This window comes from Plectropomus leopardus, chromosome 19 (genome assembly GCF_008729295.1).
Source record: "Plectropomus leopardus isolate mb chromosome 19, YSFRI_Pleo_2.0, whole genome shotgun sequence".
Classification (NCBI taxonomy): domain Eukaryota; kingdom Metazoa; phylum Chordata; class Actinopteri; order Perciformes; family Serranidae; genus Plectropomus; species Plectropomus leopardus.
The window spans coordinates 16,146,243-16,218,331 of NC_056481.1; the positions used below are offsets into that span (position 1 = coordinate 16,146,243).

General features: G+C 39.7%; 3 protein-coding genes across 4 annotated transcripts; 1 reads left to right on the plus strand and 2 right to left on the minus strand.

Moving 5' to 3' along the window:
• The first annotated feature begins 1,218 nt into the window (after positions 1 to 1,218).
• Positions 1,219 to 31,841, plus strand: mybpc2b (myosin binding protein Cb). Of its 2 annotated transcripts, XM_042507976.1 has the most exons (29): positions 1,219 to 1,345; positions 8,039 to 8,056; positions 9,607 to 9,627; positions 17,096 to 17,164; positions 17,266 to 17,414; positions 17,511 to 17,628; positions 17,740 to 17,788; positions 19,609 to 19,668; positions 19,762 to 19,925; positions 20,158 to 20,290; positions 21,727 to 21,851; positions 21,989 to 22,094; positions 24,143 to 24,309; positions 24,700 to 24,865; positions 24,962 to 25,068; positions 25,164 to 25,193; positions 25,306 to 25,448; positions 25,901 to 26,060; positions 26,195 to 26,299; positions 26,434 to 26,622; positions 26,727 to 26,861; positions 27,115 to 27,282; positions 27,457 to 27,545; positions 28,122 to 28,317; positions 28,527 to 28,666; positions 30,609 to 30,768; positions 30,907 to 31,043; positions 31,248 to 31,434; positions 31,700 to 31,841. In XM_042507976.1, the coding sequence occupies exons 1-29, from the start codon at positions 1,324 to 1,326 to the stop codon at positions 31,723 to 31,725; spliced, it is 3,339 nt and encodes a 1,112-aa protein (XP_042363910.1). In that variant the 5' UTR covers positions 1,219 to 1,323; the 3' UTR covers positions 31,726 to 31,841. The 2 variants fall into 2 exon arrangements, with proteins under 2 accessions (XP_042363910.1, XP_042363911.1); XM_042507977.1 differs by lacking the exon at positions 9,607 to 9,627 and having other exon boundaries at positions 1,222 to 1,345.
• Positions 31,842 to 32,080: 239 nt separating this feature from the next.
• LOC121958837 (testicular acid phosphatase homolog) lies at positions 32,081 to 41,557 on the minus strand. The gene is made up of 11 exons (XM_042507978.1): positions 41,468 to 41,557; positions 40,001 to 40,096; positions 38,520 to 38,606; positions 37,345 to 37,500; positions 36,988 to 37,086; positions 35,337 to 35,432; positions 34,320 to 34,452; positions 33,938 to 34,020; positions 33,738 to 33,844; positions 33,285 to 33,466; positions 32,081 to 32,190 (listed from the first exon to the last, which is right to left on the minus strand). Exons 1-11 carry the CDS (start codon positions 41,555 to 41,557, stop codon positions 32,081 to 32,083), a joined length of 1,239 nt encoding a protein of 412 aa, XP_042363912.1.
• A 13,091-nt stretch (positions 41,558 to 54,648) lies between these two features.
• On the minus strand, positions 54,649 to 58,371 carry lrrc4bb (leucine rich repeat containing 4Bb). Its single transcript, XM_042507932.1, has 2 exons — positions 57,988 to 58,371; positions 54,649 to 57,882 (listed from the first exon to the last, which is right to left on the minus strand). Exons 1-2 carry the CDS (start codon positions 58,228 to 58,230, stop codon positions 55,888 to 55,890), a joined length of 2,238 nt encoding a protein of 745 aa, XP_042363866.1. The 5' UTR covers positions 58,231 to 58,371; the 3' UTR covers positions 54,649 to 55,887.
• Between the last annotated feature and the right edge of the window lie 13,718 nt (positions 58,372 to 72,089).

Here is a 72,089-nt window from a genome sequence, read left to right on the forward strand (position 1 = left end):
TCCCTCCTCCATTAACATACTAAACAGCATCAAGCCACTTTGGCTAAGGGACCAGAATACTGCAAACTGATTTAACTGTCTGAAACTGGCTTATTGATTTTTGTTTTTTTAATCTGGTTTTATTATTGTTTTTTTTTATTTGTAACTTTTTTTGAATGAATGAATTCAGACACTTAAAGGCAAGTGTTTGTATGTATGACTATAAATGTGTGTGTATATGTTGTGTGATGCAGCGGCTTTAAGTCCAAAGCATATTTCTATGTGGGACAACAAGGTATACCTTACTTTACCTAACCTCAACTTAATTTACCTTACCTTACCTTAGCTTACCATAAATATTGTGATTGTACTGCAACTGGAGCCTTCAGATTTATTTTCTGTACAAAACACTGAAGCCAGTGTATCAGCCAGGTCAGACCGGGTTAAATAGCTCAGAAGCTGCAAGTAGTTGACTTAGTTCCTTTAGTGGTTGCATAATAAATGGCAACATACCAGTTAATAAAATATTAATAGCTAAATGATGAAATCAATCTGTCACGAAAACAAAAATAAGGGGCTGATACATTATTCCGCTTCCTGTCGGGCCGCTTTGCATTGCACAAACAGTGGTCTTTGTGATATAAACACAACATACCATGGCCTGTCATGTACTATTGCTTCAATAGACTTTTGGATGACAACATGCGATAACTGATGACCCATGTTTCATCAGATAATGCTGTTCAAAAGGTATCACATGTATCAAGCATCAGTATAACACAGTAGATTAAATTGCCTCTCATATACTTTGTTGTCTGCCTTTTTTTGGATTCAAATCTACAGCCAATGCAGCAAATAGTGTATTATCCAGTTAAGTGTGCTAAAAGAATCCTACAAAAAAAATCACTTGCAAATCCTGCTCTTAATGTGCGTTATAAGAGGTGATGAGCATAGACTGGTTTAACATCAGAAGGTGCCAGATACAGTGTTGAAAAACTGAGTCACTTGTTGGTAATCTTAGTGCATTCTGTATTTCTCCAGCGAACATTAGCACCCGACAGGTTAAGTCAGTCCATTAATCTCATCATAAATGTGTAAGACCCCTTTCGCCATCGTCTTACCCTCTTGTCTCTCCACCTTATCACGCTCTCAGTCTGAGTGCTTCCCCACTTGAACTCCTTAAGGGTGTCGTCAGTCTCTCCTGCGCTCCCCACTCACTGGAGGGTGTGGGTGACTTGAGTGCCAGGAGAGCTTTGAATAACAGAGAGAGGGGGGAGAAATAAAAGGAATAAGCACCACAAGCCCTCAGTTTTCCAGCAGCAAGGCGAAGACACAGGAATAACCATGCCTGAGCCAGTCCCTGCAGGTATGCAGATACTTTTTGTGAAAGTATAATTCATTGTAATGAGTTTGGAGACTGGGTTTCAGTGGTTATGTGGAGGCTTGAATTTGGGTTGCCTGGTGTGTTTGGAGTTATATGTTTGCAATAGTTATATAATACTTTATATCTGAGGATGTTGCAAAAATTGATGGATTGTATGAAATGTCATTTTTGTGATTTTTGGTAAGAATGACTGCATTTTGGTTTATATCTACGATCAGTTCTTTATGTTTTGTCTTATGTTTGAGAGTGACGAGCTGGTAAAAAAAAAACAACACACATTTATTTAGTTCTGAAAAGGAGATTGGGTGTATCTGGGGAACAGCATGATGCAAGCTGTTGTGACAAAATGACAAAATCAGTTTTAGATGAAAGTGATTTACTTTAAAAATCAGTCTAATGGTCTGAGGGAGAAATAATTAGCTTCAGTGGGTTCAGACTGGTATTAAGTGAAACCCAATGTGACCCACAGTACTTGTTTACTGCAATGGCGTTTTGACGTCCAAAGGAGGAAAACAAAAAATATCAGATGACTTCATCGCTTACTGTAACTGAAACGTGTTTGATTTCATTTAGAAGACAGTTTAACACAATTCCTCATTTGGGTAATGAAGTAATATTTAACACGGAATGACTAAATGCTTTAAAGTAAAATAAGATTTAAAAAATCCAACCTTAAACATAACCTTAAGTCAAACCAAATAACTTAAAATTTGATGAAAAAATACTCCAAACTTATAGTTTTTTTCAGACTGTTTTCTCACCCCTTGCCAACACATAATGGCATTTAAATTGCGGTGGCTAAACAGATTTGGCATCCCATAAGGGCGCACATTTTGCCTCTTTGCCTCCTTGTTGTTATCTGTCCATAATTAATTTTTAACAGGCCATAAATAACCACAAAGCCAGTTGCTATGACATAATCACGGTTATGTTACTAACATCAGCCTGGACAGACTGCCGTCTTGCTGACTAAACTACAGAGCTTCCACAAACAGTAGCGGTAAAGTAACTACAGAAAGTACTTGCGTAATCACTGCTGTAGCTATTTGCAATATGTCTGTGCTGTATGGGAGTAATGTGTCATGATGGCTAGTGTAGACGACTTGCCTCACGTGCATTACAGTAGTTAAATCTGTGGTCAATTTAATACAATATTCACAGTTTGTCAGTGGGTGAATATATAAACAAGTACATCAACCCTAACCCTGAAACCTGTATTTGCAAGGAAATTAACTATTACACTAAGTCAGAGTCTGATTTTATATACCTTTGCAGATTTAAAGTTTTTAACCCTTTGAAACCTGAAAAAATGTGATGAGAAACTTCAGAAGAAATAACTCAAAATGAGCAAGAAATTTATCTAGAAAAGGGGGGGAAATAAATAAATAAATAAATAATTATTATTTTCATAATCCCTTACTATAACATAATTTTAATTGTATAATAATAATTATTATAACTTTATATTTTCCCATAGTCTTAAAAAATTGAATAATTCTCTTTCCCTCATGATTGTTTTTCAAGGTTTTACAAATTTCTTGAATTTTGCAGGATATTTCTTGTCAAAGTGCTAATTGCCTTTTTGCCCATGTTTTTACAGAAGAAAAGTTTAAATGCTTGTGAAAGGCATCTGAATGCAGCGCAAGAAACCTGTCGATTTTCCCATAGTCTTAAAAAAATGAATAATTCTCTTTCCCTCATGATTGTTTTTCAATTTCCGAAGTAAATTTTCCTCTCATAGAATCCATATTTGGCACGCAAGGATGATTGTGACTTTCTCATAAATAGTTGTCGGTCCATTGTGGAGCCGCCCATCCTCCACTTTAACCCTCTGTGGCCCTAAATCACTCTTCTGACAGAAACCTAACACAAGACACTGTCATAGTGGATGAGTCTGTTAGAGCAATTCAGTTTAACAGGCCAAGATTTTGTGGAAAGAGTGTTGAGCCTTTCAAGCCATCTAATTTCTGGTGCTGTAACACTGAATGTCATGGGCTTTGCTGGACTTGTTAGCACATTGCTATAAATTCTACTGCACAGTATTTGGTTCTTTTTCCTTGTATCTGTCCCTGTCCCAAATCTTATTACAGATCTAAGCAGGGCCCTTTTTATTTTTATCCTAGAAACATAACCAGGCCCTTCTTTTTTTTCACCATATACAGCTACAGAGTTAATCCGTGTAATATGGATATGATCCTACTTTGCTTACTGTATGTCTGCACCTCCCACTGCTCTGTCATTCCAAGCCCGACTCAACAGCAAAGCTTTGATGCGGGTCAGATAACCAGCCACTGCAATTTTAACAACTAAATGTGATTTATTACAATCCTGTGAATAAGAAGGGACACATTTTCACCCTTTACTTACATTCTACCACTTATTTTCCCACTCTAGGAATTATTTCCGTATTTACACTCGAGATGAGTTAAAACAATTTTCTGTGCTGCTTCACTTAGCAGCCAGAACCCACCCTCAGCGAACTGCTAAAAATACTCAGCAATAACCCCTGACCTTTCTCCACTACGTTTTTTTTATTCCACATAAGTTCATAGAGTTTCACACACCCGAGCGGATCAGATTTTGCTGTAACCCGTATGCAGTCCCGCCTGAGATAAATCATTATGTAATCTAAATCACTTCCATCCAGAAAGTTCCCTCATGGTCAGCAGGCCTGATGCCCCCTCCTGACTGTGATGTTGCTCCTGTGCAGTCAATCAAGCACATGACACTTTGCTAGTTGGTGGTGGGAAGTGATGGCGTGACTCATGGTCGTAATTCCTTTCATCATTGTGACCTGATGAGGGCGAGTTAAACCAAAAGTGCTCTGTGAAGTTTATCCAACGCTGTTCATCTATCTGATACCATGACATGAAATGATGAAATGATTAACCTTCTCGAGGATAGTGGAGCCTGCATGAAGGCTCAATCACCCTAATATAAGAAAGAAGCTATTTTCTGCTGCCACTCTAATATTAATTGACATTTCTTTTAATACTTTTTAAACAATGAGAGGTTGAAAGACGTACAAAATACATAATTTCCAACCTGTAGCTAACACTTATTAATCGTTCGCTCGTTCTCATTCCCAGCTTGTCAGATACTACTATTTGGTAAGTGAATTTTGCGTCAGACACTGACGCAAAAAGGCACCTTTCGTGGTGGTCTCTAGGCAGTGTCAGTTTATACTGTTTGCACCAGTATGACCCACTGCCGGGTAGCATCAGTTTATAACTCCACCGGTGGTCACCTTTCGCAATGATATGCCGGCAGATAGTGTCATTTTTAAAATGCCGCTGGTGAGACTGTATTATAAAGAGCTGAAAAGTCTCTGTAGGGCAAGCAGGACGGGAGATGGATGGGTCCAACACCCACTTTCACTCAGGAGGCCACTGTTAGCTTCCCGTATAAATGTTACGCCAAACCATGATGTTTTTTTTCTAAACCTAACAACATGCTTTTGTTGCACAAGAAAAATAAATGTAAATACAACATAATTTACCAACATAGTAAGTTTATTTTTTATAAAAGACTGTATGCATCTAACGAGCAGAAAACTGTATTTACTAAAATGGGAGTGTATTTTGAAAAGACACAATGCAAGTAAAACGGCGTCCCAGAACCTCAGCAACAGACACAGGAGGGTACCAGACGCTTCGTATGTAGATGTTAAAGTCCACTGGCCAAGTGGCAATGTTTGATAAGTTGGGATGAGAATGTGTTGTGATACCTTAAAGGTTTATGTGCAGTATTTAGTGGCATTAAGCCATGAGGTTGCAGAATGCAACACACTAAAACTTCTTACATGTTCCAGGTGTGTAAGATAACTATGGTGGCCCAAGCCAAAAAAAAAGCAAAAACGTAAAAATGCAAACCGTTACCGATAATAAATAACCCCAAAAAAAAAACACAATCTTTTTTTCATGTGATTATTAAAAACATAGTTATCAATATCATATTATTTTCATGCCAATATATGCCCCTAAATCCTAAACATACCTTCATTGAACCAAATTGGTCCTTAAAATTATATAATAATACTTATGTGCTTATGTCAAAATTATACTTATGTGCTTTAAATACAATGTTTTTTTTACATAATGTAAAAAGGAGTTTCAGGTTGCAAACCATTTTACAAATTTGAAGTAGAGTGAAAGTCAAAGAAAATGATTCTCCATTTTAAAAGCATTTTGTCACTGTTGGGTGCAAACCTCTTATCTCCACATTTCCCTTTGTTTTTTTTTTTTTTGCCCATATATCAATTTTATTGGTCCCCCGTACATCAGTGGATGTTACCATTTCTCAACCAATTAAATGTATTTAAAAAACAAGCTTATGATGAAGCACAATGTTTTTTTTCTTATTCCTGAAAAATAGTAATTTTGGAGATAGGAGGTTTGCGCCTGACAGCAGCAGTTTGTTTGATTGTAGCTGATGCACTTAGTTTTGTCCTTTGTTGTACTCCTCAGTGATCTAAACTGCACACTAAAAACTGTTTATTATAGCAGATCAAAGCTTACGTACATTAAATCATGTCCTGCTGAGATATCTTCATAAACATTGTTGCGTGTTGTTTAGAGATTGGCGAGGGTTTCATAAGGTCGGGCTGCCCCATACCTTTTTTTATGTCTGGGTCATTGCACACTCTGTAAATCAAGCTGTCAGTTGTAAATACTCAGAGGTAAACATTGAGGTGAAGACCTGCAGAAACTAAATTAACCTCCTCGGAAATATCATTAAGGATGGAGAACCTGCACTACAAAAAATATTCATTACTCATTATGCATCTAGAAATAAACCCAAGGTAACTGTAGACAAATATATACAGTATAAAACTCTACAGGGAGCTTACGTACACTGGCAACAAAATAAGGCAGAAAATGAAAGGAAGAAATCTCCTTTAAGGAAACAAACAAGAGGAAAAGCACCCAACAAGCATATCTACTAATTATTTTACATCTACAACAACTCAACTTAACCAATATACAAAAACCACAGACAGTCTCTGAGGGGAACATTTAAACTGTGAGGAACAGCTGCTCAGAAGTCGCTTTATCACAAACTTGTTGAAGATGATCAAGACTCTCACCCCGAGTGGATTGACTAAGCAGATGCTGATGCAGATTTACACTCAACGCAGGTGTTAAATCCTCTCACTGGGGATGTGAAGTATTTACACCAAAGTTTTAGAGTACGAAAATGTAAGTAACTAGCTTGTTACTCGTTTGTTACTTAGATCTCAGAGATGTAGTTTGTTACATAGAAGCCATGTGGGCTGAATATAGTTAAATGCCATTGTAGTACTGAAGACAGTGCTAATAAGACATCACCTGTTTGCATGAGGACCCAGGTGAGTCCAGTCTGTCAACATTGCCATATGAGAAACGATAAAGCATACATTTGTGCATCTCGACAGAACAGAGGGATAAAAATATAATTCCCCTCATAGTCAGGTGAATACAAGTAATCTTCAGGACACCTATTTCAGCAAGACTTTTATGACAAACCCCAAATGACCAGTAAAGAAAGAAAGGTCAGCTGGGGCTGACTATTCAAGGAAACTGTGCGCAGCATCAGAGAACGTGGCATGACTTCAGGGAGGTCATAAGACACCGTCCCTGGCCTTTAGCAGCTCCTGCAGAGGCCCCCAGGGGGACACTTGAGGAGTTGAGGATATTATATGCATCTATTTCCGTTGAGAATTTCCTTTTACCAGATTTAGTCCTCAACAACTCAAATCGACTGTGTGCCATCCTCTGCAACTGCAACAGTTTAGCCTTAATAACCCGTCTTGCCAGGCGTGGTAAAGTTATAAAATAGGTGGGTGATGACATAATCATGGCGTTGCTGAAAAGATATAATGTCAAGATATCAGTTTTAATGATTTGTGCCAGACGTTAGGTGGCTAGATAGAAATTTCAAGGGTGGCCATTTTATAGAATGTATCCTCTTACCCAATGGTTAGTCTTTTAGATTTATGGGCAAAGATTACTAGCTTTGCCATAAAATCCGATACACTTTAAAATGTTATTGAAATGACTATTTTATATAAAGCCATCAGTCTGAAACCAACATCCAGCTGATATCACAGATGATGCTGTTTTATCCGCCTAGAACCCTTTGAAACCAGCGCAAACTAGCTTGATTTCTCACAAAAACATGGGAATAAGGAAACAGACATCTTGAGAAGAAATGACACAAAAAGTAGCAGGAAATCTGTTTTAAAAAACCTAGGAAATTGCCCAAAACATGAACCCAAAAAAAAGAAAAAGGATAGAAAAAGTAAAGTAAATACAAACAATGAAATGACTAAGTATCCACTTATTTCTCGTAATTTGTTGGACATTTCTTGCCAAATTTATCATAACAGTTCCCCTGTGTTTTTGAAATCAAACCATTTTGCTAAGGTTTCAATGTATGTTTGTTTTTAATACTTGTGAAAAGTGTCTGAGCAGCACAAAAAAATGATGTCAATCCATCCTTCAAAGGGTTAAACAATTTAAAAAAAGACAAATTTATTTGTCTGGCTAGTTTTGAACATAACATGACAGTCCATTTTCTATGTTGAATTAACAAATGAATAGTTTTACAAGTAAATAGGCAGGTCCATCGTTAATATGTCTAATTGTGTATAAATATGGTTTCTAATTATCTCCTTCTTCTGTTTCTAATTCTCAGCTAAACCGGAGGGGCAGGGTAAGTCAACTGCTCCACAGCGTTTGCCCACTGACCTTTTGTGTGCCTTACATTATCACATGGTGACTTGATTATAGGTCTCACGTTTGCACTTTGCCCACATACCGTATCACGTCAAGCGCCTCTGTCAGGCAAACACAAGCTTCGACTCTCTGAGGATGTGTTGTCAGCATGCACCAATTATTCATTTATGAACTGGATTTTATTCATGTTTGCCAGCGTGCTATGTATGTTTCTATAATTTCACCTTCAGGCATTTTCACCGAGGATCTGTTGTACTGTACATTATCACATTATTGAAGCTGTTTACTCAACTGTCTTAAAAGGATGTAATGATGCAGGCAGCACATTGAGATAAACGCTTTGGTTTTTATTTGTGTGGTCATATGATAGCGATCTGGATTTATGTGTTAGACACCAATAAAATCTGTTTGTTCAGCTGTTGGAGTGTATTAAATATATGTTTTCCAATCGGGCTGCCATGGTATTACTTTTCATTTGCTATGTTTAACAAAAATATCCACTAATTTTAGCCCCAGAGGAGGCAGCGGAAGTGGGTGAGGGATAATGCTTTTCTTTATCTTTTTTTCCCCGTTTTTGTGACTTTTAATTGATTCACTGCATTCACATGGTGTTAATATGTGACATGGAGTGGGTTTGAGTCGAGTGCTGAGAAATGCATTTGAACTAATCATTCAGGGTAATTATGTGAATAATACAGAGCAAGTGGTTTTGCTATAGATAATAAGTTGAGCAATTACGCAGTCAAGACGATAGGTCTGGAAGTCAATCACATCACATGAGACAACATGAAGCAGCTGAAGGAGGATAATGTGATTATTATGCCACTTTGATTCAGTTAGTTTGCATTGCGCTAGCCTACAGCATGCGTCATATGTGGAACTACATCTCAAGTGTGTGGTTGTATTCCATATGTTGATTGTAACAGTCGAACGTGATAAATAGGCGATGTGATGTCATGCACATGTATGCACTGCGTATCAATGCATCATGTGGATCTATTTCCTCCTGTTTTGTTGTTGTGTGTTGACCAGTCTAATGGGAATTAATGTTCTTGTTTCCCTTTCCTGTTGGTGGAAAAAATAACATGTTTAGCATGTTCAACTTTTGGATTGTACAGAAGCAGACAAGCCATCTGTGTGGAGTTTAATATACAGTGACTGACTGCAACTGGATGCTTTTTCCACATCTGTGAACTCTCAGAATGACCTTTTGGGTTACATTTTACCTCAGGCATGTGAAGTGTGAGCAAGTCATCTCTGTTTTATGTGTTTTGGTTGAGTTTATCCGGAGATGCTCCCAATTTGAATGTCGTCCAGGTCTCATAGTTTTTCTGTTTCCAATCACTTAACCATGATTTTTATTTGTGCAGCTGAGCCACAGCCAGAGACAGATGGTAGGCACCTCTTAGCGTCAGGGAATAATACACATGTTCTATTAACTTTCTCCTCAGCTTCTTCAATTATGACTAGACATAGTGAATAATTAGAGAATATATTGGGAGCTAATTTTCATTCGTTTTCTCTCAGATGGTCTCCCTGCAGATGGAGGTAAGGAAGAATCCTGTAGAGTGAATGTTCTAGTTTAATACGTGCGTCTATATAATCATTATAATGTATCCACGTGAGTGCATACATTTACCACTCTGTTTGGAAATTACAGTATCTGCATGACACTTTTATGTTTAATCAAAAAACAAAAAAATCTTTCAGGTCTGCGTCAGGTGACGTTCAGAACATTACATTATGTATTTTTGAACAGTGCAAAAATACATGACATTGTATGCAAATGTATTTAATTTAAATGAAAATATAATTTACGCGCTAGTCAGTGACTGACATTTCACATGGAATGCATTATGTTGTTTTTCACCATCCAACTGATATATACATATACTTTAAAGTATATGTTATGTGTGAACTTAGCCATGGTTTGTTTTTACAGTTTACCGTTGTTTTTCTGAGAACAGTATACAAATGTATACTGTATTTTACATTCTGGTTTCTATATGGTCTAAATATGATAAAGGAATACACTTCAACTTGTGAATGTGAGTTGAACTGGATTTTGGAGATTTTAGGAAAGGTGATGGTGCATGGTGCGTTTGTTTTCTGTTTGTTTATTGTTCTCTGTTGCAACTGTATGTCATCTCTTGTACAACGACAAGCATTAGCTTCCTACGGTATAGGTGCTTTTTTCAGTTAAGTTTGCTTCCTTGTCTTCCTTGACACAGACACCGATGGGGATGGTAAGGAAAGAGCAACGTTTACAGTTTATAGTGTCGGTTGATAATTTACTTTTGCCCTTTCAAAAGTATGGTTTGTGTGTTTATAACATAACATGTATAATTTTGGTATTATGTGCTAGTCGAGATGTCACATAATATATGACGTGTTAAGTGGACCTGGGTTTATCTTATTTGAAATCTCTCTGATTACTTATTTTCGGACTGAAATTACGACATGACAAATTGGCTTTCTATGTTTAGAGGGAAAATGGACTTGCACTTGTATAGCGCTTTTCTAGTCATTAAACCACTCAAAGTGCTTTCGCACTACTTGTCACATTTACCCTTACATTCACAAATTGGCAGCTGAGGCTACCGCACACGGTGCCACCTGCTAGTTAGTATGTTTAAACATTAATACACATCACATTTGGGGTTTAGTATCTTGCTCAAATGCCAGGGATCAAACCGCCAACGTTCTGATTAGTGGACGACCCACTCTACCTCTGGAGCCATTATGGCCCCAAAATTTTGTATGTCAGCCTTCTTTGGCTTTTGTGAAAACAGGGTTCTTATTTTGCTCTTTTCTTCAAACTGTGAACTGTACAACTTTTCTTCTAACTGTGGGCTCAACATTACCAAAATCAAACACTGATTGATTTTATTTATTTATTTAATCTGTCTTTGCTGTGATCGAGATCCTAATGCCAGAGACACATTGCCTGCGTTAGCAGCGCTGCTCAAGCTGCTTCTCCACTGCGGCACACCTAGAGAAATGGAGTCTCTTTAATTTTTTTTTGTTAGCAGAAATAGACTGAAAATGGTGTTTTGACAATTATATTGACAATATACCACCCTTTACATCAGTTTCAATTTCTCTATCTGTCACAGACATAAGGAAATAGAAACATATCTGTTTTACTCAACCTTTTCCATTTACATTTTCAAAATAAAAGCCTTCAGATAACATTTCTGTCGACAGAATCCCGTCAGTTGTTGACACAAGGCATTTTATTGTAAAATATTTGAACGTCCGTGTTGTTGACAGTACAGGAGCTTGCACGATTTCATATATAAGTTGAATATGTGCTTATAATTGTGGAAATACAGTACTAGCAGCTCTGCAGCAGTGTTGCAGCAACAACGGTGCCAGTGTGAACACTGCGAGCATGCAAGATACAGCAGTTTGGCGAGGTTGCCGTCATATGCTGCGTCATGGGCGTGAATGTTAAATGTATAGTAAGAATGCAGGGTGGCTCTGCTTGCCTCAGTGCTCATATGCCACAGATCCCATGAAAATCCCTGATAAAAATCCCTCTCGGAGCCTGCAGCTTCTTACAGCTGTGCAGTGGTTACCCTCAGAATAAGCCACACATCAGGCCTTCAACTCACCAGATCTTTGGCTGTGTCAAAAAGAATAAAACAGTTGATTAAAGTGGTCTCACTCGTTTAATGCTATCCTTCTCAGCTGACAGACACATAATGAACAAATCATGCTGTTTATGTTCTTTCAGCAGTTCAGAATTTATTTCCCCATATGAAGAGTGCTGTCCATTCCCATTCCATCTGCTAGGTATGAAACCCTCTTTTGCCTCTGTCCCTCTGGCAGTTTAAACAACGAGAGTGGAAACACAGCTGGGGTTTCTGTGTCACAGCCATCGTGGAACAATGGCAGCTGTTGCTATGAACATACCAAGCATAATGTTAATAAAGTGTCATCTAATCAGATGACACTTTTATTAACATTAGGCTATACTGGGAAACTGCAAGGAGAGCTCAAGCTGTGAGGTCATCCTAGATATCACAGTCAGCACATCAAAGTAAATGCCTCCAAACTGCACAAGGAAAAGACACACTGGGTCATGTCTCATCCTTTTGGTGGTTTACCAACTAAACCACAGTTGTGTATCACAGTCATGCGGTGTGATTCATAAGTCAGCTGTCTGAAAATGTTGGGCTGCTTGCCACAACTCAGGTTTTACAAGTGAAATTCAAGATCTGTTACATCGTAACAAAGCTGTCCCTGTCTGCCACGACCTTTCAGGGGCATAGCTCCCAGAGCGATGAGTTGGACTATCTGGACCGATTAGAGGTAGATTGGATTGAGAAGGGTTATAGACGTGTCAGGACATCAGGGAGCTGAAGGCTGCTATTTCTTTGTGGTGCCCTTCAAATATTATGTGAAATGTCCTGTACTTGCTCAGCCTGAGGGGGAATAGTGACATTAACAATGTTTTCCTTTTCCCCACTTGGACACCTGGTTGATGCTTAACCAGCAGTGGGAGAAGCAACTGAGAAGTCCTGAATCTTTTTCTTTTTTTGAGTGTGGCTTCTTTTTTTTAAGACTGATTAAGCATTAAAGGGGAGAGGGAGGGAATGACATGCATGCAAAGGGCCACATGTTGCAGTCAAACCTGCGGTCGCTGCTGCAAAGACACCCGCTCTACCGGGTGCCTTATCAGGTGCCCTATTGGGCGCCCGGAGAAGTTCTGAATCTTGCATGCAGTGCATACTGCATTCATGATATGTTGAAGACAAGTCTGAAGCATTCCTCAGCTCTGTACGTCTCTGGTAAAGCCTATGGTGGCTTTACCAGAGGGATAGCCAAATTCCCATTATGACTGCTTCCGTTTCAGGCTAGTCAGTCAGGGTGGGGAAATTTGGATAATGGACTTTGGGGTATGCAGAGGAGAGGTGACACTTCCAAAGGTGGCGTGGCAGCTTTGTGTCCTCGCAACCAGGCTGCTATCTTAGGGAGGTTGGCTGGAGAAATATGCCCTGCTGACCGAAGACATGGGTCAAGCAGCCAGGTTAAGGTCATTAAATGTTAACTTTGGTCACTGCCCTGGAAGTCACTCCCATAAATCCCTTGGGGAATGGGTCCTGCAATGATTCTAGGATGCTTCTTCACCTATGTACTTCACTTATTAGCATTAACGGTGTGCAAATGTGTGTTTCCTAGGATAGGAAACCTTACTCTGCCTTACAGCACACCAAGTCTGTTTTTTGTGTGGCACATCAAAAAATAAATACAACCTCACGTTGTGTCAATCACATTTGTACACTGACTCTGAAATGTAAGGTCCATTATAAAAGTTTTTGGAAAGGGTTTGATGTTCTGTGTTTTCGCATCTGGTAAATGACTTTAGAGAGTCACTGAATCTTTTCATAATTCAGACGGCTCACTTTTAACAGGTCAGATAGTAATATTCAGGAGGATAATGATGACGAGGAGGAGGATGTGGACCACACACACAGAGAGACAAAGCGAAAGTGTGGTGTGCAAGACGCAGGGAAAAGGTGGAGACAGCCAGGAAGGTAACTCCAGTGGAGAAGCAAGGGAGCAAATGTGTCTTGTATTGTAAATTTTCACAACAAATTCAACAACAACATGAATCAGTCTCAGTGTGCAAAGGGCTTTACTCTGCCTCTGACTGGCTTACCCTGACATTTTTACCCTAACCCTAAGCAATCACACTGTTTCCTAAACCAAACCAATCCAACCAACAAAGACAGCTAGTACAACCCAATCACAGGGAGAGCAGGGCACATCATTTCTTTGCTATCTACAAATCCCAAATACAGAGTATACATCTCATCAACCTTCTTGCTTGTCATGAATGCCCATCACAAAATGTTGGACTCTGCAAGCTCCTCCTGCAGTACAGTAGCATAGAGGGAGGAAAGGTATATTGTTCTGCAGATGTTCCAGACTAAGCTTCGCATAAGCTGCAGCACATAAAGCTAAAAGAGAAGACAAGCAGGGTGGCAGAGCATGATTAGGGGGAAACTGGAGCATGGAACAAAGAAGTAAAAGGGCTCAGCAAGTGGAAACCCTGCACAACAGAAACACCTTGTGTGTTTTTGACTATCAGCCATGTGCATCCCACAGTGGGAGCACTGTTTCTTTTGGGCAAGCTAGGTTTAGCAAAATGCTCAATTTACATGGTGAGGAGATTCAATTCAACATTTTAGTGGGTTGGTAGCATGGCTAGCATGCGAGGCTTAATCCAAAGACAGCAGCTGAGGAAAGTTCAGAGGGAAACACGAGGAGACTTTTCATTGGTGTGCCGGGTTCAGACGTCAGGCAATCTATATCCAGTTTTAGTGCTAGGAACAGTCTTATACAAAGAGTAATTAACCGTAGGGTTATGAAATCATGTTAAGTTACTCTTGGGATATGTTTTTAATGACAAAGAATCATATATATACCTTGTAGGAGGACATTGTGACTACGATAAATTGGTGCTGGTTTGATATTTTTGAAGTTGTTTGATCCCTCTGCCTCCAGAGTGGGAATTGCACCATGCTGAGTTTGCCGTTAGCGGGTCTATTAGAGTGGAATGCCTGTGTCAGAAGTGCTTTTTTATACCAAGGCTGTTTAAAACCATTGGGGTATAGTGTGTGTGTGTAGGTGGGGATTATCATCTCTTGGCCATCTGTGACTGTTTTAGGGCTTTTTTTTTTTTTTGCACCAGTATTAGAAACGTTTAGAATGTCATAGGAGTATCGATGTACAGTTTCTTGAGAAAGAAATGTGAAAACTTTGATACAAATTATTATATTCATAACAGATTGATGCCCTGAACACAAAATAATAAACATAATATCATTTAAGTCACACTTCAGTTGTTTATTTAGTTGGCCTGGGGTGCACATGCTCTGTATGGAGTGAAGTAATTGCCTCCTTTGTGACAAGCAGCTTTTGCAATATCAGTCCAAAAGAAGTAATCATGGTGATTTCAGTTCTTCACAAGTTTGGTGATTAAAAAAGTGCAGTAATCAACACATTTGATTACTTTCTGTCTTGATTGATAACATTCACGATTTTGATTCTGTTTTTGTTTTTGGGTGGCATTTCACTGTGTGGTGTAATAATGTAATAATTCTACAGAATAATAATCATTCTGTAATTGCTGTTCACTTGCCTTGTTTCACCTCACGAGTTCACACTGACTTATGGTACAGTATAACTGCAAATCGTTATACTTCCATATGTTAAACGGGGGTGTTTGTTTTTCCCAGCTGAAGAAAAGTCTGCAGAGGAGGGTAAGGGCGAGCTGGAGGCACAATGCGGGACTGTGACTACCTACTGCATGCAAATGTGCTGTTATGAAATGCAGATGTATGCATCCTATGTGTTGTTATGTGTTAGTTAAATATCATGCCCAATTAACTTATTGAATTTGTTAGGGGTCAACTATAAACTGAAGGATGTTTTTAGTATATAAAACTAAGCAAGGTTTTGCACTATGACTTTATCTAGATGCTAATGTTAATACCAAGTGTGCATTGTTTACCGATTTGCACCTTGAATGTTAAATCTTTGATATGGGTAGAAAGTGCTGATGTATGAAGGTCAACAGGTGCACTAGCTAGAGGATTTATACTTAGCAGAGTCAGAGTTCATCGACACATTCTGGACCTTATAATTGGTTATGATACTTTGCTGAAGCGATTATGTATCATTGGACCTTTTGCTTGCCTGAATACGTGAGATACATCCATATTGCTCTCTTGTCCTTGTATGTGTTTGGAGTTCCGTAAATGGTGTTACTGGTCAGATGACTTTGTGTTCTGAAGCATCATATGTGTTAAACGTCTCATTTGTTACATAACATACAAGAAAACTTTGACTTTTATATGTTGTTATGACTGGGAAAGACAAACCTCCTTGCTTAAAAGTACAGTACATTAACTCATTATAGTAATACTTTCACTTTTATGCTACTCTTTTAACCTTTAATAAACCACAAAACTATAGCACAGTAGATTGAAATCACATAAGTCTTATGTTAATGGTCCAGAAAAGCCAGAACATGGCTAATTGTGCCTTAAATCATGAAAACGGTAAGAAATAATTACATTTATGCAACATATCCTCATACAATGGTTTGTACGGTATCCTACAAAAATGCACATGCAACAGAATAAATGCAACTATCCAATGGGTGTCTAACGAATGGTGTCATCACGTTGCATAGTTGCAGTAAAATTACGTACTAAACGCAAGTTAGGCTTAGGAAGACAAATGTGGATGGGCGCCGTCACATTACATACTTAATGTCATGTTACGTACTTAACTCAGTTCAATAGGTTAGGCTTCGCCAAGTAAAGTTACATTGGTTAAGATTTGGGAAAACAAACATGAAGAGAGTCTTCATGTAACAGTTATGAACTTGATGTAAAGTTATGTAGGTTAGGTTTAGACAAATAAAGTTACTCAATAAAGTGACTCATGATTACAAGAGTTACACACGATTTCTGGTGCATTACTTTTCCTAGGAATACGTACAACCAGTGCATGAGAACAGCCTAAATTGGGATAAGCAAGAAAAACAATAAATACAGGTAAACTCTGCAATGATACAGCTGGTTTTGATATGTTGTTCTGAAATAGCTTAATGAAATGCTAAGGTATGATTTGATTGAATATATGGTAAAGATAACCTACCCTGGAGCTGAGCAAGTAAATGCAACATTATTTTCATGTATGTTGTCAGCTGTTAACAGTTCTCTTGTCATACAATCCCTCTTTTTGTGTCTTTTTGTACTTTTGGAAATGGTGTTGGTTTATTATTAAGAGCTTGCTGTGTTTTAAATATGCTGTATGTACACAGTCTGTGTGGGTAGGTGTGATTCAGAGTTTTTCACAGTTGTTTGTAAAATGTCCAAGCATTTCACTGTGTCCTTTGCACTTTGGTTTGCTGCACACTGTGGACGTTGCCAACCGCATTAAAGGCCTTTTTTTCCCAGTGTAAGAGTATTAATTCCTTTCTCCTTCTTTTCAGAGCCCGGGTCAACGGAGCTCACTGGACTCTTCGTTGAGAAGCCCCCAGAGGAAGTAGTTGCTGTTACAGGTTAGAAACATAAATGGATTGATGACATAAAATGTTAACAATCCATTGTGTAACCTGATTACCTAATGTTACATGAGTTAATTGCCGTATGTGCATGGCAGGGACGGATATCACTTTCATAGCCAAGGTTGACTCCACCACCCTGACAAGGAAACCCACCATGAAGTGGCTGAAAGGCAAGTGGATGGACCTTGGCAGCAAGGCTGGAAAACACATGCAGTTCAAGGAAACTTATGACAGGAATACTAAGGTGTGTGTTAGACAGAGAATCTGATCCTCCTCTGAAATAACTAAGTTACTGAGAAATAATCAAATAATATCCCACCCCAACCCCCTGTCCCCACAGATCTATACTTATGAAATGAAGATCATCAAAGTCGTTGCTGGAGATGCTGGGGGCTACAGGTGCGAAGTGACGGCAAAAGACAAGTGTGACAGCTCCACTTTTGAGATCACTGTTGAGGGTGAGTGAAAACAGACTCTGGCCTGCTGAGGCTGCCACATATTCCATACATGCTGATGTTTTGATCTGATCCAGCCCTAATGTGCATTCTCTGCAACTTCTCTCGTTACAGCTGCACAGCAGGAGCAGAAGGAAGATATTTTGTCTGCCTTCAAGAGAGCGTAAGGGCATTGCGGTTTGCATTTCAGCCTCTCTCAGTGGTATAAGCACTTGTGTGAATACACAAGAGGGGAAAAGCATACGTAGACTATTTATAATATGTGTGTCTGGATGTGTCTCTCAGCACAGGTGGTATATGACAGTATAGTAAATTTAATATGCCATATCAGAAGGCATGACTGCTCTCATATAATGCTTTGTATGATATCTAACAAATTAGCGGACCACGAATGACATTGCAATGTTACGTACTTACCCCAAAGTTACAAAGTTTAGTAAGCAGGCAAAGCTATGTAGGTTAGGTCTAAGAAAAGAAATATTACGATGACGTAACTTAAAATAACTTATTTGTCATTTGGTTTCACGTTGTCCTGAACACCATTCCTCTGGGGTTGAGTCCTGTGGTTAGTGATCCAACCAGCATCCCAACCTGCCTCCATATGCAGACTTTCAGTCTTTATACCACTTCCTTATTGCCATCAGTGGTTTGGTCATGTCATCGCAGCCTTTCCAATTACGTTGGGTCTACACAAATTACTGGCTCATGATTACATGGGTTATTTATGACCTGTGATACATTACTTTTTTTAGCTGTACCATCCTGTGACCCTGTATACTTATATTAGGACATTACATTTTGGGTTTGCTGCACCTTATACTTAATTTTGCTGAACTTGGACTTGCTGTCATCATTCATGGACACCTTTATGCCGTCTAGTGGAAGCAAAAGCAAAATACACAATGCATGTAAAAACAAGATGGCAGTTATTTCTGCCATGTCAGTTTTCAATACATCCCAACACAAAAGCGAACAAGGTTCAAAACCTGATCAGATTTAATGGTTGAAATTTGTTCATTAATGATTTGTAGTTTGATTTGCATACAAATTTGACCAATTTTAACATAGCAAACAAGCCAAGACGCTGTTAATTAGGAAGTACTCATTTGAGGACATCGAGACTTCATTACTGTATTATCGCAGCATGTCACACGGGCTAAATAAGTTTTGACAAATTGGCCTTACAGACAAAAAGAACATTTCTAGCTTGGAATAAAGAAAAAGAAAAAAATATACTGAGTTAGCACCACATTTTCATCCCATCTCGTCATCTAGCGCAGCTCTGTCAGTGACCCTCTGCATCTATTCATGACGTTTTAGGTATCCTTCTGTGTCAGCTGTTAACGCTCCGGGATGCCGTTCTGGTCATGTCAACAAATGCACATGGTGGGATGACGCAGCCGTTGACATGATGTCAACAAATGCACATGTGGTGGGATGAAGCAGCATGCTTATGTTTAAACAACAGTGCGGACTGTCACGATGATTGGGCAATGATGATTTTTAGGCAAAAAATCAGAGATGGTTAGGTTTAGGCAAAATAGGCACGTAGTAAAGTGTAGAAAAAAAGCAAACACACACATCCACATGGGAAGCGAACTCCGGACTGCTGCACGAAAGTCAGTTGTCACCTCCCCCTCCCCCTCCTCATTAACAGTGACTGATAACCCATAGAGTTACAAAACATTCAGCAAATGTTACATTGTTTCCAATTTGACAGACACTGAAATAAACAATTTGTACATTATTACACACTTGTAACTATTAAAAATAAATCTGTTGCCCCTATATGATGCCATCTTTTTTCCCCCAAAACTACTCACAGTTTATAGACAATGCTTAGTTGTTTATACATAAGAGGTCCTAATAATCCCATATAGCAGTAGGTGAAACTGAAATGCATACAAGCAAATATCAGTTCTCAGGAGGATACTTATGAACAGTGCATAAGAGTAAACTATATGTCTGTTTCTATACACACAGGGATGCTGGAGAGGACGAGGGAGATCTGGATTTTAGTGCTCTGCTGAAAGCTGCTAAGAAGTGAGCAATGGTTAAGCATTATTTGGTTTGCAAATTTATCACGCAGACAGTATGATAGTTTCCTTTAAGAAAAAATCATTTTTGATTCTCCAGAAAGAAACCTGTAAAAGAGGAACCAGAAGTCGACGTGTGGGAATTGCTTAAGAATGCCCATCCAAGCGAGTATGAGAAAATCGCCTTTGAGTATGGCATCACTGACCTGAGGGGCATGCTGAAACGACTGAAGAAGATGAAGGTCGAGCCCAAGCATAGCGAGGGTAAGTTGTGTCAAGCAAAGGGGGGGTGGGAAGGAGAGTAGAGTAGAGGAGCATTGAAATGAGGAGGTGAGATTTAATTTCAGCAGGGGTTAAGGAGGAAAAGGAACATCACAGGAGGGTAGTGGGAAGAAGACAGGTGCATGACATGGGACACGGAATATCAGATAAGGGAAGTTTTCATGAACCATTTTCATTATTTGTTTTTTTTTACCATTTCTATCTGCAATTCCAGCTTTCCTGAAGAAGCTTGAGTCTTGCTACTCTGTGGAAAAGGGCAAGAAGATTGTCCTGAGATGTGAAGTGGTTGACCCTGATGTCCAGGTCAAATGGTTGAAGAACGGCCAGGAAATCAAACCCTCAGCCAAGTACATGCCTTAGAAGCATAACCACACACACACCAATTATCATTAGTTCACATAGGCCATTTTTAGTGTCTTTTTTCACTGTGCTAAGCTTCATGCAAAAAGTTTGCCTAATTAGACAGAAGCGTAAGGCTGTATCACATTAATCATCAAGCTGAGATGGACTTGATGGGCAGTGTTTTAAAAATACTGAGCTAAAATTATCTGGGCCACACAGTCATAATCAGAAACGATGTTGCTATCAACACGTTTTTATTTTTAGGCTGTCACACGGAGCCTCCCATAGGGTTGATCAAGTCGTGCTGCCAAGGCATCTTATGCCTCTTGTAAACCAGTGCAGATACAACCCCCCACCCCATCATCCATACCCCGCAAGAAAAACAACTATCACTTCTAAATTTGAAAGTCTGCATGTGAGAAAAGTCTATGGCTTAGGTGAAAACGAATAGTCTGTTCAATACAAATCAAGTCTTTTTTTTTTAAATAATTGACATCATCTCAGTTCCAATTTAAATTAATCTGTCATTTGTATATCGATTACTCACCCCACGTTACATTGAATTTATGAGGAAAACTATTTTTTCATGCCTCAACACAAACAACAGAATCCAGAAATGGCATGCATTCTTGATAAATTGGAGTAAAAGGGTTCGTGTTTAACAGCAAGACTTTATAAAAACATCTGTTTATAAACTCTCACACAACTTGTGCAGTGTAATCCAAGTCACATTTATCCAGTCGTATACTCTGTACTTTACAAACGCATGTATTTTTATTGAAACCTTACTGTTTTTAAACACTACCTCATTCGAGTAGTGTGCCAGGACAAGCATGTGCGTTTCAACTCTGCTAGTGGTTTCCATTGATTGACATTAAGTGTTAAAATGGTGTGCTACATGTATGTGCGTAACAATGTGAAAATGAAAGTTTTTGATATAGTTTTGCTACTGTTTAACACGTTCTCATCCCAAGTCGTCACATATTGATGTTTTTCAGTGGACTTCCACGTCTACATATCGTGCTCTGGGTATCTTTCTGCATCTGTTATTGACATTCTGGGATGCAGCTACTGTGATGTCAACACAAGCACAAAGTGGGATTATGCTGTGTGTGGTTATGTAATGGCAACAAAAGCATATGCCAGGATGTCAACGGGAAGCAACTAGACGACCAGCGGTGTATATTGCAGATGCGAGAATGAGCTATGTTTTAAACGCCGTGCCCTCTAATTTATCAAAAATGATCTGTTTTGGGATTCTGCATTCACCAAATTAAAGGAAACACAGGTTGATTAACTGAGCAACAAATGATAATTTTGGGGGTGAAGTATTCCTTGAAGTTTTTTTTTTCTTAATCATGATTATTTGAAGACATTTGCACTGAAACATGTCAGTGACAGTGATAAAGATTAACTTGAAATCTACTTGTCACTTTTCAAGGTACATCATGGAAGCCACCGGGAATATCAGAACCCTCACCATCAATAAGGCGACCCTGGCTGACGATGCTGCCTATGAGTGTGTGGTTGGAGAGGACAAGTGTTTCACAGAGGTGTTTGTCAAAGGTGTGGCATCTTTTTTTTTTGACAGTTTATCAGGAATAAAAATCTGGCATTATTCATAGGAATTTTAAACCCTTCAGCCTTAAACAATGTGGCCCTGCTGAATTTATGAATTTTAATATCCCTGTTCACGCTCCCAGAGCCCCCGGTGACCATCACCAAGCTGATGGATGACTATCATGTGGTCGTTGGAGAAAGAGTGGAGTTTGAGATTGAGGTGTCAGAGGAGGGCGCACACGTCATGTGGTCAGTATATTTATCATTTGAAAATATGTAGGCTCAATCAATCTTGGGCAACTTAAGGGCATTGCTTTGAAGAAGCATATCACCACTGGAAACATGGACATTTCCGTAAATCTAGGCAGTCAATACAGTACTATACAGTCTAACAGTCATACATTCACCAGCCTCACCTTGTAGAATTTCTACTTTTTACTTGCTTTTAATAACTGAGTGTCACAGTCTCGGAAGAGCAGTTTTGAACCTAAATGTAGGATTAATATAAATTAATAGGTGATAGGATGGTTAAATATTCAAATATTAAACTTACAGAAAGTAGTCCCAGAGCAGGCAGGAACAAAGGAACATCCAAACAAAACAAAAAAAAAACAGGAAATCCAAAGCACGAAGAAACACACTCCAAAAATATGCAGGACTTTTAGGCACAGGACCGTCAAAGAACTGACAATAACAAAAACACTGGGCTGGTATATGTAGGGAGAGACTGACTGGGAAATGCAAAGCGAGCAGGATGTGAGGTGAGATGACTGCATGAGGGACAGGTGAAACTAATCAGGGCAGGGCCCACAATCAAGATTGGAGGGAAAACACACAAAGGCAGGAAGTGAAATCAGACATGACACAGAAGGAGAATCTAACAAAAAGAGGTATATAAATATGAATATAAATTTTATATATATATATATATATATATATATGTAAATGTATATTATATAAAAATGAATATAAATGAATAATTACAACAAAGTAACACTGAACCCCTTAAACCTATATAAGAATCCTCATTATAATCAAACATGAAAACAAAGACAGATTTCTAATATAAAATAAAGATAGCAGATTAGTAGTCTTGAACATTTTTATATATATATAAATAACATTTGTTCCCATAGTTTCTGTTGTCATAATGTTGTGGGAGCACAGCTTTCTTTTCCTTAATGCGTCCTAGATTATGGTGATGTCATCCACATTATATTCATGCATCCACCTTCAAATAACTCATAGCTGACATGAAGCCTTGTGTCAGTTCACTGCACTCTTTGTCACAATGTGTGTTGGCCCTCTTTCTAAGTACAAGATGCATCATTGTCTTTTTGTTTATAAATCAAGCTTTACAAGATAAGCCTCTATTTTGTGTATTCACCTCTAACAAAGAGATCTGGAACTAATTCTGCTAAAGACACAGATTATTGCAGAAAATAAGATCTGTGGCAAACAAAATTTATGACTTTTACACATTTTGTTTCAGCAAGATAATGAAGATGAACACCACTTTTTTGAAGCTTAAATGCAATCACCAAAAATAAAAAGCAAAGGCTAGGCTATAAATGCGCTACATTTAGGTCACGTGACTTCAAATTGCCATCACAGCAAGCCAGTAAAGCCATGTTTGGCATAATGATACTCTTAGTCTCTTATTAGCAACTGCCTGTTTTAAGGTACATAAAGGTTTCGAAATGTACAAGTCAGGAATATTTATTTATGTATTTTATGTTATAAAACAAAATGTGAAAGTCTCTTCAGCTCATGTTAACCACAGACCTTATTTTAGGCATCTAACAAAAAAACAAAACATTTAAAAACCCATTGACTTTGAGATGAGGGGACCAGCAGTACTTAAATGCTAATTCATTTCCACATTTTAGCACTCATTCCTGCACCAGTCTATGTTTTATTTTATTGTGACACAATCTGTCTTTGCAAGTACAAATACAAGCATAAAGAACAAATAAATGGATATTGGTTAGCATGCAAATTAAGAAATAAAGAAATTTAGATGAATTAAGATTTCAAGGTGTGTGTGATTTTATTTCAGAGTTTAAAAGAATATATTTTTTCAAACTTCACCAAGAACAGACTTTTCTTTAGTTGCATCTAATGAATGCAAAGCCCATTTTTATTTTCTAAAGCATTTTTTTCAGCAATCACTGAATGGCAGCAAGAGTACATCTTGTAAATGTACATCAGACTCATGTTCACTGTAACTATTTAGTGTTTAACATTTAAGAGTGTTGTGTCTCAAAGAGATGTGCTCATTTCCTATTCTTTTCCAGGTACTTTGAGGAAATAGAGCTCCACAAAGACAAGGACTCCAAGTATCGCTTCAAGAAGGATGGAAAGAAGCACACTCTCATCATCCAGGAGGCTACGCTGGATGACATTGGAATGTACCATGCTTGGACAAACGGGGGGCATACTAAAGGAGAGCTGGAGGTGGAAGGTACCACTGGAAAATATATTCACAATTGTCTTTAATTTCAGTTTTTAGTGATTGCAGATTTTATAAAACATGTAAAACTGCATTAAACACTAATAATTATTACATGGTTTATTTTAGTTTGTTACGATTATACAGTGTGCAGAGTTTATATAGATTTACTATATTTAGTCTGCGTTTTCTGTCATTTAAATGCAGTGCTGAGGATGCAGCTGAATTTAACAGCTCGCCGGAGGGCTTAACGCCTCTCTTTACAAATAAACTAACAACTCGTGGCAGTGGGTGTCAAGATGTTGCCATCATGAACCTTATCCTCCTTCTTCCCCTCTTACCTTCACACGCTCCTCTCTCCTGCCTGATCTGTTCTCTTGTGGTTTCCAATGTCTTATTCAGAAAAACAACTGGAGGTGCTGCAGGACATTGCTGATCTGACAGTCAGGGCAACAGACCAGGCTATGTTCAAGTGCGAGGTGTCTGATGACAAGGTCACAGGAAAGTGGTACAAAGACGGAGTGGAGGTCTTGCCAAGTGAGCGCATCAAAATGACTCACATCGGAAGGTACAAGGACAAATGGGTGGATTCAAAAGTGTTTTTAGGATGTTTGTCACAACTCACTATCAAACACATCTAAATATTTTCTGTTGTTTGTTTCAGGTTTCATCGGTTGATTATTGATGATGTGAAGCCAGAGGATGCTGGAGACTACACATTTGTCCCTGATGGATACGCCCTGTCACTTTCTGCCAAACTCAACTTCTTGGGTGAGAAAGAATTATTACAAAGGTGCTATTGTGGATGCATTAATCACCAGCAGCCAACGTAATACTGTCAACTCTTTTTTTTTCTCTCAAAACAGAAATTAAGATCGACTATGTGCCCAGACAAGGTAGGTAGCCTTGAATAATCTTAGGTCATGAATACTCAAAAACTCTTTTTAATCTTCATATCCCAAACTTACATCCATACATTTTGTCTTTTTGTCGTTATGCATTAACCAGATCCTCCAAAGATCCACCTGGACACCACCGGAAACATGGTTTCCCAAAACACCATCATTGTGGTGGCAGGAAACAAGCTCCGTCTGGATGTGGAGATTACAGGAGAGCCAGCGCCCACCTGTGTTTGGTCCAAAGGAGATCAAGTAAGGATGTGACAAGTAAAGGGTCACTTAAAATGACCATGACCCTGCCAACCAGGATGGTGGAAGGTCAGCTCAACCAGTTGCGCAGTATGGCCTTATTTTAAATCTCCTCTCCCTTTTTGTCTCTTTCACTGGGCTTCAGTTAAATGCAACCTCACCAGAAAACAAAACTGCTGTTCTGTTGAGATTTGACCCAGCCAATGGAAATTTCTGGCAGTTAGGGGCACAGGGGTGCAAAACAAATAGACTGTCCCTGATGTTTTTGGTGTCAAAGTACCCTTTTTTTTTGGAAACAGGATATGTCTCTCCCCTTGTGGAACAACTCCATGCTTCTTATTTTGCCTCAATGTCACATTAATGTGACATTTAAGCGTGGAACAGTGGAACATTTAACAACACCCAAATTTTGAATTACTTAGCAAAATTACCCCTCATGGTGCTTTGTTTGTTAGCCAATTACAGACACAGAAGGGCGCGTTAGGGTGGAGGCCAGGAAGGACCTGAGCTGCTTCGTCATAGAGGGGGCAGAAAGGGAGGATGAGGGCAACTACACCATCTGTGTTACCAACCCTGCTGGAGAGGACAAGGCTGTGCTATTTGTGAAAATTGTGGGTAAGTGAAGATCTTAATGTCACCTGGATGTGCCATGTTGTGTTTATAATTCACCAGTATTCAAATGGTTTATCTAATGTCCATATTTTAAACTGTTCTAATGTACATAAAAACTAACTGTGATTTTATTTTAGATGTGCCTGACCCTCCTGAGAATGTCAAATGCACATCAGTTGGAGAGGACTGCGCCACTATCATTTGGGACGCTCCCAAATTCGATGGCGGTGCACCCCTCAAAGGTAAAGGGTGTATTTAGTCTTTCATATTTATTGGGCTGGGCACATGGAATATTAACTTCTTTAATTATCTTGTTTTTATTGTGTCTTGTATTATTTCTGCCCATGTTTATGGTTACTTTGTTTCCCCCCTTCAGGCTATCTCATGGAAAGGAAAAAGAAAGGCTCCTCCAGATGGACAAAGCTCAACTTTGACGTATATGAATCGACAACATATGAGGCTAAGAGGATGATTGAGGGTATTCTGTATGAGATGAGGGTGTTTGCTATCAACAGCATCGGCATGTCTCCACCAAGTCTCACTTCCAAACCCTTCATGCCTATTGGTACGTACCGCAGCCGTCTATCGTCCATCTTTCTCAACTTCCTCCTTTTGTGCATCCACCCATGTTCAGTCAACCGAGTGAGTCTCTCTTTCTGTCACCCTCAGCTCCAACCAGTGAGCCAACACGTCTGACAGTGCATGATGTCACGGACAGTACATGCAGCCTGAAGTGGCTCGCCCCAGAGAAGATTGGAGCCGGTGGCTTGGATGGCTATGTTATTGAATACTGCAAAGACGGAGGTGATAAGACCAGAGAAAAAAAAGCCATCCCTACTGGCATTGTCAAATCAAATAATAACATAACAATATTTATTTGGTACCTGAAATCAGTTTTGAAAATGGCACAGGCCATAAACCCAATAAAGGAACTGTTGTTGATACTACTATCACAATAAATCATCATTTACTATAAAAAGAGAACAAAAATTAACAAATTACAAGATTCAAATACCACTCACTGTGCTTTACAGCATGCATTTCTCTTTCATTTCAGACACTGAGTGGGTAGTAGCAAACCAGGAACTTTGTGAGAGGCAGGGATTTGTGGTGCGTGGCCTCCCCGTGGGAGAGAAGATCAACTTCAGGGTGGTGGCAGTAAACATCGCTGGACGCAGTCCTCCAGCTACGATGTCACAGCCCGTCACCATTCGTGAGATCATGGGTGAGTCAGTCAGGATGAGTTGTGAACAGACACGAGTCAAAGAGTACTTATTTTATGGATTATATCTCATATTATAGCATTTTTAGTGCATGTTGTGGTTAATAGACAAATATTTAATACTGCCTTAGTACAATACAGTGTATTTTGATAGATATATGTCTTTTCCTGCTTCAGAGCATCCTAAGATCCGCCTCCCTCGTGACCTGAGAACAAAGTACATCCGGAAAGTAGGAGAAAAGATCAACCTGACCATCCCCTTCCAGGTTAGAAACAAACTGTGACTGAAATTTTGGTCTGTTCCACAATTTGCATGTGTTTAAAAGCAGTAAAATATATAATATGATCTTAAAAGATACCATAGGAAAACTGATAGTTAAACTGTAACAAAACAGGCATTATATCTTTAAAGGGCGTCTGTTTAAAGGTGTTGTGGAGAACTGCTGCATAAGTATAAAGGTTTTATAAAGACTTTATTAGCGGCCCCAGAGGGAGCTGCACTGAACAAAAAGATTTTATCGCTGGTTCTGCTACATCGCTTTTGGATGATTTTTTTTACTTTTCATCATTTGTCAATGTTAGAGGAGTCCAAATCTTAATTGGTGGCACACTGGTTATATGAGAAAACCCACTTTTTATTGTTATTCATAGTAGGAGTGTCCCTTTCTTGATGCAGCTCTGTGACAAACACTCTGACAGCGCTAAAGAAAAGCAGATTCCTCTTTTTCCCGTAAATCAGTAGCTTATGTCTCTGTTTAGGATCTTCCCAATTAATTTCCTTATTTTGACAAGCAAATCTTTTATTTTTTTCCTTAACAATGAGTGATTTTCATGTCTCATAGGGTAAGCCGCGCCCTGTTGCAACCTGGTACAAGGATGGTCAACCCCTTGACCCCAAGATGGTCAACGTCCGTAACTCAAACGTAGACAGCATCCTCTTTATCCGTGCAGCAGAGAGAGAGCACTCTGGAACATATGAGCTGGTGCTACAGATTGAGAACATGGAGGACAGAGCCTCCATTGTCATTAGGATTGTTGGTAAGATAGTCATATCTCCACAACGAGAAACATAACGTATCCCCAATTGCATATTTGATCCCAGTTGCATGCTGAAATGTTACTTTATCTTTCAGTGTCTTTATTTCAGCGAGAACTATGCATTTAAGAAATCACTCATTTGAAAGACAAAAACACTTTGGACTAGAAGAACTAAGAAGAATTAAACATGTGACATTTAATAATTTCAGATAAACCTGGACCTCCTTTGAACCTGAGGGTGACAGATGTCTGGGGCTTCAATGCAGCACTGGAGTGGGATCCCCCCAAGGATGATGGCAACTGTGAGATTAGTGGATACACCATCCAGAAGGCAGACATGAAGACTAAGGTGAGAGAGGGGGTAGTGTTTGACAGCCACAGCAGATCCTCCCCACAGTCACCAGCAGAAAGGGCCTGCAGCTGGACATTTGATTATATTCAGCCGGTTTCTGGCTTTTATTCTATACTCTCAGTTTGTGGTCTTTAAAGGGGTCCTATCATGATTGTCCTTGTTTTCTGTTTATATATAAAATGTGACAAGGTCAAATGTTCATATCGAATATGGCCAAATTTTCAGATAATGAAGTAAACATATGTAAAAGTAGTCCTGTAGACAAAAACCTCTGGTGTCCGCCATTCTAAATATATATATATTTTTTTTACTTTTGAGACAGGCTAAAGTCAGCTCATGATGGATTTCTTTATATGGTCATCTGCTCTGCACACTAATGCAAGTGTTTACATTTGGTAGCCTTCACTACTACATGTAGCTTTATGCCAACATGATATCAGGGAAACATGTAATTTTGGTTGCTGTTAGTTGATGTTAGTTTTTTTTTTTGTAATTCTGGATCATATTCTTGCTGAACCACGTTGAGTTGTGAAGATTTTGAAGATTTTCCATTGTAGGAAGTGCCACCATAGGCTACTTTATTACAGTCATTCTTTTGGCTGCATGCTAATGCAGAGACGCTGATTAATTAGTGCAGACTGGGCATTTCCAGTGAGGGGTTTTAAAGAGACAGGCACTCAAACAAAGCGTCTCAGACAAAGGATGTACAAAGGTGTTCCAGCACAGACAGTATTAGAAAGTATAGTCTTTTTTACATTAAAGCATGTTAACATGTTTTAGTTGTCACGTTTCACAAACGTTAAGCAGAGGACTGAATTGCAAAACCTCAAGCAGGCAGGATTGGAGAACAAAAAGCAAGCTTTAATGCAGCTGGTAAAACACCCCTAAAACAGGCAGGCAACAAAACTGAAGATCCTGGCAGACTTAACTCAAAGTACCAAAAAAAAGAAGTACCAAAACTAAACTGAGAATAAACCAGGATGGCACAATGAACACAGGGATGAACTCAGAGAGGCAATCCAACAAAGAACACAAGAGACCAACACAGACAGGCAAAACAAACCAGTGAACAAAACCACAAACAAAGACCAACTGACAAACGGAAAGACACACTGGAATAGGTGGACACGGGTGAAACACAGGGACTGGCTGACGATGAAGACAACAAGTGCTGTGGTAGATAACACAAGGGTGGAGCAAACAAGACCAATGAAACAGGTGTGCAGGAAAAACTGAAACAGGTGAAGGACTAACGGGACTGACACAAAGCAGGAATGCATGCGAACAAGTGTGAAACAGACAACAGTGGGAAGTAAGACAATACATGACACATGAGGAGAGTGGCCTTCAGAATAAAACAGGAAACAAAACGTAAGAAAAACCTATGATCATGACAATAATAGAAACCCTTGTATTAACCTGAAAATGAGCGTAATAAATCCTCTTTAACCGGTTGAAACATGAATGGACATCAGTTTTTCTTGTGCTGCATTAAGATGCCTTTCACAACCTTTGAAGCCTGAGTAAAATGGTTTAATTCTCTTCAAAGGCATGGGAAAAGGCAATGAGCAACTTAAAAGAAATTGATGACAAGAAAACACTGAAAATTCATAAACACAACATTAAAAAATGTTCAAAAAAGGGAAAACTGTCCAGAAACGATGTATATCATTACTAGAAAAATATATTTAAAAAATGTTTCAAAATATATATTTTTAAAATTTGTACTATTTTTCTTCATTTTTGTCATTTTCTTATTTTTGTTTATTACTTTCCCTTTTTTTTGCTATTTTCTTGGTAATTTTCTTGTAGCTTTATATTAACTTGTTGCTAGTTTTTAGATAATTTCTACTTAAATTGCTCATTGCCTTAGAAATCAAGTCTATTTGCTTGGGTTTCAAATGGTTAATGGAGTGATATCACCTTTTTCTCTCTCCAGGAATGGTTCACTGTTTATGAGCACAACAGACGGACAAATTGCACAGCTTCAGACCTGATCATGGGCAATGAATACATGTTCCGCGTCTACAGTGAAAATCTCTGCGGCCTGAGCGAGGAGCCACGCTTTAGCAAGAACACAGCCGTCATTGCCAAGACAGGTCTGTATATGTGTGTGTGTGTGTGTGTGTGTGTGTGTGTGTGTGTTACACACACCATCATTGAAGATGTCAAGTAAAATATGCCACATTTCTGCTCTGATTTATGGCGGTTGCCTGCCCTCCCACCCGTCTCCACAGGCCTGGAGCACAAACGAAACCCCTACAAGGAGAAAGACATGTCCTGTGTGCCTAAGTTTACTCAGCCCCTGGTTGACAGATCTGTAGTGGCCGGTTACAGCACCGCCCTCAGCTGCGCCGTCAAAGGCTTCCCCAAGGTAAACTTGCATGTTAAAATAGCCCGTGGAGCGTGAGTCACGCGCTGACAGTGCTGCTTCTTATGTGCAAATGAAAGTCTGAAGTTGGCTGGAAGAGCGACTTGTATACAGATCAACCAACAGTAGACATATAGAGACTCTATAATCTAAGAATTGGATGTATCACACCAGATTATATATTAATTTAACCATTTCACATCTTAGCCTAAGATTGTCTGGATGAAGAACAAGATGATTATCGGTGATGACCCCAAGTTCTTGATGCGGAACTACCAAGGAGTGCTGACCCTCAACATTCGCAAGCCAGGAAGCTTCGATGGGGGCAAATACTCCTGCATGGCCATCAATGAGCTGGGCCAGGACGAAGTGGAGTGTCAGCTGAATATCCGAAGTAAGAGCAGAGGGGAATGAGAGAGGCTGGGTGGAGGGAGCGTTTGTGATTTGAGTGCAAGATGAGTTTGGAATACAAAAGATTATTATATGGATAGTTTTGATTATGGGATACACACTCAAAGCCAAAAGCTGACTGTGTTTAGGATGACAGCTGCAGCAGAACCAAACTGTTTGAATGTGGATATGAAACGCAATACTTGCCATTCAATTTAGGCTCATTTCAACAAAATCTAACTCTCTTCATCTGTTCTGCTCTCCCACAGCTGCCATCGACCCGGACAAGAAGTGAGAAGTCGAACAGCAAATAATGTGAAAAAACAGTGAATTAAAAGTGAATATCAGTATGGAAAGCGCACACTGTCAAAAGTGAATCTAATAAAATGTAGTCATGCCTGCGATAAACTATTCTTTATTGTGAGTATGTTTTATTTCTCAGTTAAAAATATTGAAATAACACAAGCAGAATTCATGAAGAAGAGCCCCACACCCCACCCACACACCCACCCACACACACACACACACACACACACACACACACACACACACACCCCCAATCGGGATTCAAAGTATTAAAAATACATGGCACATTATTATTAGAGAAGCACCTTTGAGTATTTTTGGCACAAATCTGACAGACGTCTGCACTACACCTCTCTGGAGTAGTGCGCCCTCCTCCTGTGGATTGCCACTCCTATGCTGAACAACAGCGCCACTGCCAGGAGACCCACAGCCACTGCGAGAACTGTTATGACACCTGTGGGAGACAACAATCCCCGTTTAGGGGTACATGTGAATGTGGAGCAGTTGGAGGATTTTCAAAAAGCCTTGATATTTTTAAATCAGACAGTCTGTGTTAAAAATCCCCCACACTTTTCCCCAAAGTGGATACAGGAATAAACATATTGCAGCCAAGTGTTAACGATGCCAAAATATGTGTTGAAGTAGAAGTTAGTGTAAGCAGGGACGTAGCATCAAATTCTGGGCCCTATGAAAAAGAAGTATCTGTGAGGCCCCGTGCCCTTTCTCTCTTGAAACATATCACTCTCAAGCACCTTTTGAAATACTTTTTTTTGGTTACAATTTATGCTTTCTTTCCCTTTCTTTTCTTTTTTGGAACCCCTATTTCCAATGTATTTTTATGCCCCAGCAGCATAAGCAGTCACTCACTCAGCTCCTGCTGCGTTTAGTAATGAATCCAAGTGCAGGGGTGGACTAAACCATTTTACGCCTTTAAAGGGATGGTTCCACTTTTACATAATCAGTGCATTACATACAGTGGATTTCAGTTGGCACACCTCCAGTTTGGAGAAGCAGGCTGGAGTCTCACACAGAAGCTAAGCAATGTACTGCTGTGAATGGGGTTCAGCAACAAAACACATTTTGGCCACCTAAAAAATTCCCACTTAAAAAAAATCATTATCAGTTTAAGTGTACACTATATTGAGAGTATCTTCACTGCTTTACCTCTCTGTCAGGCAGCCAGGGATATCATTCCCCATTCCTTATGCTACTGTTGAAGCCACCAGACTCAACTGGAATAAAAACATTAATTTGAGCTTGCTGAACACAGGAGCTGCAGGTCGACAATTGCTGCAATCAGTTCATAAGTTTGTGTTATTATGCCTTTGGTGGATTTGAACTAATGCCTTTAGATGGCAAAGTCACACAATACACAAGCAAATTAACTGATGGAGGCAACAGTAGACCAGCAGCTCCTGTGTTCAGCGAGTCTGGCAAACCAAACTTTTCATTTCAGGCTTATTGAGGGCCCCTGGATAATCAGTCCCACTTTTCCCCCCACCATGACGCCCCTGCGTGCATGAGAATATATCTAAAAAAATACTTCACCTGTGCTTGATAATCGTGTCCTAAACCCACACTCAGCCTCCCAGTCCTCTGCCACCACGTCCCGCACCAGCTCAGTGAACATGGACAGCGGGCACGGGTTCAACCCGTTACATCCTGGCACAGGGTTGGGGTAAGGGTCTCGCCAGGAGTCATTACGATAATACAGCTCCAGAGAATAGGACCTGGGGAATTATTAGGATTAACACAATGAGATGACACACACTTGTGGTTAAGTGTTATGTAAATGGCTTTTGTATCATGTGCTAATTTGGCCATCGCAGTCCTGGATGGCTGCCAGATTTCCATCAAATTGAAAAAGGAAAAAAAAAACGCACTTGAATGGTTCGGTGCGGCTTAACAGTGGGAGGTGATTGCTCTAAATGTGGTGTGTTTTGGCCATCTGACCTAGATATTTGTCATTAAATATGCAAGGAGCAGGCAGGACGTCATTACCCATCATACTCCTGGTAGAACTCAAAGAGTTGACAGGAAGCGTAAGGGGGAAGAAGGCCGTTGTACACGTCCAGAGCTGCCTGGAGGGTGATGAGGGTCGAGTCATGCTGGAATGAGAAAACATCAAGGAGGTGAGGAAGATACACAGTGTGTGAAGCAACATGATAGATAATAAAAATGTGCCCAAACGTTGAACTTACAGCTGAGTACATAATGAATTTGAGAGTGCTCCCTTGCTCTACAGCCCTGGAGAAATTCCTCAGGATGGCATTCAGCAGCACCCCTGGTAAATTAACGCATCAGCGTCAACAGTGCAAACGAAATTTTCCCAGACACCAACACAATTGTTTTGACCTTACTGAGAATCTTGTCTTAGCACTGTAATCATCTTTGTCCCATTAGCTCTTATGTGCTAATATGCTTTTGGGAAGCCCAGCCCAGCACTTTACACTGTCTGAGGCATAAACAAAGCCTCTGCTAGCAGTCACAACATTGGATACACTGAGCTTTTTTTGCTCCAATATCATTTTTTCCCTCTCACAACACTGTTTTAAATTAATTGCCTCTAATGTGAATCTTCACCTCCCGAGAGCCTGGCCTTCTCTTTCCGCTTGTGACTGAGGATGCTGTACATGACCTCAAATGATGTAATTCTCTTTAGGGTGTCCAGAACATCTTGGGTGGCCCAGCGAGGGAGAGTCAAGTTATGGATCCTCTGCACAAGAGAATAGCATTCATTACGCCGCATCACGCTAATAATCTCATTACACAACACATGAATCGCAACAAAGGGGGTTTAAATGGCTGTATTTCATCGTTTCTATTATCCCAGCTATTTTTAGCGGTGGTCTGAAGATAACAGATGCTCATTTTGCAAGTGTGAATGAGCGTATTCAACCTGGCCTAGAATCCACCCATCTCATAATGCTTTAATTATCATTTCAATATGTTATCCTATTCAAGTCTTACTGTACATATAAAAATGATTTCCCACACGCTCCAGCCCCCTCCTCATCACTCTGCAGATGTGTTGAAGAAAACAGATCTCTTGTCTTTTCCATCTTTCTGTTTGACTCTCACTGCCTGCAGCTGCTGCTTGTATCAGTAATTAAAGCATGTGTGAACTGCAGAATACAGGAGTGCAGTGATACTCAACTTGCTTTGCTTTGGGGCCACATTTGCGTAATGACAGGATAGGCCAGTCGCAGCAGCCCCTATATGATTCTAGGATTTTAGGACACTTCTCAGATTTTAGGACATTTCTCAGATTTTGGGACATTTCTCAGACTTTAGGGTGTTTCTAGGATTTACTAGGGGCTTACCTAGGACCTTTGTCAGGGGGTTCAGTGGATCTTCCCCTGGCACTTTTAAACAAGCTCTGTTTTGATGCTTTTTCATGCACTCTGGCACCTTGTGTATACTAAAAGTACAAAAACAATTCCCAGTGTGAATCACTTTATTCTTATTCTGAATTAGAAAATGATTGGGGAGCCACATGGCACCCTGTCGGGGGATTTAGCCGGTAGGCTGTAAGTTGAGTATCCCTGCAGTAGTGTCTATGCATGCATCTATGTGCTTGCTGCAAAACATCAACTATACCTGACAGGTAAGACTATCGTAGACCCTCCATATTTTCTTCCCAACCAGTTTGGAGACAGGGTAGCCGGTGTGATTGGAGAGTCCCTCCACAAAGTACTGCAATGTGCAGAGAAGAGTTAAAATATTACATTTAACTAGCTGTGAAATAAATGTTCACACAAGGTAGTTATAACTATAGTTGGTAGTTTAGTCCAGTGGTTCAAAACCAGGGTTTGGGTGCTCAACATTAATCTGGAGGGCTGTTAGATGAGGACCTTAAGTTTTGCATTCCTGTAATATATTGGACACCCTTTGTTCTTTAAAGCATCAACTCACCCCAAAATCAAAGATATGCATATCTCCCTTGACCTGTCTTGCTATTTAGCAATCTAGATTGTTTAACCCTTTGAAACATTAGCAAACTGGTTTCTGATGTTTCTGATTTCTTTCAAAAACATGGGAAGAAAGCAGTTAGCAATGAAAGAAATTACCCCAAAATTAGCAGGAAATTAGTAATAAATAAATAAAATTCAAGATAATTAACTAAAAACAAGGAAATTACCTGGAAAAAGTGCATAAATCAAAATAATTTTATAACATAATTTTAAATATGTAATCTAGGTAATTATATAGTTTTTCCTATATAAAAATCTATTATGAGGGGTTTTTTTTAGGTGAAACCTTAATCTTCGTAGTAACTATTTACTCCATCTGTCAAATAAATAGATGAAAAAGTACAATATTTTCTACGGAAATACCATAATGTTAAAAGAAATTTAATTTGTTATTCTCAGTGATAATATTGGAATAAAAAACAAGTGTAGTTAGTTAGATAACTTGTTAGTTAGTTAGTCAACTTGTTAGTTACAAGTTGTATAAGACTACTCTTTGTTGTTTTTTCAGATGTAATTAAAAATAACTCTTCTGTGGCTCAAGTGCATAGAACTCAGAGTTGCAGACTGATTACTGATTCAGAGATTGTTGTTCAGTTAAGCCTTTGGTCAGACAATACACTGAAAAATGGCACCATTTTGGTTCCTGCATCCAACTTGCAGGTACTGTGCCTCCAGCAGAGGGTGTTAAAATTCAACGCAGGAGGCCCCATCCTGATCTCAAACACCACCTTAATAGGCAGCACATGGGACTCAGTTTAATTAAAACCTTTTCATTGTAATTCTTAATCTAATTCAATCCAAGCGTTAATTAGCGTCTCTGAGAATGTGAGAGAAATTGCACTGTGCAGCTTTTTCGAGGCACTGGAGTCACCGTGCCTGAGAAAAATCACTGAGAGGACATGATGTCTGCAGCATAACTAACACGTCCACTGGAGGTGCTGATAACGTTGGCATCGGCAACTGTGAAGTATATATTTCACTGTTTTGCACAAATGTGCATTTCACAGTGTTTGTTAATTTACAAATGGGGGCACGGATAAGCAGAAAAAAAAGCAGCTGAGGTGTGGAGAAGTATTATTCACAGCACCTCTGATTATATAATAATGACAATTAAAAAAAAACAACAGAGTTACAAACAAGTTTTTAGTGGTTAACAGGCACATGACTCATGGAAAAGTGATGTTTAGCAAACTGAGCTGTGAGTAGAGCGTTCACGTCATTGAGCGGAGGATGACTTACAGTACAGTGTATTTGTCTTCTTCTGTGGTTTGTCTCACCTGGTGAGCCCTGAGGAACCTCTGGTAGTGCTCGCTCTCAAAGGTCTCCGTCATCAGCGCTCTGAACCTTGGACAGTCTTTGCCTGGAGACTTCAACAGCTTGAGAAATCGAAAACAACAGCACAGCATTAGTGGAAATAATGCACATATACTGCAGGTACTGTGAGTCTTCTGGGCACAATTATGTGTTCATTTCACACTTTATAACAGTGGGGAATATCAGCATGGCGGGTTCACAGCTGAGGTGAGCAAAGACAGTAACACAGAGCAGAGAGAGAGGCTCAAATTAACTTGTACAAGTTTCTATGCGGCTGGCTGCCGTGTGAGAGGAAATATTTATGTGGCTCAGCAGCCCACCTTGTCCTGGGCCCTGGGGATGGTGTGCACTGGAATAGGCCGCCACAGTAACTGGGGCATGATGGGAGGCGGGCGTCTGGTTAGGGGGAACATCCCAGCAAGGCAAGCCTGGGCACTCATCAGAGTGCGATCGTAGTCAGTGCTCCTTACATATAACTGTTGGAAACATGAAAGGGCATTAAAATGCATCCATATGTTTGTGCAATGCCTGGCACTGATTCTTACTGCACTTTTCCAAATGCTACAAGACTTTTTATGGAAAGTGGAAACGCACTTGGACACTCAAATTGCATTTGGAAATTGGAAACACACATAATTCAGTTTCTATTTTTGATTTAATAAAGATGCAAACTAAAAGCAGCCAGCAAAAATGTATTTCTCTCTAGTCAACCGAGGTATTCCCTTAACATGAAAAGGAGGGGAGTCAGAAGAGATCCAAATGGATGAGAGAGGGAGGGGGAAAGATCCCTCTCACTGTGATCTCTTCTGACATCAGCCTTCGCTCGTCTATATCTCTCTGTCACCCCATGTCAGGTTTTTGCACACAGTAAATCACGTTGATAAGGTTGGATGTTCCTGTGATGCCGAGAATGCTTCTTTTTTTTCCTCTCCCCCCCTTTTTGTCAAATTAAGACAGACATGGCAGCGCAGTGGAAAGGTAAGGTATAAGTTGACAGAGACTTAGGCGACAAATCGCCAATGACAGGTACTGAGAAGAGCTGTTATTTTTGTGGTAATTGCGTGTTATTTAGGAGAGGGAGAGGACTGAACACAAGGATGGAGAAAGATGGGGGGAGGGGTAAGAGAGAGGGAGATTTAAAGAAAGAAAGAAAGACAGTGAGTGTAAAGAAAACAGAGACAGGAAAGGAAAGCAGAAATCAGATCTTCATAATGCTGAGAATGCAGCCCAACATGCAACTGTACATGAAGCCCAGAGGCAAAATTATCCCACATGTTACAGCAAAACACAAGGCCATAGCAGTGATATCACTGATATGAGTCACGCTCATTAACTTAGTGTATGTAGTTAGAGCTAATACAGACGGTCGCTGGCACATGATTGGGCTGTGGGCATGCATGACAACGGCACTGGATGACACTGAAGTACACAGGGTCACAGGGGATGTCAGAAAAAAAAGAAATGCACATCTCTATACACACATAAAAACACCTACCTCCTTGTTGTCGTAGTCCTCGCTAAGAAAGTTACCGTAACGCCTCCTTAGAAACCTGCCCAGCTCAAACTGTTGTTTCATGCCCAGCTGAAAGGAAAATTGCCAGCACTGTTAATCTTTGTCAAATCTGACCTTTTGCTGTAGATTTGGCGCATTTAAGGTCAAATTCAACTTTTTTACATAAAATAACAGGTTTCACCCTTTTTACAGGGCCTCCTAGAGCCACAAATGATAAGTTTATTCACTGTAAAGTGGCTAATTGCTCGAGAACAAAACAATATCACAGCGGGAAGGAATTTAATTAGAAGTCTACAACAAGCTTTTCTTCCATCTAAGGACTTGAACTGCTTATATGTTGTGCAGATCATAAGTGAAATATACTTTGACACCACACCTACAAGCTACTGCACCTATATAAAAATACAAAAGGAGCTTAGACATACCCCTACTCCATAAGTGTCCCTCTACAGGGCTGGCCTTACACTTTTGTGGCCCCTAGGCAGGATTTGCTCTAGGGACCCCCTTCACTATAACATATTCACATGGCACTGAACCAACTTGTGTATTGTAAATATTAGTTTAAAGACATATAATTTACAAAAAAACCAACAAACTGTGCAAATAAGCATGTAAAGACTAAAGAGAGACCAAATTTCATCAATATTATTTTTGATAACCACAGTAATTATAGTATATTACCTTCTAAATCTATGTATGCTTTTTTTAAACCACAGAATCCTGGGAGTACTTGTTCCATAGAAGAGTAATTTACTTTCATAGCCTGCTTCAATTGCTCATTTCACCCATCTCTGGGTTGTTTTTTCAGTATTTTTGGCAAGAATGGCATAATAAGTCAGTTTTTTTTGTTTAGGAAGTTCAATTTTTATTCAGTTATTGTCTCTTCACCATAAAAAAAATAAATAAATAAAAAAAATCTAAATTTTAGGCCCTTAACAACTGCTTATCTCACTAAATGGGTGTCAGCTCTGGCCCTCTGATTTCAGGTCAGATTTTATAGGAAGTTTTATTTTCATTTTACATTTTAGATTATGGACTAAAGTATGTCACCCAAGTTGATACTGGGATAGGCTTGAGTATGGTGGCCCTGAGGTGCAAAAAAACTACAACATTTGACCAAACACAAAACAGTTTTGTTTGTTTGTTTTTTTTGACTGTTGTTGTGTTTTCTAATTTGTTAATGTGTTTTGTAAAATACTGTTGTGTTTTTAATTCTGTAATAGGGTTTTTTTTGTTTGTTGCTGTTGTGTTTTCTGTAATGTTGTTGTGTTTTGCACCTGAGGGCCACCATAGCCCACCATTACCCTGTAAAAGTGGGAAAAATGGACAGCTTGATGGATTTTGTACACTACATACAACAAAAAACTTTTAAAACTTTGTTGTTTTGTTTTCTATATCCACACACAAAAGGACACACACACACACACACACACACACACACACACACACAAACAGAACAGTACCTCAGTCAGCTGCCCAAAGCCCTGAGCCCACACTTCCTCCCCATGAGGATCCCTGGGATACGACTCAATAGGAGATCGATCGCCATGTCGAAACACCTTAAAAATCATAACAGATTATGTCACATGGATTCAGACGCCACGCTGCTGTGCCAGTCATTACACTGTGTACTTAGGGGGAAAATCCACCCCGAGACAGAAGTCAGAAATAGTAACCTGTGATCTTGGTCAGTTAAGGCTGGATTTGAGACGCAGAAGAGTCATTTTGGATGACACAAATGCCAGAGCTCCTCCGTTAGAATTATTAACCTTGAGGACTCACTTTTTGAGCAGTGACATGACACACAGGTTGATTAAAGTGGATTGTGGACACAAGTGAGTCACTCCTGTTAGTTCCACAGTGATTTGAACTTTGCAAACAATTTGGATGAAAAACCTACAAAAAAAAAAAAAAAAAAGCGAACCACAAAGTTGAGTCAACAAATTCAGGGTTTGACTGTAGAGATAATTATTATATTTTGCGTGTGTGTGTCATTTTTGACACAAAACACCTTCTTAGGACTAGAAACAAACAAACAAACTTAACTTAACTCACTGGGAGGGCTGGAGAGACATGGCCCCTTTAATATTTAAAATGTGTATTTGTCTCCTCTGATAAAAGCAAAATACAGACATTTACACTATAAAAACGCACAAACTGGCTCATAGAAATTCACCAGAATGCTGGAAATTAAGTGGCTGATCCTTAAAATTTTCTGGTGTATGTTCCCAAAACCACTAGTTTTATGTATGTCACCCAAATGTTGAAATGAAACCTAAGCCCTTGACTCGACTCGAAGCGGCATGGAATAGTTGAATTAAAACACATTTAAACAACAAACTATTACAAATACCCAATTATAAATTAATCAAAACAGATAAACACACTGATAAGACAAGTACCAATACAATTGAACTACTACATAGCATGTAGTAAAATTGTAACTGTAAAACTACAATTTAGCTTAAATTATAAACTGCCAATGTATTAGAAAACAGACACACTATTAAATATGTGAGTCGTTTATAAGTGACAAACACGCACGTGTAATATTTGAGGTCACATAGAAAAAACATTTGTGTTTTCCTTCAGTTGTCTTTTTCTATTATTGAACTATGGTGCAAAAGAAAGATATGCAAAGAGGTTTATGAGCAGAGCAGTGGTGTCTGGGAGAGATATGCCTGACACTGTTGGAGTTTAGGCTCAAAGTAATCCTTTGTCACATAAATGTGTAAATATAATAATGCTCACTGAGCAGAAAAATACAGTGTAATCAGCAACAATGTGCAGTCATATCGGTCTGGTGTGATCTAAAGTGGCTTCCAGATGATATTAAAATGTTGTAAGAGAGTGTAATATGAAATTGCAATACTATGTTCAAATGTCATCACTTTAATCGCCCGCGCAGGGAGGAAACTGGGTAGACTTACTGCTACGACAAACTTCAGCACCCGGCACTCAGTCAAGCAGATGCAACAGAGGAGGAAGACACAGCCCAAACTTTTCTGGAACTTCCACATCTTTTTGACTTGTCAGTTTCTACCTCCTTCACAGTCACCTGTTAACACAAGTTAAAAATGTCAAGAAACTTTAATTGTAAAACAATTAGGAGCAGAATTTATTAACAGAAGGTGTGCAAAATGTGTCTTTTAGAACAATTACATAAATTAAAAAAAACTGTATATTTTTGGTCATCTTTTTACAAAATACTCCCACAGTATAGTCCAGTATTCAGCTTGGTCTAGACGTACATCAAGAATATGGATGTACAGTAGAGTCTAACAAAATGCCTTGTCAGAAGAGATTTAGCAGACCATGTACATGAACACATGCACTTACCTCAGCACACTTGTACACACATTTTGCTGTTTCAGTCAAACGAGTGACAGAGGAGGACCACTGTGCATCCCAAATCTGCAGTCATACCCGGATTGACATTAAGTGCATGTTCCAGTTAAGGAAGGAGTGCTTTTATAGCCCACCTACCTGACCTCCTCTCTCTCTCTCTCACACTCTCTCTATTTCTCCTCGGGGATTTCAGATCCCAATCTACTTCATCGCCGACTGAAGTCCAAATCACTGTCTCTGCCAATTCCCTGCTGTGCAGTGACATGACAACCCCCCTCTCGGCAGACATATTTGAGTCATCTTTTGAATTTAAGGATACATATTAGGCCCCTCAATGTGGATAGCTCCACTTTAAGGCTTATATTCTTAAGGATACTCTGGCTTTAGCGTAACAATGTGACAAAGAAATGGGTTAAGTTAAGACGCGCCCACCTGGCTTCTCAAATTGTACTCCTACATGCATAAACACACACTTACACTCTTACACACTGGCTCGGGGCCACAAACACTCATTATAACTTGCTATGTCATCTGCCGTGGGTTTGGCCCCAAAATTACAGGGCCTGGAGTGTTTTCCCTGACTCGACACACATGTAAGTATCTGTTAGTATCAAAGCAGCTTTATGGGATACAATGGGATTAGTGAGTGTGAAGATTTAGAGCTATACAACACTGACATCATATTTGATTGGTGTAAGATAGGATCTGTTGTACTAAGTGATACACAGTACAGTATTCACAGGGGGGCTTATCAGCGTTGCATAAATGTTCTAAACTGTAAATGATGACTTAATTGAAATTGACTTGAAGTAAAAGGGCACACATAATCACACGTGCATATTTTGGTATTTGTACTGCAATATGAGTAATGTGGTATATGTAGTGATGTATGCATTGTGGTATATGTAGTGTTGGTAATAGTGTATAGTTGTTTTATGATATTTGAAACTTAACATTTTAATAACACTAAAGGTCTATATTTGCAAGAGCTGCAAATTAACAATAGCAATACACTCTTTGTGCAATAAGTCTCATACTCAGATCACAGACCATTGCATCCAAATTTAACTTCAAGCAAAGGTCTGATGATATTCAATATTGTTCAACAAATCCCATGTTTTGACCTATATAGCTTATTCCTCTGTGGCATAGACATCCAAAAACTATTTAAAACACATGACAAATCATACCATTGCACTGGGTGACATGTTCCTGTGTTACAACAAACAGGCGTTGTGATTTATTTTGAGTCAATCCCACACACATCGTGGTGCTGTGAATACTCACTAGCATGCCAATAACCCCCAACAAATACATTATTTTATCTTGTTTGCGTAATGCTTGATAAAAACTACAGTGCCCAGCTTTTTTTTTTATGAAAAAAACCTTTTAGCCTCTTGTGAAAATAATACAATATTTTTGTGCCCAGTTTTTTTAAAATTACATTTTTGCTATGAACTAGTGGACATGAGGCTGAGAGTCATGGTTTGGGGCTTTTGGTGGTTTTTATTTATAGCTGCAAAAATTGAGAATATCTAGTTCCAAGACAGAATTAATCAGTATTCTCAAATTGATTCAAGTTTCATTCCATATATTCAAACTTGGATTTCATATTTACATTTGCACATTTGTTTATCTATTTTGAAATTTCAAATTCTGTATATTCAAGTTTTATTTCATATAATCAAGTTTCACTCTATATATTCAAGTTTCATTTTACATATTGAAGTTGCATTCTATATAACTCAAATTTGTATTCCATATTTCAAGTTTTTATTAATTCAAGTGTCTACATATTTAATGTCAGGCTCATAGCAAATACACCCAAATGCAAGGCTCTGAGGCAGACCAGGTGTGTGAAAATCCAGGTCTTTTATCACCCCCCCAAAAAAAGATATAAGTGATCAGTCAGTAGGGCCAACAAATCAAAAGATGGCTAGGCTAAGGCAGAGTCATAAAACAGTCCAATACACACAGACACCAGAAAGCCACCACAAGGAAATACTGCAGGATCGCATGCTACACAAGACAAAGACAAACTGACGGAGAGGGAAAGGAACACACAGCTTATATACACAAGGGGAGGGGACGATAACAAGACACAGGTGTGGCAATCAGACGCAGGTGAAACGCATTAGGGGTAGGGCAGGTAATCACACTGGAGGGAAACTTGACAGGATGTGGAGACCTGAAATGTAATGAGACAGAGATTAACATTATAGCATAAACAGAAAATGGAAAAAAAATAAAAAATAAACAAGATCATGACCTGACACAGAAGCATTTTATTTACATTTCACATAAAGTCAAGTTTGGTTCTATATTTTCAGTTTTTATTCCATATATTCAAGTTTCATGCCATATATTCTAACTTTAATTCCATATAGCATATTTAAGTGTCATTCTATATATTCAAACTTCCATAATCATATATTCAAAATTCATTCTACATATTGAAGTTTCATCTCATATGTACAAGTTTAATTCCATATAGCAAACTATTGTTCCATATATTTCATTATATTTATTCAAGTTTCATTCCATATTTCATGTTTAATTCTATATATTTAAGTTTCATTCTATGTATTCACTTTTCATTCCATATATTCAAGTTTAATTCCATTCCAACTTCCTATTCTACACTTTCAAATTTTATTCTGTATATTTAAGTTTATATATATATATATATATATATATATATATATATATATATATATATGTGTGTGTGTGTATGTATATATTTGACTTTCATTCTTTATATTCAAGTTTAATTCCCTACATAATTAATTCCATTCCAACATATCATACTCTATTTTCAAGTTTAATTCTAATAAATCCCATCTTTCATTCCATTCCAACTTTTTATTCTATATATTTAAGGTTCATTCCATTTCATTACATATAACCTCACACTATATAAATTAAATATACAAATACATAATATGGTGTTCAGTATGAGCAAAAATTATCAAGCAGCATACAGTGGAAATAATCAAGTACAAGTACATCAAAGCATAGTACTCGAGGAGGTATACTTAGTAAACTTTCCACGACTGTGCAAATCTCTCAGCCCATCTGTTTTACTCTTTCTCTCTATCTCACAGCAGCGCAATGCTCTCACTCGCACACATAGGCACACACACACATAACACACACATGTGGTACTGTAGCTGGTGCAGGTTGGCTTTGAAAACCATACACGTGTACAAATGGGTCAGTGAGTACACCTGCACTGATTTACAGAACAACATATACATACTTAAGGATCTAAGTGGCGGAAAAGAAAAGATTTTTACCATATTAGGGCAAAACACATGCACACACACACATGCTGTACACACACACACACACACACCATCACACTGTCTGCACATTTGTGCTACAGTTGATACATACCAGTTCATTGAAGGGTCACTAAACATGCATGCATAGACTCACAGCTCTGTATCTCTTTCTCTCTTTCATTCGCTCTCTATTTCATGCACACAAACATAAAACAAAAACAAACACACACACACACATACATGCACACACACGCCATCCTTTTTCCTCCCTCTCCCCCAAGTGGCTGTAGTGTTTTTGTCTTTGTTGAAATAATTGCGGTGATTTTCAAGACCGTTGTCATGGCAACACAGAGGTTGATGCATGTTGACAGAATCTGTTGCAGGGCGACCGACGAGAGACTGAAAATGGGAGATAAGAGGTGGGAGGAGAAGTGATGCATGTGTTCGTGTGCATGCACGTATGTGTGTATTTGTGTGTGTGTTTGTGTGAAGGCGATGATGGTGGGGGGGGGCATTGGTTGCGGTGTTGGGGGGCTTTCATGTGCTTCAACCCATATGATGAATGGAGATGAGCAGTATGGGACATCTCAGCCTGATAGAACGAGGCCCAAGATCAGGAATGAACAGTTATGAGTGTATTGTGAGCGGAGGAGAGGGAGAGAGGGAGAGAAGGAGGAAACCGGGGTGCTATTTCAGTCCGGGCGTTGTCATGGAAACTGCAGCCTCACTACAAATGGAGACATCCAGAACACATGGATCGTCAAACAAATGGCGTGCGTAGGGCCCAGCGTGAAGCTACGCCATGGCTGTGCGACACCGTGCCATCTCAGTTAAACCCACCCCCACCCACGCTGGCACCCACCCCTCCAGTCAGATAACGGCGGCGTCTTCTTCATCACAGAGACTGAATATCAATGGGAGGGTAGCTTTTAGGGAGTGAGCGGCAGTGGAGTAGGAGGAGGGGGACAAATGCTAAGAGTCAGGGGCTAAGTGACAGGCAATGGTGTCCATTCAGGCAGTGAGTCACAGCCACTCGCTTGCTGTCTTTTAATTAACAGTCTTTTCCACGCTTCCTTCCCTTCCCTCCTCTCCTCGCCTCTTGTCTCTGTCTACCCCTTCACTCTCTGTCTGTCTCCCATCCTCTCCCTCTCCCTCTCTGCCTGCCTCTATCTCTCTCCCCCTCACACTCTCTCTCTCTCTATCCCGCGCTCTGAAGGACGGAGGTATTCCCACATTTCTCCGTTGCTATAGCAACACCGCAGCGAGAACAGGAAAGAGAGGACGCAGGCAGGGAGGAGGAGGAGGAGGAGGATGGAGACGTGGTGGTGGCGGGGAGGGCGATGGGGGGAGGGGTGTGGAAGCGGCCTAAGATGAGGAGATGTGTGAACAATGCTAATGCTAATGGTAGCAGCGAGCAACAGAGCAGCCAAGTGTTGGTGAATTCCCCTCTCGTCACATCACGCTGGGCGCAGGCTCACATGTCACATCCACATTTGCATAATTGCCAGTGGGAATCTATTTGCTCTGTATGTTGCTATGGTCATTGACATCTCCCACAAAATGATACATGGGAACTGTCCCCGCTCTGCCTTTTTCACTTGTTTTTTTTCTTCTGTGACATTGACCAACTCTGCAGAGCTTGCAACCAATTTTTTGAGCATCATTTAGGAATAAAAGGAAACAGACCCACCTGGTGTATCTCTCTATATGGAAAGACAGTTTGGGGCTGTGCTGCTGTGTGTTTATTTTCCACTGATTGAATCAGCACAGGTCAAATGACCCACTAGACAAGAAGAAAATGTATCTATGTGGAATACGCAGAGAAGCCATGGGAAGATCAGAGCTATTTCATATCGATGTCATCATCCCATTCAATCAGGACTGAACACAATCTCATTATCTCTACATATATATCGTAAGGCGTTAGAACAAAGCAGTGTTGCATCAATTTTCCAACATGTAAAGATGCTGTAGCGAGTGGCAAAGCTCATGTGGCCTGCAGAGAAGACAAACGCCCACATCCTCTTCTTTTCTTAGTAGGCTACACGTGTTTGTCTGGTTTGACATGTTGTACAAACTCAATACATATACATATCAGAATGAAATGAATATTCCTTCGTACATGTCACATGCACGTATGAATGCTTAAAGCTGCTCGGTACCTGGAATAGACTGCCGCATGTCAACTGTCTCCTCTCCTCTCAATCAATAACTCATCTCTTGACGTCAATATTGTTATCCCCCATGGGACAAAAATGTCCTTCTTTAGGACAAAAGGAGAATAAGCAAGATGGGAGGAAGAGGATGTGAGAAATAGAAAGATGCGTTGGCTCTGCCCTCTTATGTCTTTACGTTATCTGAGTAAGGGATCTGGATGTCTCTCCTTTTTCTTGGTCAATGTCCATGAAAAGGGCCAACATGTTGATCTCTTCCTGAAAAGAGCAAAGCCAAAACAACGTTAACAGACGAAGTGACTGGGCAGTTCTTATCACACATGATAGGTGTATTGTGACATCACATTTTACTGCCTGTAAAGGAAAATATGAGTAAAAGTGATAAAAAAAAAAAAACCCAGATGTGAACCTTTGTGCTATTTGATATTGGCAAGTATTTTTCTCTGAATTCAGCACTCATCTAATCTTACTTAATTCAAAGAGTGGGTCAATACCATCCAAAAAATATTTTAATGCCAAAAAAAAAACAACTTAAAAATGTTAAGTATTTAGCAGATTTTTTTCTCAACAGAAATACATAAAATGTCCACAACCTCTTAATAACACATTACCTGGTAATGGCACGTATTGTATTGACATTATGTGCAACCATGCCAATAGAAAGTCAGTTATCCATTGGTGTGGTGGACACAGAAATCCCTGGATCAACAATGCCCTACAGTGGCCGGTGGTTATATATATAGGTATATTAATATTAAGAGTATTAAGAGCCAGAAAATCCTCTTAGGGAGGAGGTTGTATTGGTGGATGGATCAAGAAACACAGGACTTTTATCCAGGAGACTGCTGTTTGTGTCTAGTGTGAACCTGAAAGTACATATGGACACATGGACTCTTATCTTAACGTACTTATTACGTAGGTACGTCACATTATCAGGCATAGCTTACTTTAATAACTTTACAATGTACATACATCCCGTACAAAACGAGAACAGTTACTTTTACCAAAAATATGATTTTCTTTTTACTTTCCTGGTGCCTAAACCTGCCAACCATGTACAGGCATTTGAAATGGCATGTTGTGTACAGTCTCAGGGGCTCAAAGTGTCACAACCTCAGCCCTTTATCTGTGAAATATAAATGAAATTATCAATCAGGTGAAGACTCAAAATTGCCACATAGAGACTCACAGCACAATTACAGCACAACAGAGTGACTTCTTTTGTGGCTTTTTGGCAGGCTAGGCACTACTCTGGCACTTTACTGCCTCTCAGGTTTAAGGCTGAATTGCATCTATAAACAAATATTCAGTTTATTCAATAGTTCAAACTGACTGAGTAGACAGCGAATAATAACTGGGTGGCACCTGGAGAGGCCAATAAGATTTCAGAGTTGGCCCGAGCCACCCCAGGCCACTTCCTAGATACGCCCCTGCACCTACCATCACCTTAGGTAAGTAAAAGTCAATATATAATCCAGAGTGCCATAAAAAGCAAAACACCATTACCACACACAACATTAACCAAGCAAAGTATAAACATTACCCCTATCCGCAGTTATGGTAAATCAATACTCAAGTAAGTGTAATAATCTAATAACAACATCAGCACAGTGCCTGAAAAGTGTGTTTGTGTGGGAGTGCATGCACTGGGGAACAATTTGCTACATACAGTATCTTCCTCCAGTAATTACACGGGAAGTGTCGGTTCATAATGCATGCTGGAAACAAAATATTCATAGGAAAGTAATTACTTCAAATCTCATCTTCTATGATAGGCCTACAGTGGAACAAGCATTATTTGTGAGACATTCTTGCACAAACTGCTTTCTTTTTTGTTATTTCTGGTAACATGTAATGTGATTAGAGCGCATTATAAAGTAGCTCATTGTGCGCTGTATTTTTTTTTAAGTGTTACAGCATCAAGAGAGATATTTTTGTCTCTGACCCATTAAAGCAAATTAGAGCCTGTGAAATAATCAAAGTATTTTTTCCCAAAATGTGCAGCATTTTTAACAAATTGAGTGAACTTTAAAGGCAGAAAATGTATGCCATGTTAACTTTAACATAAATATACACATTAATAAATAAAACCATTCACTCTTGAAGTGCTTGGGCATGAGAGAAATCAATCCAAGCCCATTCACACGTACAAAACAGCAGCTCTGCTCCACATCACTTCAACAGCATTTAGTGGAAAGAAAAACAAACAGCTTTTTTTTCCGGGTGACATGTCTTGTTGGTCAGGTTGAGTGTTTTATCCCCTGAAGAGGTGAAGAACTGTCTGGGGTTACAAGAGCTCCTGAGTGCTTGCGGAGTACACTACATACATCCTCCCTAAAGTATGTTTGTGTTCTCTCGCTCTGGATTATTAATTGAGATCCCTGCATGAGGAAGGAAACAATATTCCCAAGTCCAAAAGATCTGCCGCATGGCTCTTAATGATACTGGAAGAAGAGGGGGAATCTATAAATAGGCTGAAACAAAAGCAAAGTATGTTCAGTACAGTATAAGAAATCCCTCTGAGAACAGTAGTAATTCACCAACATAGTTTCATGTAATAACAGTCAGAGACTGAATCTTTAAACAAAGAGCAGAGTTTTAAATCAAAAGGCTTCTGGTTCCCTTTCATCCATCCACACAAAGTAGGTCCAACTGGGTCACTGTCATCTTTTCCTCACACTTTCCATAATACTTCGGTCTTAGTCCGAGCTAAGCCTGCTAACGGTTCTGTGTAGCCCGTCTTCATATAAACAATGCTTAAATAGGACACTGAGGCTATACATAATTTTTCGCTATGACTGCAGCCCACACAGCCATATCAAACACACTATGCACGTGTTTTTTGTTTTTTTTTTCTTTAAAGTGTGAAGAAATAAAAGGCTGTCACATTTTCATGGCTCCTCCATCAGCGAAGATGCAGCCCACAGACTCTGACACCTCTGCTTCACAGTGGAGTTAATGTTGTGTCAGGTTCCCCACAGACTGTGCAGTCTGTCTGTGGGCCAGGGGAGCTGGGGAATCCCTGGAGAAACACACAGCTGGGAGGGTTATTGAATTTGAAGGGAAAAGACAGCATTGAAAAAAAGGAGAGGATAGTGCGGGCACTTTGGGTTTCTAGAAAATGACTGCACCATCAGCGCGCAAAGGGAGACGTCGATGCACTGGTGCATTTTCCAAACAGAAATCAGGTTTCCCTATTTTTTCTTTGATACACTGCACAGCTTGGAATTACAAGGGGGAGTTTGTGTTAATAAACGCACCTCCTGTGGATATGGTTGCGTTATGCTGCAGGGGCTGGAACTGGCATTTTTTAAATTCCACCTTTTCTAATTTAAAATTACCCCTCTCCATCACAGTACACTCATGCCAAGATCACAGAACACAGAATGTATTTGCATTTGAGCATTTCTCTTTCATCTTCAATGCATATTAATATATTCTTTTCTGCTGCATACACACTCTTTGCTCACTTCACACCCCCACTTCATATAGCATTCATTGTATGTTTGCTCACTATAACCACAAGCTGAGAAACAGCAAAAAGCTGCAGATATTAATAATCTGCTTGAAAATTACTCACCTAAAGGTGTTACAGAACATTTGATTTTATATATTTGCTTTGGGTTACAGTCTATAAAAATACTATGATGTAACCATACTACACTGTGACTGTCGATCCTGTTGCTATTTCAACATACAGGCCTTTAATATTATTTCCAAGAAGTCTCACGGGGACTGAGCTCTCTGGGGAACAGAGAACAAGCCAAGAACAATTACATTCAAGAAAATGACTTTACATAGTGCCCCCTAAGACATTTCAAATACAATCCCGCTGCTGTAAGGCCCAAACAATTTATCTAAACATATCATTCCAATTCACTGCCATGGTTCATGGCTGATGCATTTGTTGTTACACAAATCCCTTGAGGTTGCAGTTTCATAACGTGGGTTGGACTGCGCAGCGGACATCTGTGATTGTCTATACAGTTTACCTTGGGGTCCAAAATAAGTTTAAAAATATCAAATCTGGTTTGGAACATGCAGATGAACTGAAGAACAAAAAAACAGCGAAGTAAAGCTTGATTTTGTCAACCTGTTCCAAGATAAGAACTCATGATAACAATGTGTTAATGAAGCCCTGCACATTCTTAGCCAGCATAAAAATAAGCTAGTGCACTTCATCTGTGAGCAACATAACCCAAATCCATTCAGTTCCCTTTACACTCAACAATAGGAAATGTCTAAGTATTCACTAAATGGATCTGATCTTGTTTGTTTTCCTTTTACCTATTTGTCAGATTTGCAAATTCACAACATATGCTAATAATAAGAAATGGCAGTGCCAGTTTATGTACAATTACGCTAATGTAACATGATGGACCACTTGATTTATTAAGGCGGTTGCCATGCTGCAGTGATTACAGGATGTAATAGTGTTACGTTGAATGACTGTACTTCTACAGCCGCCCCTCTTAATCAATTAGCCAACTAATTTGTTTTTACGATTTCAATCAGCAAGATCAGATGTTTTTATTCCTGGGAAATTATCACCTCTTGCAATAAAATAGAATCTTAGATGTTTGTGTTCATTTGTCATGATTACAGATATTTACAAAACGTCTTTGAGTCTTTGACAGCTGCAGGCACTTTTCAAATGTCCCTATAGCAACATAATCCCATAACATTTGTGTGGATTTTATATGCTATGCCAACATAACTGAGCACATAGGGGTACAAGAGGCCCTTGTCTCCAACTATAACCTTATTTTGAAAGTGTGTTTCCTGTTTTCTGGTCTAATAAATAAGTTTGACAAGACAAAAAAATAAAGTAACAAAATACAGTGTAAACACAGTAATTGTTAGGACGTTTTTTCATTTTGTTTTATAAAATTTCACGCAATAACTTATTTGAAACATTGTCATGTTAAACTTGTTAACTCATTTCTTATTTAGTTAGTTGTGGTGCTCTGAAGGATGAAATCACAACAAAGAATGAAAGTGGCCTATGTCTCTAATAGCAGAATAACTCCTTACAGCGGGCGTAAAAACCAAAGTCACAGAAGTAGCAAACAGTGAAATAATATACCTCTCAGTCACTGCATGACAGTCATTGAAGTGCAAGTACAGCACATGTTGATTTTGCCATAATTGAAGAAATACACTCTTCTGCCACACTGTGTACCTGGATGAATGCATGAAAAGAATTACATTTAATGACAACACATAAAGACCCAAATTGATAATATCACATACCGAGATACAACCAACAACTGGAAAAGAAAAAAGAAAAAAAAAACAAACACAAAATGACATTTTTTTTATCATTATTTTGTATTAAAGAAATCTAAATTTCTCTAGAGCTTAACACTGTTCTCTCCCTCGCTTTTTAGAAAGCTTTTAAAACAGACCCAGGTAATTTTTTACATTGTTTTATCAAACAGCACAGCTTACCTTTAAAGGACCAAAAGGTCAGTCCATTTTCTTGTCTTGCAATTTGGTGTCTCAGATATGATAATCCTTTTCATTAAGGAGCTTTGCTTCCAACAAACCAAGAAATGTCATCTGGGCTGAAGCCTCCATTGTAAGCAATGAATGGTGCAGAGGATACACATATGCCAATAACTCCATCTGTAGCCAAGCTGCATCAGTTCACCATCATATATATCACAGCGAGATACAGTTGCCCAATATGCACATATTCCAGTCTCAAGCTTGTGATCGTCATTAAAAGGGGTCATACGTTTGTTATTACTGCTGCAGAATGAGCCTCCTTTTAAATCGCATCAATATGTACAATGGCAGCCACTATACTAAGATGTAACAAAGCCCTTCTGCAGTTCCCCCAAATGTTAATAATAATGATGATAATTGTGCATGTTGCCGGCATGTCCAGAGTTATGAAAGGAACATTTCTCTGCTGATTAGGTGAGTCACCATTCTAACAAAACACAGTGGTGGCGTTCAGGTAGGAAAATTTTGCTGCGGTTATCATGCAGGAATGTGCCCTCACACACAAGCACACAAGGAGGTATCTAGTATGCTCTTTGAAATCTGATGGCAGAGCCACCGAATGTAGCACATCAAGGGAGCGGCCCATATGTTGTGTCTTTAGCCTTCATTTATATTCTATTTGTGTCTCTGTGGGGCTTCAGTTGAACCCTGCCTACTAGATCTGTCTGTGGGGTCGCAACACATTTACATTTACTATGCTTTTGAATGAGATTCGCCGCCAAAAACACCAAGTGGAGAAAAAACAGGGCTGCAATTTAACCAACCTGATCATGTGTAGGTATAACCAAACATGTTTTTTTAAAAAGATGGCTTAGATGTTTGGCAATACACAGAACAAACGTGGTGTGCATTGATGCAGAAGATGTTCCTTTCATGGATTAACCTCTGTGACAGTGCAATCAGGTTGGGTTTTGTCCGATACCATCACTCATATTATCATCACTATTGTTACAATTCCTCACTGTTTCTTTTCTTCCACCAAATGTGGGCTCGTTGCCGATAAGAAAAACCATCATCACTCACAGAAACAGCTCCTATATAGATCTGAGGGAGGGGTGCAACAGGAAAAGAAAACAGCAAAATCACATACAGAGCTGCATTACAGTCGAAAAACCTTGATATGATTTTGTTGATAACACTATCTCAGGTACATTTATCTGGAGTAACTGGTCCAGTTTGTGCTCAATTGCAACAAACATTTTAGGCTCCTGCTTGATGAAAGCAAAAAATATATATAATTTATTAAATAAACTTCTTCCCACTTCCAAACTAACATGAAAGAATTGTCATGGGAGAAGCATACTGAGGGCTAATTTCAGACAAAACCGCCTTCATTAAGAATAAGTCATCGTCTAGGTCTGTTAAAAACACTCATTTGCAAAACCAGTAGTGTACATGTATAGGAGAGTACCTAAAAAGCCTGCCTGAACATGTTAATACTGCAGATGGCACCTATCATTACCAGAATGACTAATGGCTAAACCACAAACCATACATTCAATCCGGGTTTAGCACCGAGGCCTGCATAACGTCACACTCCTTACTTATGTGGTTGCCATATTGACCCGCCACAACCCAATATATGATTGATTTATTTCACACGTAATGATACATGGCTAGACAACTGTACACATTATATCAAACTAACAAAAATAAAGAAATACATAGTTGAAACGCAAGAAGCGTAAATGGCATTTAACATATGAAAGTTACACTGTAAAAATGTGGATCTTACAATTGTCATACAACCAGACATTATTATTATTAATATACTGTACATTTCCATTCACTCCAATCATCCTAAGATGGATGTTTAATCCCTTCTTGAATGCTGCTGCAGATAGATGTCTAATCATCCTTGTGACAGCATTTTTATGGCATGATTATGGTAACCATGAGCAAGGAGGTCATATCAAATTCCTGTCTAAAAGCAAATATCTGGCTACTGATCTGATTCAAATAACACATTGTCAACACTTTATTTTACCCATACAGGTCTTTGCATTGGATCACCTTTCCGCATTTGTGGAACATCGTTTTAACCATTATTTGATGCTGGCATTTAAGTATCAGAATTGTCAATTCAAATACCAAGTAGCTGGCTTTTACAAAATACATAATACACTCTCAGAACACAAAAGTTTGTCATGATTATTACTGAAGCAACAGAAAAAAGTTTGTCAAACAGAGATCTGCGTTTACTGTTCTACAACCTAAATGGACTTCATGTCACAAAGCCAATTCAAAGATTCACAATGAGTGTTGCAATTGAGCCCTTATGTTTCTGAGAAGTAGCCAAACTTAAAACATGTATCATAACCAACCTCCACCATCACCGCCCCTGATTATTCACAAAGAAACAAACTATACCAGCTTATACATCCACCCCAAAATATCTCTGCATCGGAGTCTGCAATGATACATATTTAAATGAAAATATATTTATATAATTTGTGGATTTTTCACAGTAGTTTGTACTGCACTGTACCTTTTTGTCCATCTATTTATGCCTACATAATTGTCACCTTGAGGGAGTCTATTGAGTCACTTGAGAGAGAGTGTGGCTTGTGTTTTTGTGTGGAAGAAAAATGTCTCTTGGATTTTTGTTCTGTAATATCTCCGATCTTCAGTGTGGTAAGTGCTGTGTATGTCTTTCATCTCTGCTGGCCAACAACGATTTGGGGACTGATTACTCTGAAAGGCTAGTTTTTCCCTATGAGAACACAGCTTGTAGAAACTGCAAAAAACATTTGCTTTGGCACAGATTTACATTGTAGCAATGTCCATTCCTTGATCTCCATGGCCATGATCGTTACTACAAACACAAGTGGCCCATTGTGGTAATCCTTGGCTCAGTACACTGTCACGGATAAGTCTATGTGTTTGTGTATTGCCGTGTCAGTCTATCCTCTCTCCTGGTGTAATGTCAATGCACTCTAGTGTCTAATCATTCCGCGCATAAACCCAACATCAATCCCCTCTCTGTCTCCGAGTCTTGCTCACTCTCTCTCTCTATACTCTCGCTTTTTGTTTTTAGATCTGAGTCTCTTGGACGTTTTCCTTCGAGCTCCCCTTGAAGAGAAGAGGCTCCATTTGGGGATTCTGGTTTTGGCCCATGAAACCCTTGATCGATCCATGTAAGCCCATGGTAGGCATGGGGAGAGACATCGGCAGCGGTGGGGACATAGAACAGGGGTTGATGTTGGTGCCATTGCCTGATGAGGTGAGCAAATTAGATGTAGAGATGGGGACTGAGGTACAGGAGATGGGGATATCCTGGACTTGCTGGTTCTTGCTATTGAGCATCCCTCCCGGTCCCATCCCTTCCGAGCCAATACTGAGACCCATCACATTGTTGTTGAAATGATGGGTCTTGTAGTAATGGTTGAGGGTATCCGTACGGCCAATGTTGGGAAGGTTGACTATTTCTGGATGATGTATCCGAAGGGTTCCCTCTCCACTGCCAGAGTTTATCGTTGAACCACCTGAGATGCCGCTCCCGGCCCCGGCTCCGATCTCATCTTCTACATTGACAATCTCAATGGCTCTGGCAGGACCGTGGTGCTTGTGCAGCTGGTGTTGCTTCCGGAGTTTATAGAAGACCACCAACATAACAGCCGCCATAAAGGTAATGGCCACGAAGCAACCAATGATGATCTTAGTTGTTTTCATTACATCATCCAGACCTGGAATGTTAGTTACATCCATTATGGACACAGTCACTGCATTTTCATTAGCTCTGTTGGCTCGTGGGGACAGTGAAGAAAGAGAGGAGAGAGAGGGTGATATAGTTATGCCAGGTCGGCCCTCTAAGACCCCTCTTTGAACAGTAGGATTAGGGAAATCTATGAAAGTCTCGTTAATATACTGTCTTGCAGAGTTCTCCTCATCTCCTCTCACTGTCTCTACTGTTTCCACAGTGACAGTGGTGAAATAGCTGTAGCTGTTGCTGGGGTCTGAAGCAGACACGTTAAGCACGGCGGTCGCAGTGGTGTTTCCAGCAGAGTTGGTTACCATGCAAGTGTACTGCCCGGTGTCCTGCACGGTAACGTTTGTGAAGTTCAGCGTTCCGTCATGAAGTACTGAGATCCTAACTCGGTATGATCCGTGGGTCATCAGAGTGCCATTCGGAGTGAACCAATTCACAGAGGTCATCGAGGTTCCAGTACGACATTTCAGCTCAGCAGCCATGCCCTCAGTGACATTGAGGTCAGTGGGTGGCTCAACGATCACTGGGGCATAGCAGGTAAAGTGGCTCTGGTCTAGTTCCCCAATGTATTTGCCTTTCAAACCTGGAGGCGCATGGCATCGAGCACAACATGTGGTGTTGCTGGGAACTGTTTCTTTTAGCCACCAGCTGAGCCACAGAACATCACAGTTGCACACCCAAGGGTTGTGGTTGAGATGTACTCTCTCCAATTGGTGCAAAGGGGTGAAGAGGTCATGGGGCAGGGAATGCAGTGAATTGTGGGAGAGATTGAGCTCCTCCAAGTTCTTGAGGTCATCAAAAGCATTGCGCTCAATGACCGACACTCTGGAGTGCATTAGCCACAGCTTGCGAAGTGACACCAGGCCCTGGAAGGATCCAGGCCTGACTATCCCCAGCTGATTTCCTGACAGCTCCAACTCCTCTAGTCGCACTAGCGGGGTAAGGTTAGGGATGTCCTTCAAGCCGCACATGCCGAGATTCAAGAAGCGTAAGTTGACCAGACCTTCGAAGGCAGCTTCTGAGATGAAATCCAGCTTCCTGAGTTCCCCCAGATCGAGACGGCGCAAAGAGGGAACACGGTGAAAGGCAAACGCCGGCAGTGTCTCGATGGGGTTGTTTCGTAGCCATAGTTCCCTTAGCTTGCTGAGGTACTCAAAGGCTTGTGACGGTACCACCGTGAGGCGGTTGTCAAAAAGCTCCAGCGTATTGAGGTTGGGAAGGCCATTGAAAGCTCCCACCTCGATTTGCCGGATGTGATTCTTGGAGAGCTGGAGGATTTCCAGATGCCGCAGGTGCTTAAATGTGTCAGACTTGATCACCTGGTGTGGAAACAAAAACACGGAGGCAAGTTGTAACCATCAGAAAAACTGCTGTCAACAATTACATACAACGTATGATCTGTTTGTAGATGGAGCCATATTTACCTGAATTGTGTTCTCTTGTAGATTGAGGTATCTTGTGTTCTCTGAAATACTGTCTGGGACTTGATCTAAACTCTTCCTTGTACAGATGACGCGGCTTGCCTGATTGGAGCAGGTACAGGGGGTGGGGCAAGGGGGTGCTGCCTCTGTCAGCTGAGGTCCATGGTTGTGAAACCACAACAAAAGCTGGACCAACCAGGGGGGGGGGGAAGGGGTACAGGGGCTGGTCACCATGACAACACGCATGGCAACTGGTCATGACCCACCCCTATTGCTATGATGTTGATAAGTCACCTCCAAACAGGGGGAATTAAATGTTTATCTTGATGTTCATATTTTTTGCTCTTACTTTGTTTTTTTCTCCTTCAAGTAATAACTTTAAAAATGGAGAGGGAAAAGTGTAATGTTATATATTAAAATACTCAATTTATTATTAATATATTCTTATTTTACTTTGCTCATGCTTCTTTGACTATCAAACACCTTGTTCTTTTCAACAAGTCATTTTAGGGAACTCTGTTTTTTTTGTTCCCATGACAATTATTAGAATAGAAGTTAAATTTAGGGGAGGATTTGCTCTTGAATTTGTTGTCTCTGTGGAGGCTGTTGCTTCTCACTGTAGGGGGAAGAGAGAAAAGGAGAGAGGAAGGAGGTCAAGTAAGTGCACAGTGCAGTAGCTATTAGCCTAGCACATACATGCATGTGTTCCCAGAACTAAATTTAAATCTTAAAATATTACAATGCCCTGGCGCAAGAGTGTATGACAAGCTGGGTCAGGCTTTTTTTCCTCTTAAGAGGTGGCTCTCAAATTGTGGCCTGTAGTCTAACTGGTGAGTCAGCTGCCATTTTCTTCATAGGTTGAACTTAACATCTGGGTCATGGTCTGAAATGGCCACAAAATCCTAAAACCTCAAGCTGGGTCACAATTTCTGAGCCGAGCCATTAGGACGACAATCTCATCGTCCACTTTATGATACTGGTGTGCTTCAAGTCAGATGCAAAGTGACAGAAGTAGACTCTCACATTTAAAAGTATGCCAAGTTGTTGAATGCAATTACAACTGCTGCCGGGATTCATGTGGACCTAAGGTTAATGCAGGCATTCACGCAATCCATCACAACGCAGCAGCAGTAATTTAGCAATTAAGATATGAAGGAATGATTCTGGACCCCTGAAATGTTACTGCAATGCACATGCTGTGCACAATAAGCAACGCACAATCAGACAAGGTCCTTAGCCACTAAAGTTGATGAACCAAACCCAAAAATTACAACTAGATTGTGAACAAGGAAAAATAAAAGATGGTGCAAAATACTTTTAGGGCTTTTGTAATAGGTCTGTGGTTAAGGGGGTGTCACACGAAAATGGCTGCAAGCATCAGCAGACTCACTAAATTTAGAAAAGGTTGGACTGATTCCCTTTAAATGATTAGACCAGAAAGAAAGTGCTCATTGTTTTCTCAAACACGTTATGTTCGACACTGTGACTCTCGCAGTTACAAGCCCGAGCTGTCTGTTGAAAACAAAGCAGAAGAGCTCAGTTATATGTTACTTATATGACCACTGTGCTACCATTACTGATATTTTACATCTTAGATGTTTTCCAAGTATTTTTAATCTCTGATAAATGGGTTATTTATTTCTTTTAAAAAGGCTCCATGGCAGTCCTTAGCATCTCCTCTCCTATGCAGCGACGATGCATGCGCTCCTAGAAACACGGTTGCTGTGGCAACCTGCTCACTCACCATCTTGTGTTTTTACTGTCCAGTGCCCTATTCCACATTACTGTGTTTAGCTGAGCCTGATGAACATTTGATGTTTAAACCTGATCAGCAGCACCTTTATGGTGTAAAAAAAACATCAACTTATATTTGACTTAAGATCACAGTTTTTGATGTTACACCACATATGAAGTCAAGAGTTTTGATACCTCTTTCTAGAAAAATAAAAACATACATATGAAAATATATATTTGCTTAAGTGAAGGTAGACCTGAGATAAAACCTAGCTGGACCTTGGCCTTCAACATCACAACAGAGCGAGCAGATTTGTCATGAATCTTAATATCTACAAGGTCTGAGGATTAGGTCAACATCAGTCTTTATTAAAAACATAGCTCTGAGAACTCTTAAAGCAGCTATTAAGAAAGCTCATAAGGGAGTGTATGCTAAAAATAGATGTTTTAGATGCTCTGCACATCCCACAGAGTCTCTATCTATCTATCTCCAACACACACACACACACACACAGATATTCACACATCCATATCTACAACCATCCTAACTGTAACTGCCACCGAGGAACAACAAGAAAAGCCAAACGTAGATTCATAAATACAAACGCTAATCCTAAACATTACTGTATGCAGCCCCTTTGCTGCACTCCTCATTATGATGTTCTGAACATTGCTGTCCCTCCTTGAAGAGTCTCCTTCTCATCCCCATCCAGCAGGTAATTATGCATTTCGATAAATTGACTGAGTTGAAAAATAAAATATCTCCCCCAGACGTCAGGATTGTGTGTGATCCAGAGTGATGGTTTGATAGTTACAATGTTTTTTAACTCGACAGAAAGATGATTCGAGCATCAAAACACAAACATCATTAGCTGGTCAAAAAATTGATCATACCAGAGCTCTGACAACAGAATTTGTTTTTCATACACCGGAGCATTACGTAGGTGTTAGATTGGTGGTTTTTCCTTTAAATTTGTATGAAGCTGAAAATATTGATATTAGCAAGTAATTTTTGAGTCAAGACTTCTTACGTTTCTCTTGCCTCGGCCACCATTGTTGTAATGTACGAATGTAGAGTTTGTTTTTCTCACTTGTTAATGAAGGCATAAGCACTTTTCTAGAATTATTGCAAAAACATTTAAGAAAAATCACAGAATAGTGTTTTCTTAATTGCATCAATGTAAAAAAGATGCATTTCCCTTTAAATAAAGGTCTTTGAAAGCTGCCAACAATAAACTTTGATTTTTTTTTTCTCAATATAAAATTAAAGAAATTGAAAAGACATATTGAATGAATCAAGCTTTATTTTTTTTCTTTGTATTAGGTGGCAAAAGTCACAATAAAAAAAAATCTATGTAAAACGTCCAACAGGGTAAAATTGGATGGGGGGAGAGACCTTGAATCTGCCAGCAGGACGCCTGTTGCCTTGACCTCCCCATCTTTGAGTTCCCCACAAGAACAACAGCGCACACTGATGATGGTCTTTATTTTTAGATTATTACACCTTGACTCATCTGAGGGCCAATTCCTCTTTGCCAGAGGCCTTCATTCTCATCCTTGTGCAAAATGTGCTTCCTTTAGGTTTATGACATACATGGCTGAGATGTCCAGACTGGATGGGGTTATTTTTTTCAACCAATTTCACTCAAAGGTATTTCTCTTTCCTGATCTTCGCTGTTTTTCCATGTCAAGAGCAGATTGCAACCATGTAGATATTGATTATTCGATCAGGCCTGAGAAAGCGCTCAGTCGTGAAAAGACAAATTAGCTGCAAGCTGCTGACCAATTGCTACAAACCAATCACATCATCGTAAGCGCCTGATTGTATCAATGCCCATGCTCTCCACAACAAAGTCATTAAGGTTTATGAAGAGGCAAAAATCGTGGTGTTGTTTTCAATAAACACGGGGGCTTCTGGGGGTTTGTGGGATGCTTCCTGTGTGCCTACACAAGGCCCAATTAGACCTCATGTATTTACAGATGGTCTCGAATGAACACAAAGCGACACAGGTGCAGCAGGGCCAACATCATCTGCTGTAACTATGACAACACTAGATTGATTCAGGACGTGGGAATCAGGGGTAGGATGGGACGCATTTCACCAGTATGGCAACAAGCACCTTTTTAGGAGAGGAAAATTTGCAGGTTCATGGCAAATATTTTCAGCTTTCAAGTGATGACAGCTATATTTTCCAATTTCTCTGATATCAACTCGTGGGGGGAAAACACCAAAAAAAAAAGCTATAACCTGACCATTTTCTCCTGCAGTCGCAACCTCTAATCTGCAATCTGTCCTCATCATATAGCCTCTAGCATAATATCTCCTACAATTCAACAGAATGGCCTTATTCATCTATGCAGCTGCGCTCACTACGGCGCACCTTCTCGGGAACGCAATTGAAATTCTGAATAGGCCTAATTCTGCACATGCTGCATTACAAAATGGCTTGCATCCATTCTCTCTTCAGGGTAATGACAACATGACTGCACCCAAAAACAATCCATAGCCTCACTGTTTTTTCTTTTCTCCTTTTTTTGAAGGATATGTGTGGACATGTCAAGGCTTACATAAGGATCCATGTTATTTCAACACATTTGCAATGACCACCGCAGCTTTATTCCTCTGACATCGACTGTATCTTTTGTTGGTATTAATTATTTACCTCAACTATTATGAATCTGTGCGACCTTTGCACGTTTCATCATCCAATCTTTATCGTCTCGTGACTGATTTCGGCATCCGTGCAGATTAGGTAACATATGCAATAATTACGCCGGCCATTTCAGTCCCCCTTCTACCTGTACAACCAATATACACGTACCTTAATGTTTCGGCGGCTGCGGCGTGAGGTCGATGTTTTTTCCTCTCCCCTCGTCCCCTCTTCTCCCGATCGCCAGTTTTCCAGCCTCTCTCCTTTTTCTCTTTTCCCTAAATTGATTCGCTTGTTTCCACGGCTGTAAGCTGGCTCTTGTTCTTGTAGGCTATTCCGCAGCGCCAACGCAACGCGGGGGGCTACAGTCAGTGATGGCAGGTTAAAAAGATGAACACAATCCACACACACACATACACACGCGGGGAGAAGAGGAGGAAGAAAAAAACAACAGATCGGATTAAGGGTCGTTGAAGGAAAATGATGTTAGTATTATCACATTTAGGGAACGAGGTCTGGGACGAGTGCATCCATGCGCCTTATCATCCTTGGAGAGGAACGCAGGCAGCAAACGCGACGGCGCCCGGTGGGCAGAGCATTTTGCGTCCAGCATAAGCGGCTCTTTACGCACATTCCGTATGTTTCCGTCTGAATCCCACTAAGGCAGCATTAGAAGAACAGATGAAGGACCAACGACTTATGGATGTCTCTGCGTTCCTTAGATGATTTAAGCATTTAAACTCTGAATATTGCAAGCTTAATTATTTGGTTTGATTTAGCCTTCACGTTCTGTTTTAAATCAACATCCATGCATGTCATGAATAAAGTCACATATTCATTAATGTGACTCAGCAGCACTGGATGATCAGCAGCATAAATTGAGTCAGTGTGTCTCTTATTATACTGTGAAATTTCATGATTTTTTTTTTTTTTTTTTTTTTGTCAGTTTTCAGTGTTTATCACCAAACACCTGTTTACTGCTGAACCAACAGACCAAAACATCTGCAGTAAGAAACATTTCTGCTCCATTGAGTCTTAAAGAGTTTCATAGGCCTACTAATGTCCATATTCATAATGAATGTGCAGTGCTAGCACATGCATTTTTAGTAATGGCCAGCTCAGATTAAATCTAGCAAACTAATGAGGTCTGTTTTCTGCAGTCTTTGCATATGAGCATTTGTTTTTTCTTCCCCAAATGCAGCTCTCAGTGGTGGGTTTAAAGCTGTACATGAGGAAGTCATCATCACTATTACTTGCTGTCAAACAGACTGCAGCTCTGCAGTGCTAGAGTTAGCAGATTTGGGGCCCTGGGCAAGCTTCCTTTGGTGCCCCTCCCCCACACAAAAAACCTTCTTTAATTTATTACAAACAAGAAAGAGCTAATAAGACATCAAAGAAAATAAACAATTTAGCTAATAATCAATAATAAGAAATAAATAACAAAATACAGTACATGCAAATTTGCAAAATTTGCCTTTTTTTGTACTGCACCTGAAAATGCTTTTGCCTTTTCCCTTTCTCTTACTCTTTTCATACACTCCACTTGACCATTCCCATACATGCTTTAAATGTTCTGTTTGTGAATATCACCCACTGATGGACACATAAAAGTGAACTGCACTGCATTACCAGGACTATAGGTGGTACTCCTACTACAGACCATTGAATATTTGGTTCAATTTGCCTTAATGTTCCTTTTTTTTCTAAGGCCATCTATGTCCATAGATGTTGATATTTGGTTGAATCTAGGTTGTGATGGACATCATCTGGACAGCTAATGCCAACATCAAATTGACATAGAATACGGATGAAAGATGGCGCAGATATTTTGTTGGTTTTAAGTCGTGTTGTTAAAGGTATAGTGTAGAATTTAGGGGCATATATTAACAGAAATGTTTATCTATATATGGAATGGATCCTCATCTAGGGAGTCCACCATTGTGTTTCTATAGTAGCCCAGAACAGACAAATCAAGTTCTGGCCAGATAAGGCAATTCACACTTTCGCGTTGGTCTCTTGGAAAAATTTCAATTCTGTGACCTCACCACTAGATTCCTTTAAATCCTACACACCTACACCTTTAAGTAACCAAAATCCAACAGCTTAAAAAGTGTAATGCTAGTGTCATCTTGACATAGACTACTGACATTCAGTTGTGAAGCGTCATAATGTTAACATGCACACAACATGGAATACGTTAGACATTTAAAGCATTGTCAGCCCAATTTTTACTACAGTCAAATTTCACAATTGTCCAGTGTCAGAGTCCAATCTCTTACTGACATCATATTGACATCCCATGCCAGCTGGGCAAGTTTATAGGAAAGGCTTGTATAAAGATCCGCCACTGCAGCCCTGTGATGTTTGCATATTATAAAAACCCAATACTTCAACTTCTAAAGCCCAAACATGAAGTATTTTGTGAGCAGGTTCCAGAGTTTAGTAGGCTATGAGTGGGTTGCTGCATGTTTTAATTAGTGAATTGAGACAAATGCCAGCAAGATAGCCAATAAAGAACGCTTTAGTTCGTCTTTCTAAGTGGCCTCCCCATATCGATCTTTGTCGTGTGTGTCCACATGTGTCAGGTGATTTAGCTCCTATATAATCTTCACATATTGCAGTAGAGAATTTGTGCAAAGGAAGAGAAGCATCCCTTGTAGCTTTATATCCACAGTTTGTAGGTATAAATAAATCCCAGTGCATCTTTGCTCTGTCTCAGCTCATACTAAAGGTCAAAGGACAGAGAAGGCCAGTTATGCTTCAGAAAGACCCCCAAGATATATACACACTCTCTCCCTCACCCTCTCGCTCCCTCGCTCCTCCCCTCCCTCCTCTGTGAATGCCGTAGTGAGCATTGTTCACGACCACTAGCTTTTGCTGAAAGCTGCACAGCAATGAGGTCTCTGTGCCTTTTGCCTCTCTCTTCCTTTCCCCTCCCCCTCCTCTGCCCCTCTCTCTCTCCCTCTCTCTCTCTCTCCCACCCATCCACCTTTCTCTCCTTCCCTCTCTTTCTCCCTCTATCTCGCTCCCTCTATTAAATTTCCAGTCACACAGTGGTGCAGAGGATATTCCTCCTTTCCCCTTCTTTCTCCCTCTTCCCTCATTCCCTATCACTCATGCTGAAATCTTAGCCCACTTCCAGCCTCTCGCCCGACCCTGGCTGCCTTTCAGCGCTTTTTGTCTCCTCTCTCTGTACATCTTTTTGCCTTCCAACCCCCGCGCCATTTAAAATGATTCCACACCGCCCATGCCAAACCCACCCTGTGCCTCAGCCCCCCTTCTATGTCCTCACTGTGTCATTGCACATTGAATCTGATATTCCCCTTATGCATGTATAGTATGCTTGTGTGTGCGTGTGTGTGTGCAGGCCCCCTTGAGACTGTGTGTGTGTGTGTGTGTGTGTGTGTGTGTGTGTGTGTGTGTGTGCGAGCGACGGAGTGGAGGGAGGGAGAGGGACATGCATTTGTGCACAGTAAATGAACAAACACTCATCGCTGTATTGCTTGTGTCATCAGTACAGGAAGGCTCTTGGAGTAGAAATACAGCGGAGAGAGCTAATCCCACTATCCAGAGAGGACAAGTGCATGGCATTTCCAATACAACCCAAACCCCATAAACTCTTAATGCTGTGTTAGGAGCCACAGGGGGAGAGGAAGGGGGAGGGTGATGAGGATTTGGCAGCAACATGCTAGTGCCAAGACATATGTGGCATGCTGATAGCGCCAGAGAGGTGCAGCTCACACTGTGAAGAAGCTTTAGAGGGGTGCTGATACACATCCATCACTTCCATCATTTCGGGATACTAGCTACAGGCCTCGCCGCTCTGGAAGTGGGTGGTTGAGTAATTGTACACAGTTCAAAGCAAAGATTAAGAATGTGGATAATTTTTGTAGCAGTAGCGCCGATGTTAGATTTGGGTGAAGAAGCATTAGTGATCTGTTTAATGGCCCTGAGCATCCAATTGGGATTGTGAACAAAGTGATATTTTTCGGTGGTTATTTTTAGAAATGTTACAGGGAAAAGTTGGATTGGTGCTCATTGCCATCTGTGCAAGAGAATAAGAGAGATACAAGGGAGAGTTTCGAGTTATTCATGGTGACATCGCCGTGTGTGTGTATATGTGTGTGTGCTCGTGTTAGAGAGACAGAGAGGGAGAGAAAATAGAGAGAAAAATCCTAGTGTCACAGTATCTTAGCAACTGCCTCCATCTCCTTGGAGACAAGAACTGACATCATTTCCTGTCTGTGAGAACTCACTTTTGGTTTGTACACAGTGTGTTTGTGCGTATGAGTGTGAGGGCATGTGTGTGCGTGCATGTCTGTTTGTTTGTGTGTTGGCGTGTGTCCATGTTCATATGCAGATGTGGGCCTGCAGTATGTGCACCGATGCAAACAGGACGTATTCTAGTGTTTCAGCCAGGTTGTGCTCAAGAAGGTAGCTCTATTTGAAGTCAATGAAAAGTCAGAAAAAATAAGTAATTTTCTGCCATGGCAAAATTACTGACATGGATTTCTACTTTAAAAGACAATTGTTTTCTTTTTGGACTATTGTTTTAGGAAACAGGCTTTCAATAGAGCTGTGAAATCAATATCAAGATCTGTACTGTTTTTACTGTTCTAAATGGGGTTTTTTTCTCCTACAAACAGTTTGACGGCCATTTTGTTATACCATAAAATTTAGTGCATTAACACAGTTTATTCCTTGTATTACAAGTTGATTTCTGTAGTCACTAATGTGGAATGTTTGTATTGTTTTATTTTGGGCCCATTTGTACTTTTACAGCCAAGTTTGGGGACATGTTTGTCAGTAATGGAGTGTGTAGAGTTTGCTGTTCATATAGGCCTGCCAAGCAGGCCTCTGTGTTTTAATGCAGAAAAAATGTCATCTTCAACTGCCATCTTGTGAGCAATGGGGTGAAGTGCAATCAGTAATAAATTCTCTCATGCTAAAAAATGTCATGTTAAAACACAATTTTAGCTCATATAACCAGGTAATAGGTATTTCTTTGTATCATACCCCACAAAATTCCAATAAATAAGCACTAAAATACATTTACATTATCACGCTCATTCTGTTATAGTTACCATCTGCTGGCGGCAGCTTCTAAATTACCGTACAGATATGGGAGTGGTATTGACCTTCTCATCAAACTCTTTAAAAAAGTTAATAATCATATTTCCAAAAATGCCTAAAGAAACCGCAGACTTGTCGATGCTGAAACTGCTCTGACAAACCTTATCCTTCAATAGCATGACACCAGGAAGCTATAAAGTTGATCGTCATTTGATCAAGAGCTGCTACAATATGACGGTCCCATCGCATATGCTACAAAAGCATTAAATGACATTCAGAAACTGCGCATTGAAACAGAGCGGGCTCAATGACATGAAGACTATAAAATAAACATTTCACATCAAAAGTTGCATTTAAAGTACAATGGAACAGAGCTGGCGCTAAGGCATTAAAATTAATACATTGGCCTACACAATATGTACCATGGTATAATATATATACCTTAAAACTTCAAATATAAGCATGTCCAATCCGAATTAGAAGTTTTTTGCCCCCGATGCAGATAATGTCACTTAGCTGCCTAGATTATGCATGCAACTATAAATATTTAAACTTTTGTCTAAACTTTTGTATGGACATATTACACACATTGTTAGCTTGATTTAATCTATGAAGGTATATCACTATCAATAATGCTCTGCAGATCTTATTTGTGCATGCATGTGATGGTTTCATGGTTTATGTTTTAATCTTGTTGATTATATTCTGCTCTGTCCTGACTTGCTCCTGAATTCTTAGAAGAGTCACGTTGTGGTTCCATCACAACAGGATGCAGCTGGTGTCTGTTTAGTCTTGTAAAGTATGCAGGAATGCATCCTGTCTGCTTTGTAAACAGAGGTAGATCGCCATATTTGGAAGCCATCGTGGTGGTGTCTGCGGGTGACCATATTCGGATTGGAAATTGGACTCGAGTGAGATTCTGGTACTTTCTGAATCTTCTGACTCTGATGTTTGGTGAATATTCAGGGTTGAAAATTCTGCGAACTGCTCCGCCAATCACATGTACTTATATGTACTTCCATTTTACTCCAAAAAAGGAAGTACAAAGAAGTACACTGTTATATTTTAATAACGCAGAGATATTGCTGATATTGCTGATATTGCTCGCAATTACTGATGGTTATATGACTTCATATTAATCATTTAGTTCATTTTAACCATGAGCACAAAAGAAGGCTAATATTGGCTTAGTAAACAAGAGATGCAAAAAAAGAGGTTTAAATAAACAACTTGATTGTATTTCCCATCTTTGCTGAGCAAGTTTTGTGTAAGAGGAAATAAAAGTGTGTCCCATACAGATCAGTGGTTTAGGCAAATGATAGCCCAGGCTATTAAGTTTTACAGTATATACTATACCATGATCTGGGTGAATTCTCGATTCTGACTGGCTACAATGTGTGCTTTAAGGAAGAGATAATGCCTGACAAGGTGTCCATAACGAATTTATGCAACAGAGTGCTTGTTTATTCACAAAACTGAGTTAGTCCTTCTATTTAGTTTTTTGACCATATTTAATGTTATTGACTTTAAATCTTGCTGGCAAATTGTTAGTTTTCTGGCTAATAGCTCAGCCAAAGTGTTCTATGAGCTGTGTGGACTAGAAATGTCTTTCAATTCTAGGTCGTATCTAAGGTTTGCCTTATTTATTGGATTAGTGAATAACGTTTCCATTGGCTAAGAACCTTTTGAGGCAATAATGATTGTTCCAGGTATTTGGTAAACCATCAGGTTCAGGTTTTTCCACAGAAAAGAAAAAGTTATGACTGCTTCTGAAAAATTTTGATTGCAGAAAACTGACCATGGTAAGCGGGATCACACCCTTCGCAGTGTCCATATTCAGGAACACCTTCCCCCCATCCTGCACGTGGGATGGTTCACGCCTCCAAATCAGCCATTAATTCCTGATAATGGACACCTCATAGGGCATTATCCCTTGCATAAATATTGGGGACCGTGATGATTATATAATAAAACATAACAAACATAACAAATTTATATTACCATTACCAATGGTCCCAGTACTACAGTAGACCTATACTGCTGTTCTGTGTGTGGTTTGTGCAAGTGGTGTTGGCGTACCTGTATCACAGAACCAATGACTTGGACCCAAAAGCAGACTCAATCAAGGTGGTAAAACTCCCATCCAGCAAAAACTGGTCAAAAACTGAGACTCAATGAAAAACTCACACAAAGGGAATGCTGGGACACTGTCAGAGAGCAACAAGATAAATTGGCAAATAGGGAAGAGTACAAAGAGACTCCAAAGGTGGGGAGACAATGAGACACAGGTGCAATGCATTAGGGTGGAGCAGGTAATCACACGTAAGGGAAGAACACAAGGGCAGGAAATAGAGGACCTGAAACAAGACAAGAGGTGAGTATCAAAATAAAACAGGAAATACAAGACAATGAAAAATTATGGGAGAACAAAAAGAGAAAGTAAACTATCGTGGACAAGATGTAGCAGTACCCGAGCGGAAGCCACTGCTTGACTTTTGTGACTAAGTACAATGAGTGTCAAAACCTGTACAGTACTGTCTCTTTGTTTCATTACTTTTAAATGTATTTAAATGTAATATGTGTCATATAGAATGCAGGGCTGACCTGATTCAATATTATGCCATATGAAACAGATTTGGATATTCAATATGAATATTCAATGATTAATTTTGTTATCCATAAAAAGTTTTAAAGTCTGAAAAAACTCTGAAGGACGTTCAGTGTGACAGCAGCATTCATGTCATATAGTAAACAAGCTAACAATGGGCCGCAAATGCGCAACAACAATTTTTCCAGACACTAGATATTAATAAAAGCCAGAGACAGTATCCTATGAACGTGTGCCTTACAGTGCAGCCTCTCTCTCCCTTTGAGCCATTGCCTGCATGTCTGTAGCTGCAAAGAGTAGTGTACAAGTCAAGAGCATTCACTATGCAGCAAAATTCCAGGACCAAACTGTCACCAGAAGTGCACTGCACAGAAAAAATGACTGTTCGACTTGAAGCAAGCTCAGTCTCCGACTAATGATTCAAGCCTCCGACTTTCAAGGGGCAGCCCTAGTAGAATATAACACTTTTGACTGTTATAGTTTTGTTACATATATTTGATTGAAAAGTCATAAAACATGTCGTAGCATATATGTAATTTTAATAATATAAAGAAGTTCAAGTTTGTGCACTTTTCCTTTGCAGCACGAGACACTGAGTCATCAAAACTCTGCGAATGCCTGATTTAATGTTTCTGTTTCAAAAGGCTCTATAATGGTCAGTTTAGCTGTTAAGTTTCTAAAAAAAATGTATTCCCCGGGGGAAATCCCCCCTGAAGGTGTTGATTGAAAATGCCTCCCCCCCCCCCATGTTAAAAAAGTGATTACGGCCCTGGCTGGCTCCAGATGCATTGAAGGTAATGATTTTGTTTTGCAGATGCAGTGAACACCAAAAACACAGAGAGATTGATGACACTATTAAAGTGTGGCCAATCTTGTGTTTACCAACTACAGAAACAGAAAAGACTTTATAACCTCAACCCTACACCCTGAAGAAGAAAAAAAAATCACTAAAAGCCTCATTATCAAAGACCAGCAAAGATATATTCTGCAGGAAGAGTGACTCTGCTGGGATTAGAGGAAATTTACAGCAGAGAACTCGAGGACAAGTGACTGGTGACTCCAAACACTCACACACACACTGTTACAGAGTACATTCCATTGAGCACAGCATCAAAAAGTACTTGTGTACTAGTATCATGATTGTAAGATGCAAAAGCTGCAGAGAACAAAATGGCCGAGAAAAGTTTTGACTTGCCAGAAATCTGGGTCAATACATAAAAGAACACTGAGCTTTAAACCATGTTCTGGAAGATTACTATTCCAGGCTCATGTGAATCAACAAAGTCAGCAACACAAAGAGTCAGACCATCATACGATTTACAAGATATCCCAGGGGTATCAGTGTCCAAGCTGATGCTTCAGCAGAATTTGCACACTTCAGCAAAGCATTTTTATTCAAGCACGCAATTTCATCATTAAAGTACCCTCGATCAAATGGAGGAGCAGAGGGGAAGTCAAGGCAGCAAAGTCACTGCTGCAAAACAGTGGGAGACCGGCACGACATACGACATGCTGCCCAGAAAAACTAGTGTTGGCTTGTAAAGCACGCAGAGGACTTGATGTATTGTCTTTAAACATTGCTTTAAGAGGTCAAATATGTTTACATATGGTTGCCGCTCATTTTAGAAGTGTGCTTGTTGAGACTGTGGTCGACAATGATAATATTTAGATGACTCTCAAGCACTATGTTAGGAATCATATGCAAGTCAAGAAAATATTTTTCTGATTCTAGGGATGATCTGTGTGACGATCAGCCACTTCAGTCCTCACTGAAATATCTCAACAACATTGAAATGGGTTAAAACAAACTATTGTACAGACATTAATATTCCTAAGGGGATGACTTGTACCGACTGAAGTGATCCCCTGACTTTTCATCTGGCGCTGTCATGTAGTTTTTACTAAAAATGTGTCAACTTTTAAATGTATTGCCAAAAATTTGTTACAGCTATTCAAATTCCCCTCAGGATTAATACTTTTTTACTTCACTGCTTTAACATGCTCCAATTAGCTCCACTGTCAGGTTAAAGATTTAAAGG

What these genes read in the sequence shown, in the direction of transcription:
- LOC121958837 (XM_042507978.1), bottom strand. Translation starts at nt 41,557, where the DNA reads ATGTGGAAGTTCCAGAAAAGTTTGGGCTGTGTCTTCCTCCTCTGTTGC. An exon ending in GCTTTGGGCAGCTGACTGAG is followed by an intron (nt 38,607 to 40,000) that starts GTACTGTTCTGT and finishes TTTTCCTTTCAG; the next exon opens with CTGGGCATGAAACAACAGTT. An exon ending in GAAGGCCAGGCTCTCGGGAG is followed by an intron (nt 34,021 to 34,319) that starts GTGAAGATTCAC and finishes TTAATTTACCAG; the next exon opens with GGGTGCTGCTGAATGCCATC.
- mybpc2b (XM_042507976.1), top strand. Translation starts at nt 1,324, where the DNA reads ATGCCTGAGCCAGTCCCTGCAG. An exon ending in AGGAGAGCTGGAGGTGGAAG is followed by an intron (nt 24,310 to 24,699) that starts GTACCACTGGAA and finishes TGTCTTATTCAG; the next exon opens with AAAAACAACTGGAGGTGCTG. An exon ending in TGGCGGTGCACCCCTCAAAG is followed by an intron (nt 26,300 to 26,433) that starts GTAAAGGGTGTA and finishes TCCCCCCTTCAG; the next exon opens with GCTATCTCATGGAAAGGAAA.
- lrrc4bb (XM_042507932.1), bottom strand. Translation starts at nt 58,230, where the DNA reads ATGCGTGTTGTCATGGTGACCAGCCCCTGTACCCCTTCCCCCCCCCCC. An exon ending in TACAAGAGAACACAATTCAG is followed by an intron (nt 57,883 to 57,987) that starts GTAAATATGGCT and finishes TTTCCACACCAG; the next exon opens with GTGATCAAGTCTGACACATT.